We start from the raw sequence: 72,089 nt of genomic DNA on the forward strand, positions 1-72,089 counted from the left end.
CCAAAATTATATAAAAACAAATTTGTAAAATAATATATCTAAACAAAATAAAGTAAATAAATCTGAAAACAAAAAAATAACAAAAGAAATGAAAAGAAAAATACTTAACTGAGTTAGTAAAAAAATAAATAAATTTTGAATAAAAAAAAATTAAATAAAAAATACATAATTGATTAAATACATAGAAAAATTAAAGAGACTATACATTAACTAAAAGTAAAAGAAATGGAAAACACTAGTTTAGTAAATAGTTTTTAAGGAACACCCAAATGATAAATAGTTTTTCCACCAACACTAGTTTGAGAAAAAATTCATAAACATACCCTGGGTATTACGAGAACACCACCGCCATCCCCTACTTTGTTTCTTTTTTTTAGGTGGTTCAAACATGTTATAGAACTTAAATGTTTTGTGTAAAAAAGTGAATTCGGTACTTCTTTAACACCATCCTATATAAAGTAAGGTGTTTCTCATTAATTAGACTGAGGGTAGTGGGGGGTGAGGGTGGGCGCGGCCGCCTATGTGGCTCGCGAACACCGCTACACCCCTCAGGTGAAGGCGGGTGCGGCCGGCCGGCGTGGCTGTGGTCGCGGGACAGAAAAGAGCCGTTGGGCTTTGGGGTTCAAAAAACTAGCCGTTGGCTAGTTTAATTTGTTTTATTTACTAAATAACACATTATAAATAACTACCTCATTTTATAACAATAACACATCATTCTCACTACATTTCTCTCTAATAATTTAAGAATTTATCAAGTTACAAACCATGTCGGGTTGGAGCAACATCAACGACACTCAATTTCCCGAGGAATGTAACTACATGGACGACGATTCGTTTCAAGAGTTCATAGGGATGTCACAACCTGATTTTTCGGTCCCGGAAACACAACCGGAGCCGGCAAAACGATCCCACAAAAAGAAGGGGAAGAAGACCGGCGAAGCGGATGGTTCTTCGGCACCGGAGAAGCGGAAGACTACTCCGTGGTCTAAAGAAGAGAAGCTTGCGTTGGCGAAAGCTTGGATTGAAATATCCCAAGATCGGAACGCGGGTAAATTATTTCATGAATTTTATTGTTTAATATATCTTTTAAGTTTTATGTGTACTTATTACATTTTTTGTTATTTATTTTGTAGCCGACTTTCAAAAAGCTCGAGTTTTTTGGGCTAAGGTTCGGGAATGTTTTTATGAACAAGTGGGGAGCAGGGCTCGTACCGATAATATGATATCAGGTCGGTGGACCGATACTCGTAAATATGTAGGATTGTTTACCAACATACATAACCGCAATGCTAACCGAATGCGGCCGAGTGGGTCCGATGATCTCGCGGTTTACCAATTCACTTGTGATGAATGGAAACAAGAGGTGTTGCGGAGGTATGGGGTGGTGAAGACGTTTGACGATGGATACTTGTGGGATGTGTTAAGAAAGTGCTCGAAATGGATTGAACTATGTGCGGAGGACATGGGCGATGGGGCAAAACGTACAAAAACTAGTGCGTCCGGCACATACGTCTCTTCGAGCGGGTCGGAGAATCATATTGACTTCGACCTAAACTTGTCTGAAGGTCATTTGAAAGACCAAGGTTGTATCCGCCCTCCGGGTAGGGATCGTGGGAAAAAAATGGTTGTTGATGGCGACTATAAAAAATAAATTAAGGAATTGTCAAGTGGTGTCACACCCGGCCCTGAACGGCGGAAACAGCCGGGCGCGCGCGAGTGGGGATTGATAATTAAGCACGGGCCATTGCAAACATTCAAAGTAAGATTTTCATTGCGCATGAAATGTTTAATACAAATACATTACATTGTTTAAAAATTACATAAAAACATCCAAGTATGAAAACTGTTGAAGATTTCCACGCCATATCCTCTTGCGCGGCGGGAACAACCGCGCGCATCGAAGGGATATAACTAAAATCTTCCAAAAAGCTAGTTTTAGATGTTCAGCGTGAGGTGCTCTAAGTGTGACTCCATGCGCTACCTAGTTATCTCCTGAAAGACACGTAAAACATTTGAATCAGTATAAACTGAGTGAGTTCACAAGTTTTAGTAACTTGATAATTCGTATTGCATCACAGTCTTGATAAAAATCATTCTGAAACATAATTCTGATAGCATCATTAAAACACGTGCTTAGTAAAACATAGTTCTGATAACATATTCTGATAAAATCGTTCCGCGGGCTACGCGCGAACATTTCTGGGAACCGTGCTCGTCTGTGTAAGTGGCGCTGCCACTACAAGCGAATAATACCGTCCCGCGGGTTACGCGCGGACATTTCTGGGAACCGTGCTCGTCTGTGTAAGTGGCGCTGCCACTACGAGCGAATAATACCGTCCCGCGGGTTACGCGCGGACGTTGTGCCGGAAAACAAGGCGCTCGTCCATGCAAAGAGGTGCGACCCCTACGAGCGGGCTCAATCCCATAGTACTGCCCCATGACCATACTAGGCACTCGTCCATGCAAAGAGGTGCAACCCCTACGAGTGGGTTGATCAAACCAGCAGTCCCTATCCTTAGAGTTCCAATGGTAAAGTGATCACTTACTCGTATCGCACTCTCATCGAAAACCATAGATAACCGTTTGCATTGCTCGTAAATATACCATAATGAAACATTATTTAAACACATAATTGCTTGCATTGCTTGTAAGAGTATCATGATAAAACATAATTTAGGTACGTGTCCCTCGCCCCGAAAACAGTTTAAAAATAGTGAAAACAGTGAAAATAGGGGCTGTGAGACTCACCTGTGGTTCTTGTTAAGGGATTAATCGAGATTCGGGTTTTCTTGGTGTTGGCCTCGGAATTGAAGGTCTAGAATACGATTAAATAACAAGAAGTATATATATTAAGATCAAGAAATAGGAGAATATAAGGGTTGGAAAGTAGATCTCAAGGTTATAATCTCGGCTTACCTAGTAACAGGATCGGAAATGAAAACAACGGATGCTTGGGAGATGATTAGTGCAAGTTTGCAGTTCTTAAGAGAGAAGTTTGAAGTGTGTTTGGGTGATAATTTGGGTTACATATTTATAGGCAAGATTTAGGGAACACAATCCCTTGCTTTAGGGGATTGTAATCTTTTCATATCTAGGTGTAATGATGATAAAGTATGGAAATTATTATTATTTATTTAAAAGTGGAGGAGTGGATAAAAGATTCTGATTTGATTTGGACAGGACATGCAGGTCTGTGGTTGGTGAGAGTAGGGTGGCTGACAGTTGACTTTTCATGTTACAGTGTGCTTTTTCAGGTGCTTTTGTTAGTGTACAGTTAAAAAGTAGAAATCTCTGAAACACGCAACTGTTTCCTTTTTGGGCGGGAATAATCCCCTTATATCTGGAGATTAGGCTAAGTGTTCTGCGCGTATAGCTTTGTGCGCATAGCTTTCTGCGTGAAGGACATTTCTTTGCTGCGGGTAGGTACGTAACCTTCTCGCAGTCAGGGATATTGAGTTTCATTTGTAGATTCTCCAGGTGGTCTTGGTATTTCAACATAGTGATCAGTTATGTTGAAGTCAATTCCATCTTGGAGCTTCAGACAAACTAACTCTCAATGTTCCCGCCATGCGGGGAGGTTAGTTCCCCTTCCGCACGCGCATAAACGATTTGGGATGCACCCGCCTTAGCATCATGCGGGACGGTCAACCCATTAGACAACATAAAGTTAAGTTACATGAAAACATAAAGCCAAAACATTCGCGCATGGCGCATATAACATATGCCCACGCTGGTTCTTACATCGCGCGCTCGCGCAGGGCGCACATAACGTGCCCGCGCTGACTCTAACATAGCGCGCTCGCGCAGGGCGCACATAACACATGCCCGCGCTGATTCTAATATAGCGCGCTCGCGCAGGGCGCACATAACACATGCCCGCGCTGATTCTAATTTAGCGCGCATAATATTCACAATCACCTAATTATTAGGTTGATTACTTAGTTTATAGGATTGGGAAATTACCGGTTGTCACATTTTCCCCCTGTTAAGAGAATTTCGTCCCGAAATTTAGGAGACGTCGCTGGCAGAAGCCATGTTCTGAAAGAGGTGTGGGTATTTCTTGCGTATTTGATATTCTCTTTCCCAAGTGAATTCAGGCCCACGCCTTGAGTTCCATTGAACCTTTACTAACTTGATTATGCTTCTGCGTAACTTTTGTTCTTTCCAATCGGTTACTGCTATAGGTTCTTCTACGAAGTGCAGTTGTTTGTCGATGTGAATCTCTTCCAACGGCAAAATCAACGTTTCGTCAGATAAGCACTTTTTGAGGTTGGATACATGGAACGTATCATGAACTCCACTGAGTTCGGCGGGTAAACGGAGTTTATAAGCAACCGGACCGATCCTTTCCAGGATCTCAAATGGTCCAATGTAGCGCGGATTCAACTTTCCTCGCTTGCCGAAACGGGGGACTCCTTTCCATGGAGAGACTTTCAAAAGTACTCTATCCCCTACTTGAAACTCCAACGGTTTCCTTCGCACATCTGCGTAGCTCTTCTGTCTGTCGCGCGCTGTCTTAAGGCGATCCCGTATCTGAAAAATCTTGTCTGTTGTTTCTTGGATCAATTCTGGACCAGTCATTTGCTTGTCACCCACTTCAGCCCAGCACAGTGGGGATCTACACTTGCGCCCATACAAAGCTTCAAACGGCGCAGCCTTGAGGCTTGTGTGATAACTGTTGTTGTAAGAAAATTCAACCAATGGGAGGTGAGTATCCCAGCTACCTCCGAAATCGATTGCGCACGCGCGCAGCATATCTTCCAATGTCTGGATTGTTCGCTCGCTTTGCCCATCCGTTTGGGGATGATATGCCGTACTCATGTCAAGACGAGTACCTAAAGCCCCTTGTAACGATCTCCAAAACCTTGAGGTGAACCGACTATCTCTATCAGAAATGATGGACACTGGGACTCCATGTTTTGAAACTACTTCTCGAATATACAATCGGGCTAACTTTTCCATCTTATCGGTTTCCTTGATCGGCAGGAAGTGCGCTGACTTAGTTAGCCGATCTACAATAACCCAGATCGTGTCGTAACCCCCAGGTGTCCTTGGCAGTTTGGTGATGAAGTCCATAGAGATTTGTTCCCACTTCCACATGGGAATTTCTGGCTGCTGAAGTAACCCCGACGGCTTCTGGTATTCAGCCTTTACCTTCGAACACGTCAGGCACTTACTGACATACGTCGCGATGGCGCCTTTAAGATTGGGCCACCAATACAGCGCTTTAACATCTTGGTACATCTTGTCTGCGCCAGGATGTACGGAATACCGCGTCTTGTGAGCTTCGTTTAATACTTGCTCGCGCAATCCTCCCTTGAGAGGGACCCATATGCGGTTAGCGAAATATAGATTGCCGTTCTCTTTAAGTTCCAAACTCTTAATCATACCCCCAAGGGATTCGTTTTTAACAAACTCTGGTTTCAAGGCTTTTTGCTGAGCGTCTCTGATGCGGGTAGAGAGATCTGCGCGAATGGTCAACCTTAGAGCCTTGACTCGTAGCGTTTTTATTCGCTCCTTCCTACTTAGCGCGTCTGCTACCACATTCGCCTTTCCAGGGTGGTACTTAATTTCACAATCATAATCATTCAACAACTCCACCCATCTTCGTTGCCTCATGTTTAAATCCTTTTGATCAAATATATGTTGAAGGCTCTTGTGATCCGTAAAGATTATACACTTTGTACCATAGAGGTAATGGCGCCAAATCTTTAGCGCGAAGACAACCGCTCCAAGTTCCAGATCATGCGTTGTGTAGTTCTTTTCATTGGTCTTGAGTTGGCGCGAGGCATACGCTATGACTTTGTCTCGCTGCATAAGGACACATCCGAGTCCCTGATGTGAAGCGTCGCAGTAAACGACGATGTCATCCGTCCCCTCAGGCAGAGACAAAATTGGCGCACTACATAACTTCTGTTTCAACATTTGAAATGCCGCTTCCTGATTTTCGCCCCAAACAAACTTCTTGTCTTTCTGAGTTAGCGCGGTCAGAGGTAGAGCTATCTTGGAGAAGTTCTCAATGAAGCGTCGATAGTAGCCAGCTAGTCCTAGGAATTGCCTCACCTCAGTTGGGGTTTTTGGCGCTTCCCAGTTTTCGATGGCCTTGACTTTGGAAGGATCAACGTGTATTCCTTTCTCGTTTACAACGTGACCGAGAAAGTGAACTTCTCTAAGCCAAAACTCACACTTGGAAAACTTCGCATACAACTTTTCTTTCCTCAACAATTCCAAAATCAATCTCAGGTGTTGCTCATGCTCGGCCTTGGTCCGAGAGTAAATCAGAATGTCATCTATAAATACAATCACAAACTTATCCAAGTATGGTTTGCACACGCGGTTCATCAGATCCATGAATACAGCCGGCACATTAGTTAGCCCGAAAGGCATCACTAAGAACTCATAATGGCCGTATCTAGTTCGGAAGGCTGTCTTCGGCGCATCTTCCTCATGGACCCTAAGTTGGTGGTATCCTGACCGTAGATCTATCTTCGAATAATAACTGGATCCCTGCAACTGGTCAAATAAGTCGTCAATCCTCGGTAAGGGGTACCGATTCTTGACTGTCAGCTTGTTCAGCTCCCTGTAGTCAATACACATCCGGAAGGAACCATCCTTCTTCTTTACAAACAGTACTGGAGCTCCCCAATGTTAGAAGCTTGGGCGTATGAAACCCTTATCCGATAGTTCCTGTAGCTGATTGGATAGCTCTTGCATCTCAGATGGAGCTAATCGATAAGGCGCTCGAGCTACTGGCGCAGCTCCTGGGACTAAATCAATACGAAATTCGACTTGTCGCGGCGGCGGTAATCCGGGCAAATCTTCAGGAAAAACTTCTGGAAATTCGCGCACTACTGGTAAGTCTTCAATTTCTTCGCTCATCTCCTTCCTTCTCTACTACATGCGCCAGGAAGGCGTAGCACCCTTTCCTTAGGCACTTGCGCGCCTTTAGGCACGAAATCAGTTTCGTCGCAACTCCCCTTCTTTCCCCTTGAATTACCAAGGTTTCTCCGTTCAACAGTGGGATCCGAACCTGCTTCTCATGGCAAATAACCTCTGCGTGGTTCTCGACTAACCAATCCATACCTACCACAATGTCAAAACTTCCCAAGTCTATTGGCAATAAGTTAATATTGAATCCGTGACCTCCCATGACTATTACACATTGTTCAGTTCTTTCGTTCGCGCATAACTGCCTACCATTGGCTAGTTCTATAGTATAAGGCGTGTCTAGCCTACTGCTCGCTAGGCCTAGGGAGTTTTTAAACTCAGCGGATATAAAACTTAGGTCAGCGCCAGTATCAAATAAGACAGATGCAAAATGGCCGTTAAGTAAAAACGTACCGGTTACCACATTCGGCTCTTCTTTTGCTTCACCCGCGCCGATCACAAAAGCTCTCCCGCGAGCTTGGTTTCCCTTTTGCGGGCAATCCCGACTAAAATGCCCTGACTTCCCGCATGCGTAGCAGTTGTCGCTCGCTCCAGCTTCTCTGATACGGCAATTCATCGCCTTGTGCCCTGGTCTGCCACATTTGGCGCATTCGATTCTTGCGCATTCACCCTTGTGGTGATACTTGCATCTGCTGCACCATGGGCGAGGCCCGCTGTACCCTTTTTGCGGTGGCTCCGCGGCTTGAATCGCGTAAGCCCTTACACTCTCTTGCTTCTTGAACGGTGGCTGCTTGGAGTCGGACCCTCGGTGGTGAGAGTTCCATTTCCTCTTGGAGTCAGAGGTTCGCTGCTCGTTTCCGCGCGTAGTCAACATACCCGCACGGACCGTATCCCTTGTAAGGGTGATGGCCCGCGCTACCGCCTCATCAAAGGTTGGGGGCGCTGCGGCGTTGAGCGGAACCCTAACAACAGGAGGTAACCCAAAGATATATCTCTCGGTCTTCTTTTCCTCCGTGTTTGCCATGTCTGGCACCAACTGGCAAAGCTCGTTGAACCGGTTGTTGTAGGCGTCGATATCCGTTCCTACCATGGTGTGGTTCCAGAATTCCTGCTGCAGACTCTGAATTTCTGCGCGAGAGCAGAACTTTCTCATCATCATTTCCTTCAGCTCCTCCCAGGTCTTGTGAAGAGCAACTTCTCGCCCCATAGTCTTCACTTGAAGCTTCCACCAAGACGAAGCTGCTTCTTGGAACATGCAGGTCGCGTAAAGGACCTTCTGGTTCTCACTACATCCGCTAATGGAGAGAACTGTCTCCATCTTGTCAATCCAGTTGTAGAGCCCAATGGCCCCTTCTGTACCCTTGAATGGCCAAGGCCTACAGGCCATAAATGTCTTATAGGAGCATCCTTTGTCCAAAGCTCCTGATTCGGGTTCTGGGGTCTCGTTCTGACGACCCTGACTAGATTCGGCCTTGCTGGCCTCATGTGTCGCGATCGCCTGCGCGATTATTTTTGCGAGTTCCTCGGGTGTCATGGTAATTCCCTTGGCTCTGGTTGGAGGCATTCTCGTTCTTAAAAGAGAAAATATAACAAACTTAGCGCATGTACCATGAGCACATAGTGTTTTTCCTTAATGTTCACTAGACATTGTGTGACCCGTGTTCCTAAGTGTGTGTGTGGCTTCTTTTGAAAATATTTTCTTTGAAAAATACTTCATGTGATTCCCCGACGGTTATAGTCTAGGTTAAAACTTCTTTTCCTAGTTCGCTATAACCAGTGCTCTGATACCAATCTGTCACACCCGGCCCTGAACGGCGGAAACAGCCGGGCGCGCGCGAGTGGGGATTGATAATTAAGCACGGGCCATTGCAAACATTCAAAGTAAGATTTTCATTGCGCATGAAATGTTTAATACAAATACATTACATTGTTTAAAAATTACATAAAAACATCCAAGTATGAAAACTGTTGAAGATTTCCACGCCATATCCCCTTGCGCGGCGGGAACAACCGCGCGCATCGAAGGGATAGAACTAAAATCTTCCAAAAAGCTAGTTTTAGATGTTCAGCGTGAGGTGCTCTAAGTGTGACTCCATGCGCTACCTAGTTATCTCCTGAAAGACACGTAAAACATTTGAATCAGCATAAACTGAGTGAGTTCACAAGTTTTAGTAACTTGATAATTCGTATTGCATCACAGTCTTGATAAAAATCATTCTGAAACATAATTCTGATAGCATCATTAAAACACGTGCTTAGTAAAACATAGTTCTGATAACATATTCTGATAAAATCGTTCCGCGGGCTACGCGCGAACATTTCTGGGAACCGTGCTCGTCTGTGTAAGTGGCGCTGCCACTACGAGCGAATAATACCGTCCCGCGGGTTACGCGCGGACATTTCTGGGAACCGTGCTCGTCTGTGTAAGTGGCGCTGCCACTACGAGCGAAAAATACCGTCCCGCGGGTTACGCGCGGACGTTGTGCCGGAAAACAAGGCGCTCGTCCATGCAAAGAGGTGCGACCCCTACGAGCGGGCTCAATCCCATAGTACTGCCCCATGACCATACTAGGCACTCGTCCATGCAAAGAGGTGCGACCCCTACGAGTGGGTTGATCAAACCAGCAGTCCCTATCCTTAGAGTTCCAATGGTAAAGTGATCACTTACTCGTATCGCACTCTCATCGAAAACCATAGATAACCGTTTGCATTGCTCGTAAATATACCATAATGAAACATTATTTAAACACATAATTGCTTGCATTGCTTGTAAGAGTATCATGATAAAACATAATTTAGGTACGTGTCCCTCGCCCCGAAAACAGTTTAAAAATAGTGAAAACAGTGAAAATAGGGGCTGTGAGACTCACCTGTGGTTCTTGTTAAGGGATTAATCGAGATTCGGGTTTTCTTGGTGTTGGCCTCGGAATTGAAGGTCTAGAATACGATTAAATAACAAGAAGTATATATATTAAGACCAAGAAATAGGAGAATATAAGGGTTGGAAAGTAGATCTCAAGGTTATAATCTCGGCTTACCTAGTAACAGGATCGGAAATGAAAACAACGGATGCTTGGGAGATGATTAGTGCAAGTTTGCAGTTCTTAAGAGAGAAGTTTGAAGTGTGTTTGGGTGATAATTTGGGTTACATATTTATAGGCAAGATTTAGGGAACACAATCCCTTGCTTTAGGGGATTGTAATCTTTTCATATCTAGGTGTAATGATGATAAAGTATGGAAATTATTATTATTTATTTAAAAGTGGAGGAGTGGATAAAAGATTCTGATTTGATTTGGACAGGACATGCAGGTCTGTGGTTGGTGAGAGTAGGGTGGCTGACAGTTGACTTTTCATGTTACAGTGTGCTTTTTCAGGTGCTTTTGTTAGTGTACAGTTAAAAAGTAGAAATCTCTGAAACACGCAACTGTTTCCTTTTTGGGCGGGAATAATCCCCTTATATCTGGAGATTAGGCTAAGTGTTCTGCGCGTATAGCTTTGTGCGCATAGCTTTCTGCGTGAAGGACATTTCTTTGCTGCGGGTAGGTACGTAACCTTCTCGCAGTCAGGGACATTGAGTTTCATTTGTAGATTCTCCTGGTGGTCTTGGTATTTCAACATAGTGATCAGTTATGTTGAAGTCAATTCCATCTTGGAGCTTCAGACAAACTAACTCTCAATGTTCCCGCCATGCGGGGAGGTTAGTTCCCCTTCCGCACGCGCATAAACGATTTGGGATGCACCCGCCTTAGCATCATGCGGGACGGTCAACCCATTAGACAACATAAAGTTAAGTTACATGAAAACATAAAGCCAAAACATTCGCGCATGGCGCATATAACATATGCCCACGCTGGTTCTTACATCGCGCGCTCGCGCAGGGCGCACATAACGTGCCCGCGCTGACTCTAACATAGCGCGCTCGCGCAGGGCGCACATAACACATGCCCGCGCTGATTCTAATATAGCGCGCTCGCGCAGGGCGCACATAACACATGCCCGCGCTGATTCTAATTTAGCGCGCATAATATTCACAATCACCTAATTATTAGGTTGATTACTTAGTTTATAGGATTGGGAAATTACCGGTTGTCACAAGTGGCCTCCAATCGATTGGTGAAGCTCGACACAAAAGAAACCGTTTCAAAAGTTTGGCTTTTCTAGCTAAAGACTTTAGCCACCTACCGCCATACGACCAAGCGTTAACGGAGGAAGAAAAAGAACGTATTCGGAAGGAATTTGCAACACAAAAATAAAAGCGCTATTTATATGTATTTTTTTATTTTTCTTTTTATTTTCATTTTTATTTATGTTTTAATGAAATATTTTAATTTATATTTATGTATATAACAAAAAAAATAATAAATAAAAAAAATCAATCAAGCCCCTGATCACCTGGACCACTATACCCTCTGGGGCTTGGTTGAGGGGCTTGATCATGTGCCACATCAACACCTACGTGTCAGATTTTGCTTGGCTCACTTGGGACTCAACCAAGTCCCATTACCCTTAGCCTTAGTTGGTTTTATTTGAGTAGTTTGGTAAATCGGGTTGTGCGCCTTTGCCCCCACCTCCGTGAGAGATTTATTGAGACTAGTACACTCAAAATGTCCTAAGATGCTAAGAGCCCACATTCATGAGACGACTTACATTGAAATATTGAATGTCTTCAACTTTTCGTTAGTGGAAGGCTCATTACGATTTATATACAAATCACATTACAATAAACGTGAATTATATTATATAAAAGGTTAATATGATTTAAAAATCTTGATAAATTTTTTTTATTTTGTCATCACGTGTTTGGAACATAATCGATGCTAACAATGGAGAGTTCTTAAATGTTTATTCATGGTAAAAGAAAATGCCCATATGACATAAAAGCAAGTTGTTAATGAATTATTAGACATTTAAAGTAGAAGATATAATAGTAATTAAATGAAGTTATTAAGCTAATAAGAAAAGAGTCGACCACTAGAATATTTGATGCAACAAAACGATTTGAGAATACATCAAACCGTGAGTTAGAAAGCACAAAGATGAGAGAAATTCCAATATATAACTACATATTGTTTTGTTTTTTTTATTATTGTTCCAAGAAAACACAAAGATGAGAGAAATCCCAATGTTTTATTTGTATTAAGGGATCACTCCATAGAATAGTAACCAACATTAAAAGTTGTTCCAATCAAGTCACTGATAAATACTTTTGTTCCAATCAGGTCATTGAATTTTCGTTTTTGTTCTAATCTTAGATATTTTACCTGAATAGCAGGTAACACAAGTTTTTTTTTTTTTATTTTTCAATGTTTTTACTTTGCATAATAACTTTTAAATGCTGCGAAAATTAATAAAAATGCGAAATATAATTTTTAAAATTTCGAAAATTTGGAAAAAAAGTTCGGAAAATTGAGTTTCGGGTTAGAACGGGTCAGCACCTAACAGCTCGTTTAAGCGATTTTTCAGTTCGTTTCAGCATCTAACAGCTCGTTTAAGCGATTTTTCAGTTCGTTTCAGCACCTAACAGCTCGTTTAAGCGATTTTCAGTTCGTTTCAGCACCTAACAGCTCGTTTTCAGCTCGCTAAACGAGTTGTTAGGTGCTGAAACGAACTGAAAAATCGCTTAAACGAGCTGTTAGGTGCTGAAACGAACTTAAAAATCGCTTAAACGAGCTGTTAGGTGCTTAAACGAACTGAAAAATTGCTTAAACGAGTTGTTAAGTGCTGAAACGAACTGAAAAAAATCACTTAAACGACCTTTTGCTGTTAAAACGAGCTGTAACATGTTGAAAACGCGCTGATTCGTTGGTTAAAAAAAACTGACCCGAAACTCGTTTTGACCCGTTCTAACCCGAACCTCAATTTTCCGAACTTTTTTTGCAAATTTTGGGAATTTTAAAATTATATTTCGCATTTTACTAATTTTCGCAACCTTTAAAAGTTATTATGCAAAGTAAAAACATTGAAAAAAAAATCTGTATTACCTGCTATTCAAGTAAAATATCTAGCATTGGAATAAAAATGAAAGTTCAATTATCTGATTGGAACAAAAGTTTTTATCAGTGACCTAATTGGAACAACTTTTAAAGTTAGTTACTATTCTATGAAGTAATCCCTTTGTATTAACATAAGACTTAACATTTATTTGGGGCTAAAAACGGAATAAATTTCATAGCCTTTTTTTCAACTTCTCGTAGTAATAAAAACAGTCTCCTTTTTTACCCTGACGTGGGACTAGCAACAATAAATATTTTTATGAAACAAATGTAGCATTATATTAGTAAAACACATTCTTGCTATGTGAGTAACTTATAGTTTGCGTCCATTTGGTTATAGGATATAATAAACCACAAAAATAGAATAAAGAGATAAGTAAAAGAAATTCCATCCCATATTGGTGGAGGAAAGAAATGAAGAAAGTACCACCTTAATATAAATAAGAGTGTAAGTATCTTGTCCCACATCATTAGATTATAAAACTAGTGAGCTCTTTATAAGAAAGAAAATTTCTATATTAATGTTCTTATAAGACATATCACACCCAGTGGTTCTAGCGAAGGATGCGAAGCACCCGAACGCGCACGCGCACGGGCTCGGGCGATGGGCGCAATATGACGCTTTGATGGCGCACTTTGTACTTCGCACGCTCACATTAAGGGCCGCCTTAGTATTTTTGTTGGGAATTAAGATTTTTTTTTTAAAAATCCTTCTATCGCGATATGTGACGGGTTTAGACTACCCATCGCGTACCGCGACGTGGAAGTTACGCGGATGACACATTGCATGCCACGTAGCATCCTAAGCTAACTCAGCGAAGCTATAAGATTCTTCGCGATACGCAACGCCCTTTGTCGATGGCCGTCGCGTACCGCGACGAGGAGGAAGTGAATGGGACATTCAAAATTCGAACAAAAATTTCTTTTCTCTCTAAATTTTCACACACATATATATTAAGATTATAGTATAATACCCGAGTGTCGTAACGATATCCTATCCGATCGAAAAAAGCTTATATACACGAATCCAAAAGCTCTGCCTGTTAAGGTAAGACATTGTGCCATCGTGTAAAGTTTCTACTCTCGTGATTATCGTTATGATTATTGGTTTTATACTAATCTAGGTATACTACATTGTGTTTATCCTAGGTGCTTAATACCAAGAGACGTTATTTAATTGTAAACTTACAAGATGAGACATTCGAGTTTTTGTACCCCTTACATTTGCGTGAGACAACTGTTTTTCCGACACTGTCATGATTTCAAAACCTATAAAACTCATGGCAGATGGTCTAATTATTCCAAATATATTTTTAAAAGTATTTTAAATACATTACAGTGATTAAGTCTCTGTAGACTTACGGAATGGTTACTATTGGTATTATGGGATTTTGTATAAAAGGTTTGCCTACTGGCTATTACACGTTACTTATTTGACAAGTGTTAGCCAATAAGTAACATGACCACAGTCATAGATACAATCGAGTAACAAGTACCTTTCGGTAATTTGTAAGCAGGCAGGTTTAAAAACATCTTAATGCTGTAACTGTATAATGTGTCATTTACAAATGAATGTACTCACCAGTATTTCTTGCTGATCAAATATTTTAAACATGTTTCAGGTGACTTGTTAGAGACAACGGAATGATGCCTGCGGGCTTCCAGCTTAAATAAGTGGCTTGTCACCAGAATAAAGAAACGTGTTTTGTAAATTAGAGTTTAACCCTATAAAACTATGATTGTATTAAAAAGGGATTAAATTCCTGGTTTATCATAATAATAATCATGGTGTTTTTATAACTCTGATCGTTTTTCCTAACTACGGTTCTGATGAAACTTTTTGCTGCAAAATAATTTAATAAACACCGATACTACCAATCAATGTTCACGGCTCCCCTCCCAGGATATAGGGGTTGGGGCTGTGACATAGTATATACTTGTGACCATGTTTTAAAAAAGAGCATGGTGAGCTCTTGTGGCCTATGGACGGATCAGTTTGCGACTTGCGTACCTACCTATAACTGTGTCGGGTTTTACGTTAAATAAACAACTAAAATGACATTAATTATGCCTTTTCTAAGAATAAATTAAAAGAAATATTTAATTAAAGTTAGGAGTGAACAGTGTGTCACACTTTTCCTTCCATACAAAGCCATGTCCCAAAATCTAGGGTTTCATATCTCAATCTATCTCCTTGATTCATTTGTTACTCACCATCAACTATGTCCAAGATCACAAATTCCACTTACACCGAAGTCTCCGCCTCCGCCACCTACATCTCCATCATCACTCTTCGCCCAAGCAAAGTTACACAGAAAATTTTGTCACCAAACGCCATCCATGGCGCGACTTCGACTACCTTGCCATATCGAAACCAATATCCTACAAAGACACCATCGATGGTAGAATAATTTTTTTTTAAATTATTTTAGAGAGACAGAGAGGGGGGGGGGGGGGGGAGATAAACAAGGTTTGGGTGTAAGATTACATAAATGCCTTTATCTTTAACGTCAAGGATAATTGCCGTTAGAGGGAAGGACGTAAACTAATCCCGTCCTTAAAGCACATGGGCTAACCATGCTCATTTTTGAAATTAGGGTTTCAACTCTCAAGTGTGTCCCGCTGATAACACACACAGACGCAAACTAAAATTTGTATACGATAGTTACCAACTAGTATTCTCTATTTGGTCTATAAAGAGACATGTCTGTTTTTATTGTCCATGAGGAAACTTCACAATAGGTCATTTATCATGAATTGTTCTCACGCAAACATATGCTTATTGTGAGGTTTTTCTCTCATACAACCAATAATGACATTTGAGATGATACATTCGTTATGATCTAGGATCCAATAGAACGTCACAATTATTAATTTGCCTAAAGTGTTAGCAGGGGAGGATCTAAGGCAAGATGAGAGGTGCTTGGGGAGCTGTGCGCGTGGCACTTCTAATTCTTATCAGGCCTATGCAGCCTTCGTTTCTGATTATGCCCAACAAATGTCGCCAATCTTAGTTTTCCTTTATTTTAATAGGTCCCGATCCTTAAAAATTATTGCATTATTTACTCCTTTTATTTTGGAACTTCCAACACACAAGTTTAATATGCACACTTGTACTTTTTCTAAACTTAGATTACACACCCTTTAACAGTTTTATTATGCGTTATTGTTTTAATTGAATTGCTCTTTATATTCGACTAGGCTTATTTTTTTGTTTTGGGTTATAGTTTATTTAAAGTGTGTTTTATGTTGGTTTATGAACTAGTATGACTTAATGTGTCCTAAGAATAGGATGTATACACATCTAAATTAATGACCATTATTTGATCTCTTTTAACAGTTTTAATAGTTTTATTTTTGTTACTTTTGACACGTTTTAATGGTCTAGTTTTTGTCAGAAGTTGACAAAAATTCTTTAATCTGAAACTGAGTGTCAGAATTACTCGACTTCTCTATCTCTCTCTTTCACTCCACATGCGAGTAAAGCACCCACCGTTGTTGGTGCTCTAAATGTTGCATCTTAACTCATGTATTAACCCATTATATATTTAAGATTAGATTACGTGAATCAATAGTTAGGATCATGTGAGACTTTATATGTATACATGCATAAATGACATGTATATATGATATATTGAATGTGTAACTCATGTGAGAGTTTTCACGAATCCAAGAAACTTGTATCAAAAGTGTAAGGCATGATTTGATTGTGTTCTCACCATTATCACATTAAGATCAATATATATAAACATGTACATACATATGTACAAACTACCTCTATACTTCTACCATTTATGAAAAAAATTTTAAACTAGGAAGAAGATGAAGGATAAAATAGATCATAGAGAAAATATGTATTAGAAAAATAGGAGATTCGCAATTTCAAATGCCGGATGTCAACAAAAGTGTAGGGCCTGTCAAATCTTGTCTGGTGAGGTGGACGACAACCAGGAAATCCGCCATTTCAAATGACGGATCACGAATATTTTATTCGTGTTCCACCATTCGAAATGATGGATCACGAATATTTTATTCGTATTCCACAATTTGAAATGACAGATGTCAACATTGGGGATCCGTCAGTTTGACTGTGGCCACAGATTTCAAAGTAGGCTACCCCTATGTGTAAAAGTGAATTTTGATAGACATCCGCCATTTAAAATGGAAGATGTCATCCTGACATCCGTCATTTCAAATGACGGATGTGAATAGTGATTTTGACTGATTTGACAACATCACCAGTCCCTTTAAGATATTATTATTTACTTTTTTCTTTTTATTATTTACTTAATAACCTTTTATAAATAACCTTATTTAAGAAATAAAAGAAGTGTAACTAACAAATAACGTTTTTAAAATACGTTTTGTCTATTTATTAGTATTCTAAATGTCATTATTTAAAAATGTACAAAATTTAATATTAATTTGTTTTAATAAAAAACACCATATTTTAATATTTTGATGGATATCCGCCATTTATTATTTACTTAATCCATTTTATCCTTTATCTTCTTATTTTAAAATTTTTTCACCATTTATATCAACCAGCAAATCATAAATCAAGAAAAACATGTAGAGGGCAGAAAAGTAATTCCTCACCACCAAAAATATCTGAGATTATATTGTAGCACCAACTTGCTTAGTGTGTAATGATCACACTATAAAAACATCATTAAAAACTTCCCCTACCACTAACTTAAACCTACTTTAATTCTCTATTTCTCTATATACTTTATATTATTCTCCGGCCGGTTGACATGTCTCCCCCGCGGCCTTCAACCACCACAACCTTCAACCGAACCGCCAGCGACGGCGGAACCATCATCCTCAACAAATACCAACTCACACACCTCTTGGGCCGTGGCAGCTTCGCCAAAGTCTACCACGGCCGGTCTCTCATCGACAACTCATCCGTGGCCGTCAAAGTCATCGACAAACCCTCAACCGCGGATCCCACACTGGAACCACGTCTCATCCGTGAAGTCAACGCCATGCGCAGACTCAACCACAAAAACATTCTTAAACTCCACGAAGTCATGGCCACAAAAACAAAAATTTACCTAGTAATGGAACTAGCCGCTGGCGGCGAACTGTTCACCCAACTTATCCGCCGCGGACGGATGAAAGAACCCACCGCGCGTTTCTACTTCCAACAACTCGTGTCGGCTCTCAACTTTTGCCATGAAAACGGTGTTATGCATCGCGATCTAAAGCCTCAAAACATATTCTTGACAAAGACGGTAACCAGAAGATCTCTGACTTTGGGCTCTCCGCGTTACCCGAGTCGAGAACTAACGGCCTCCTCCACACCGCGTGTGGAACACCGGCGTTCACTGCGCCGGAGATTGTCAGGGGGAAAGGGTACGAAGGTGCAAAGGCGGATGCATGGTCGTGTGGGGTTATATTATTTAACCTCCTTTCTGGATACTTACCGTTTGACGACAGTAACTTACCCAACATGTACCGGAAAATTTACAGCCGTGAAGTTAACTTTCCTGAATGGATTACAAAACAACCCCGGGTTATAATTAGAAAACTACTTGACCCGAACCCGAAAACCCGGATGAGCATTGAAAAGTTGATGGATCTTGCATGGTTTAAGAAATCGTTGAAACCTGACCCGATGGTGGACTTACACATGGATAAATTTAAATACGAGGTAAAATTTATGAACGGCTTTACTATTTAAAATAAAAAGGCTAGAGGTACGCCTACAAACGAATTAAACTGTTAGTGAACCGTTTGTGAAAAGTTAGTTTATGTTCCTTTACTTAATAAACGAACCTGAATAATATATTTATGTTTATTTACTTAAATGAACAAGCATCATATATTTCGTTCATTTATTTATGTTTCTGTACGTTAGTTTGTGTTCATCTATTTTTTATTTATATTTGTTTGTGAATTGTTAAATTTATGTATATTCATATATGTTTATTTTTGTTCAATTATGGTCATTTATGCTTGTCCGTGTTAACGTGTTAGTGAATCGTTTGTTTAGATTTTAAATGAACGAACATCTTTATTTTTTAAACGAACTAGTATGAATACAAATATTTGTCCTATTAAGTGTTCGTATTCGTGTTCGTTTAAAGCTAAATGAATGAACACGTTGTTTACAGGCCTAACTAGCGGCACAACTTGTTCCCCGTTTACTTTCATGTCGATGTAAACACTACTCTTCAATGAGAATTAAGTAATTAAATCGTATGTTTCAGGTAAATTGCGAAATGAAAAATTCGATGAATGCGTTTGATATAATATCGATGTCATCCGGGTTAAACTTGTCGGGTATTTTCGAAGAGAAGGGGACGAAGAAAGAACGGCGCTTTACATCGACAGGAAAGGCGGAGGAGATCAAGAAAACGGTGGTGGAAGTAGGGGAGAAGTTAGGGTTTGGGTTGAAGAAGATGAAAGAGGATGGTGTTGTTGGGTTGGTGAAAGGGAGGATTTTCGTGTTGTCGAAGGTGATGGAGGTGGTGCCGGAGTTGTTGTTGGTGGAGATGACGGTGGTTGATGGTGGAGATGGCAGGTTGAATGGGATGCTTTGAAAGTGGGTTCTTTCATGGCATAGTGATCATGTATAATGAACCACCTTTTTTGTATTAGGGATATAATTAATTAGCAAGTGTTTAAAGTTGTTACCTTTAGTTAGTCTTTAAAGTTTTTATGAATCAAGAAAATAAATTCAATGTAAATATTATGTTATTTTAATGGTTATTGTTAGGGTGTTTTTATTTGGTTGAAATTTAAAACTGAATCGAATCAGATAGTTTAAAAGTACCGAACTAAAACCAGGATGTGAAGTCAGTTCAGTTTCGATCAAATAAACCATGTAAAGCTTCTTTTTACCATTACTTGTTATTGAACCTTATATAATAAGTTTAAACTTAAATCATAAATTATTAAGCTAAATTAAGAAAACTCAAATAACAATTATTTGTTAATGTGATTTATTCGGTTGAATCGAATTTAGATTTTTATAATGTATCGAAACTTTATTCGGCTTCGAAAATTGAATATGTAATTCATTATGGCTTTAAACAACTTTGCTTTTGGGTTTAATCGATTTGAAGTTGAATAATGGACACAACCATATTTGAACAAACTTAAAAGTTAATACACCACCAAAATTAGGTATGATTGGTTATCACGTAAACAGTTAGGTAAATCACTCTTCATTTACAAAATTTGAAAAGAGGTTGTCTTGCCAAATTTGTACAATTTATGATTTTTGGGATTTGAAAAAAAAAAGATTATGATGTTTGCGTTTTGTAGTAAGTTTGATACGCTTTATATCACATGTGTTGAAAATGTAATATTTCAATGAAACTGAAAAAGTTAACAAGATTATGAGAGACATGTGACATCTACAAGTGAATTAGTAGAGTTAACTCGTTGATGGATGTTATAAATGATGTTATAGCCCGACTATGTGGGTGTAATATGTTATGATCGAAACCGTTTTGTATGATCTATTACCTATTAGGTATGTGAAACTAAGATCTAGATAGCAATGAGCATGGGCGAACCTACAAACGTTCACCCCCCCCCCCCCTTTCGAAATTTTAGGAGAGAACATATATTAAACCAGTGAACAGTACCTATATATTTTATGATGTGAACTAAGATCTAGATAGCGATGAGCATGGGCGAACCTACAAACGTTCACCCCCCCCCCTTCGAAATTTTAGGAGAGAACATATATTAAACCAGTGAACAGTACCTATATATTTTATGATGTGAACCCCATTACAAAATGAGAACTGTCTTGGTGGAAAGGAAGTATTCTTTCAAACTAGAAGTATTTAGTTTGATTCGTATGTCGACTTGTTTTTTTTTAATGTCAACTAGATTTAAAAACCAAAGAAACGAGCATAAGAGAGACCAGACGGATGCCCTTCACTCCATCCAATTTAAGGATAACAATGGGTCGGGTTTGGGACAAATTTAGACATTCCCAAACCCGTTCATGGTTAATAAAGCTCATTCCAAACCAATCGGTATTTTTCGCCCCATCGGACGTTAGGCATGTCAGCGGATTTCGTCTATAACCAACCGTGAACTAGTCGGGTATCTATAGGGTTTTGACAATTTTTAACTAGTCAATTACTTCGGGTAAGTAATTATTAATCAATTACAGAAAATAATTACCACAAAATGTTGCCAAATGTTAGAATATTTTGAGAACTCCTATGAGTCGTAATAACTTTGGAATTACTCAAAAAAATACATATGTGTTTATTTTTAAGAATAATTTAGAAGAGCTTCTATACACTTTTATGAGTATTTTCGTCAAGAAAAAAAACGCTAAGAAAAGTTTTTTTAATCAACAAAAATTACTGTTATCGCATGTTACATATATTACATGCATTTACGTTACGCACCTATGACAAACTATAAATGCTCGTTACACATGTTTCAATGGTCGACTTGTGTAAAAACAACTTTAAATTTCTAATAAATCTAACGTACGTATAATACTTATGATTTTTTTTTAATGTTTTTACATGTTTTTTTTATGTGACTCTCAAATTCCTCATGACTCATAGTGGTTCTAAAAAGAACATGATCTGTATAACTAATTAATTACAACAAATTATTGTTATAACAACTTTTGACGAGTAAGTAATGCACCAAATTCATACATACTTTAAATTCTAAATAAAATACAAAAAATAAAAAGTCCACCAACAAATAAAAAATAATTTTTAAGGTATATTTTAGGCCGGGTTACTCGAATATATGATCAGGTAAACAACGTTATGTTATCCGGAATCAAATCGAGTAATCTAACATATAGTAAATCTTATACACATCCTGAACCTACAAAAAGTTTAAAAAATAATCTCAGTCCGTCTGATATCCTAACGGCTACCGTCCCAAATGTTCCAAGTTTTGGGTTTTCCCATTGGGATTGGCTTTCATTGTGTAAGGCCCCGAACCCGGTGACCCTACTTTAGCGTCGGATTTACTCATAAACACAGTTCTTCAAATCAGAGTTTATTAAAACTTTTCGCGGAATATAAAACATCAATCATTTGTTACAAAACATTAAATCTTTTCTTTGATACCATAACACAAAACTTTATATTTAAAACATCTTTACTTCTTTCTTCAGATGCCAGCCGTTCAATCCATGCCGTGTGTCATCCTCATGCTAACTCTATAATCAGCTCACCTGCGTGCATACTAAAAGTCAGCTACGCTGAGTGAGTTCTAGTTAATCGAACGCCATACAATACATACACATACATACATATCTGTAGATATATATCCATACTTCACTAGTTACCCTTCTGTTCTACATACATACTTGCTACCATACATACATACATATCTACAATCACTAACCTCAGTCTACCGAGAGTACGTTCATAGTTCACCGTCTATACCTGTACTCAAGGTCGTGAACACGTACAAGGTTCGCAGTCCTTACCTATGTTCACCATTTATGGTACGTACAAGGATCGCGGTCCTTCCCTATACCATAGTACATCCACAACACGTACAAGGTTCACAGTCCTTCCCTATGTTGCAACCTAATTCATAGCACGTACGAGGTTCGCAGTCCTCCCCTATGCTACAAAATCAGCACGTATAAGGTTCACAGTCCTTTCCTATGCTGAAATACATCCACAACACGTACAAGGTTCGCAGTCCTTCCCTATGTTGCAACCTAATTCATAGCACGTACGAGGTTCGCAGTCCTCCCCTATGCTACAAAATCAGCACGTATAAGGTTCACAGTCCTTTCCTATGCTGAAATACATCCACAACACGTACAAGGTTCGCAGTCCTTCCCTATGTTGCAACCTAATTCATAGCACGTACGAGGTTCGCAGTCCTCCCCTATGCTACAAATACAGCACGTATAAGGTTCACAGTCATTTCCTATGCTGACGCCTATCTACATTACGTATAAGGTTCGCAGTCCTTATCTACGTTTACATATATCATCTACTTCACGTATAAGGCTCGCAGCCCTTAACTACGCCATCACCAGCCGAGTCTATGTCCGACAGAAGCTAGAGGGATTTGCCATCCTAACTTAATATGTCGAACGTAGAACTCACACGCCATTCGTGTACCTATATACACATACTTACATTATAACATAAGAACACTCTAGGCATTCTTTACCTCATTCATTTAACAACCATACCCCTTGTCGTTACGTGCAATATCCGAAGATCGTTCACGCCCCCACAAGTATTCATTTGAAATATTCATACATCTTCGATACATAATATTCGTACCTTTATTTTTAACCTGACAGTACGCGCAATATCCGAAGATCGTTCGCGTACCGACAAACATACATTCATATCTATCACACATATCACATATGACATACACTTATCACTTAGGATAAATGTATTAACAACACATCGAGTATGCACACAGCCCCGAAAACATAACAAGGAATGGGGCTAGAAACTCACCTGAACACGGTTACGTTCACCGTTAATCGTAATCCCTTTCTTCAGCTGTGCACGGCTGACTGTATAACAAGTACACGTATCAAACAACTATCACTACTCATATCATCTTTCCAGTCTTAACTACTACCCACAACGAACGGGGGTCCGGGGGCAGCGCCCCTGGCAGCGGGGTCTAGGGGCGGCAGCCCCTAGCAGGGTCTAAGGGGCAGAGCCCCTGGCTGGGGTCGAGCTGCCAGGTCAGCTTGGAAAAATTTTATTTACATTAACTGTCTTAACACATTTTCCATTAGGTTTTCAATTTATTTTCTAAGCGAACTTAACTTTAGGCGAAGTTAAACCTTAGGCGAACTTAGCTTTAGGCGAAGTTAAACCTTAGGCGAACTTAGCTTTAGGCGAAGTTAAACCATAGGCGAACTTAGCTTTAGGCGAAGTTAAACCTTAGGCGAACTTAGCTTTAGGCGAAGTTAAACCTTAGGCGAACTTAGCTTTAGGCGAAGTTCATCAGGCGAACTTAGCTTGCAGGCGAAGTTCATCAGGCGAACTTAGCTTGCAGGCGAAGTTGTCGTCTGCAGGTTCTGTTCGCTCTTAAATCCTTCGTTCCTTAACCAAATAACTCGATTTAGCTACCCATGGAATCGTCTGACCAGCGCCTACAAACCCCAACTATCAAATCGACCTAACATCGATGTTTAGAGGGTGCGATTTAGGCATATAGGTTACGGGTCCTTTTTATCAATCGATTAACCCATCAAATCATAACCATTTTCAGTAAGTTTAGCTTTGTTGGATTCGTTTTTACCATACAAACTCAGATCTACCATTTCTCAAATCAAACCGAACCCATACGAACGATTTCTAACCATAAACGTACCTTGAACGAGTCGAACTTACGAACACGAGCTGGTCTTGTTGCTTTGGTTCGTCACGACGATCTAGCACCAACTAACGTTTACTCTCTCTCGGATCCTGCTCGTTTATGGTGTGTGTGTTTTGAATGTGTAGAGATTAGAATGGAAAGAGATGAGGTTTAGGGTTTTATGGTGGTTTAGGGGATATTTATATCCCTTAAAGCCCATGGACCTAAGGCCCATTCTCATTTAACCCATCTCAATTAATCTAACACTAGCCCGACTCATACCAACTCCTACTCTATTATTTATTTCCCGAACCCGAGTCAACTTTCCCTCTATTATTAAGTAATATAATTAATATCATTTTGGAAATTTCGGGATGTTACACATTGTCATCCCAACCCCATTGCCAGTGCTATCGGACAGTGATGGTGGAACCCTACTCGATGGCAATGCCCGCATTTTGTCCTCCCTCCCTTTTGATAAAGTTGGTCTGCTAATCTCTATCCTATGCTTACCAAGCACTCGACGTAATGCCATATCCTAATTTTATATACTTTGGTCATAGTAATAATTATTTAACAAAAAATAGCTTTAAGTATTGGTGCCTACTAAGTGCTTGACGTAATGCCAATAAAACCAATTTGGTCAGTAAAGCTCATGTCTATAATATAGATTTTAGTTCGTTTTATGCCCCTAAAATTGTTGAGCCACTCTTGCCCGACTCGAATCCTTTGAAGAAAATTTGTATGTCCGGTCCTATGAAATTGAAGGATTCATCCTCAACCCCGTGCTAATCTTCTCTGTATCGTTATTGCAATTTTATCAAATGTCCCCTAAGAGACAATCATCACTCCTCACCTGCGTCTTATATACCAAACCCAAAACCTATTCTGGTCTAGTGGGACGAGCTACACTATTCTAACCTAACTAATCATAGTGAATCTATAGTATATTCTTTTTATCTGGTCTTATATGGATGATATGTTTGTTTTTCTTATCATAACGATTTTGCAACAACTACCAGTGATATATATATGTAGGTTGATTTTATGTATTATTTTGAAGTGATTTTTAATTTAAAAATATTCTTTTGTAAAAACCATACATTTAACTTTTTTATGAGATTCTTATGAATAAAATGGTTTATTACTAGCTTAATTTAACTAATAAACTATTCTTCTAGTTCTATGATCACAACCAAGTGCAGTAAAGACTAAAGAGGTCAATCAACCACGATCATCAAGTTGGGTTATCGGCTTTGAGTTTTAGCTCCAAAGGTTAGGGATTATAAATTTTGTTTATAGGGCATGTAACTACCCTAATTTATGGTATTGTGATTTTGTAATTTTCATAAAACTGAGACATATTGATTTTAAAAATATATTATTTTTGTATAAATTATGCATCTAGTGTCAATTATTATGACAACACAAAATTTATACCAAAAGTCTATATTCATTTTGCAATGTGTAATAACTAGGATCCTAAGCTAAAATCTATAATTAGTGTGATGTGTCAAAATCTATCCAACTTGCTATATGATTAAATTGGACTAAAATGTCAAAGATTTTTTCAATTGGGCTAAAAACATGTGTATGAGTTTGATATTTGCAGCATTATATTTGAAAGCTTATGCACTTAGCATTTGGTAATTACACCCAGCCATTAAAATTGATTAAAGTCAGTACTGGAGATAAGATAATATGCATAACGAGTAATATACAAGTCCATATCTTAAGCAAGCAAAATTACCGACAATGAAAGTGACAGGCTTGCAAAATAAGGTGATCACCAACACATTATCCAATTTTCTGCAGTCACAAAACCATTAAAACTATTAAGGTTCCAGAGGTCTAAAATTTTCAAAAAAAATCCATAACTTTTCTTTTTTCAATAAATCTAAACATACCTGAGTAGTCTAAACATTATCCAGTTTTCTTCACAAATACAATCCGAATCGACATTCCAGAGTGTAATTTTTCATAAACGTTATCAAGTTTCAGATGAGGGACATGCTTATAACACAAATCAAGTCCAAAATTTTGACAGTACAAGCGTGTATATGTAACTGATCTCCGAAAAAAAAGGGATTTTAAAAAAATTTGAACCATTTCTCGATTTGTGCGTGTCATCCTTGCGCAGGGGCCATGCTAATCTTCTCTGTATCGTTCCAATTTTATCAGATGTCCCCGAAGGGACAGTTACAGCTTGTGCCCCTTGTATTATGAACCAAACCAAAAATTGGTTTCTGGTCGATGTGGGACGAGATATACAATCTTGACACAACTAAATGGTACTTATATTCCAAAGTTAAATCTTACCATCCGAACTAAATAGTATGTGCATTATTGTAATCCAGGTGATTTTCAATTTTATAATATAATCTTAAGAAAAAACGATAGATTAACTTTTTATGCATGTTTTTCATATATTAAATTGTTTTATTATAAGCCTTAAATTTTTAATTAGTTAACTGTTTTACTATGATCCCAAGTCTATGTTACTATGTATCAGAATTTCATATTCTAATTGTGCTATATAGTTTCCTGCCATAACCTCCTGAAGGCCACATGTCTAGCACAAGCAGCGATTTACATGATTAGTGGGGTAATGGTGGTGTCCCGTGAGATTTCTGGTAACATGTTCTCGTTGTTACAAAAAGAACAGTGCATGTTAACTTAACTCGTACTACCCTTGCTTATGTTTTCCCCAATATGTCCTCCATGTTCTTCATCAGTCCTAATTACTACACACACGTGAGCCAACTCGCACATGACATATACTTTATTTCATAACACCGTCTAGTTAAGGCTGGAGGTGATATTGTACTTTGGGTGACACATATTGGTCATTCTTTCTACCTTTGTCATCATCCCTCTATGCGATTTAAATTACTCGTTGTGCGTCCCGTTGATCTGACAAACCGGACCTAAAACTCTTAGAAAACTAAAAGTGAAGGCTGGACCAACATATAGGGTGGGTTGGTCTTTATCTTTTAGGTTTGATTCATTCTCGAGTTGGGCCAAGACCGAATGTGAATTTCTTAGGCTAAGATGTTCCATATTTCAGTTTTTACATGGGCCGAACCAAACCGGAATTCGCCCAAAAATTAAGACCAAAGGCTGGACCGAACCGAATATATAAGAAACTTAAACCTAACATATAAGGGAATCTACGGGATGTCACCGTGTTTGCACTCAAAACATAAGAACCTCACTTTTCAGTTAAACTCGTTATCTTTTCATTTAGTTTAGGCCCGTTAAACATTTAAATCTCATTTTGCGATTAAACCCATTTACTCAACTAATCCCATTAGGTGTCCAAAATTACGTTATTGTTGGTGAAGAAATTTGGGACAAAATCAACTGTCCACAAATTAAACCCATATCAAAATATTTAGCAAAGCCCACTGGTGCAACAATAATAAAAATAAGTATAAATGGTTTGTCCAATTTTCTTGTAAATCATTCGAACTGTTAACTTTTTATGGGAAATCCAAGAGATAGGCCATTTAATTAATAATAGTATGTTAATTATTATCAAGACTTTCTAACTGTAAAACTGTCTTGTTGGATCACTCAGATCACATATGTTTCTGCACAGAATTTGCTGTATTATATTCAGTTTCTTTTTTTCTCAAAAGTATATTTGGAATAATCTTACATGGAAATTAAACACATGTTTTAGGATAGTATATTTACAAAATCAAAAAACGTATTTGATATATATGGTACATGTAATCTAAAAATATAATGCACAATTATATAATCTGGTAGTAACCATCTATAAAGATTATATGATCATCACCTTTACATATCAAGATATTTTATGCTCCTTTATCTCCGTTTTCTTCACGCAAAAGCTTCAAAGGTTTTTAATGGTGGACCCTTTAAATATTATATATTCATCATCTTCCAGTCGTTGTATTTGTATACCCTTTTGTCTCTTCTTTTGACTATTTGTTAATAATTTACAATTTAACAATCTTCCCCTGCAAGTTTTGCACCATCAGCTTCTTTGTAATTATAAACTGTACTCTGATCACTTGATTGAAATTCCTTAATGAGGCATCATAAGTGTTTTTTTGTCGGTATTCTATGGGGTCTCGTGTTGCTTTCGTGCAGCGTGGACTCGTTTAGTTGGAGGTTATTCTCGAGTGGAAAATCGTCTGAATTGCTCGAAACTTCTAATGATATTGTTGCTGAATTCTCCATGGAGTCATCAAACAGCAACAAGGGAATGATGTTGGTTGAAAAGGCGAAGAGAAAGGCCGCTATATCAAATTCTTGTTGGCAAAACGCGTATCAAAATTTGTTTGCGGGATGCTCAGAGATTCTAGCAGCTGAAGAACAACGGTCTAGGCTGGCATGGCATCTTAGTGATTGCTTTCAGAAGGACACTGGGAGGCCTCAGTTTCCGTATTGTGACGTGAAGTATCCGATGGTGAATTGTCTCAAGAAGTTGGATGAAGATGCTCATAGGGTTTATCTCGAGTTTTATCTTGAGACCAATGGCATATGTCATCAGTTACAGTAAGTATTTAAAAAAATTATGAAATTTTATAATATAATATATTTGTTTATTTAAGTTTGAATTATAATTTGGCTTGTAGGAGTGATGCATTTAAGAGACAAACGGAAAGATTGGTGAATGAACTCAAAAAATCAGCCGAATATGCGGAGGACAAGTTAGATAACATAGAAGAACAAACAGAACGCGTGTTGCATACTTCAGATGATATTCATACCTCTTTATCTTCTATCGATGTCCAAACTCAACAACTGACTCAAACATCAAAGAATGTTGATGAAAGTGTTAATACTGTGTTAGCGCGTTCACAGTCGGTTTATGAGCAATCCGTGAAGATAGCAGACACTCAAACGGAGCTGCAAATTGGACAGATGAATATGAATGTGAGGCTAGATGAAGGGATAACAATGCTCAATGAGTCTGCAAATAAGTTGGGTGAAGAAATGAGTAAATTAAGGAATGAAGTGGTTGAGATTGAGAAAGAAGTCGGTAAAGTTGGAGACGCGATGTTTATGAAGATGGATGCTTTACAAAGTAAAGCTGATGATATTGAAAACATAACAGAAACTTCTTTAGACCGACAAAAGGAACTTGTTGAAAGCCAGAGAGCCTTTCTTGAGGTTCTCCGGGATGTCACAACTTTTCAATCCCAAGCACTCGAAGAAAGCAGGTAACGTATACGTATAGATCTATCCATGTATGTAATAAAGGGGTGTGCACAAAAACCCAAAAAACCGAACCGAAACGAAAAAACCAAACCAAATTAGAAACCGGCGGTTTCGTTTTGAACTTTAGAAAAAACCAAAGTAATGGTTTTGGTTCGGTTTTGTATTTAGTTAAGAACCGAAATAACCGAACCGAAATTACCAAAAAAATCAAAATAACCATAATATCTTAACGGTAACCATTAAAACAAAATTTGCCAAATGCCAATGAATATTTGTTTAGTTTTAACATACGGTTAGTAACAAATATATATGGTTTCCACATATGGTTAATAACTAATAATACTGGTACTTTATTTTTATTTTGATTTTAGATGTATCTTGTATTAGTTATTAATATTTAAAGTCCAAATATTCAATATTTTATTAATCATTAGTTTAAAGAAAAAAAATATCATGCCCATTTCAATATCTTGGGTCAAGTTTTTTTTTTTTGCCCAAAAAGTTTTGGCTCAATTAGAAAAACCAAAAAACCCGCAAAAAACCGAACCGAACCAAAAAACCAGAAATCGAAAACCGAAACCGAACGGTTTTAAATAATCATAAAACCGAAAGTTTGGTTTTTGGTTCGGTTTTAATAAAAAAATTGCACCGAACCGCACCACGCACACCCTTCATATGTATGCATATTTATCATTTATACTGATATGTGTTTGAGTGCAGGGGAACTCTGCAGCAGTTGATTATACTAGGTCAAAGTCAACAACAGGAACTCATAGAAAGACAAGAACAACTTAAACAAGCTCATGATCATCTAATTGAGAATTCCAAAACAATATTGGCTGCTCAGGTTCGCCTTATTTCGTTTTTATGATTTTCTTATATTTAAATAGTCGTGTGTTTTATTATTCTAAACATCTTTCATCATGTTGGATAGGAAAGTTTTGAGTCAAAGCAAGCTAGCATGTTTGTTGCTATTGAGAAGCTTTTCAATCTGCACAATGAGATCTTTCTTGAATCGCGAGTTGTTAAAGCTCTCCTTGTATATTGTATGTTAATCTTCATTATCTACATGTTTACAAGCACAAAGCAAACCTACAGTATGAGACCCAGGCTGAATATAGGTAAGTAGACACTCTTTTTTTTCTCCAGTTTTTATGTTATTTTGTTTAATTTTTATCTTACATTAAGCAATTTGTTTTTTATGCAGGTTTATGTGTGACATTCCTGATTGAATTTACGGTGCTTCGATATGGAAACGACATTGAACAACAATCATTGATCATCAGCATTGTGCGTTTAACATTTGTGATTCTTGCATCATGTCAACTTTTGTATGCCATCTTCACTTACAGGTAAACATAAAACTGATCGATTCCATTTTTTTCAAATTACATATTTTTTATACAAATTTTGCATTATACTTATTGCATTTTGAACTTATGCAGGGACTATGAGACATTGAACCACCAGATGCTACAATCACTAATTGATAAAGTTAATGGAATGCAAGGAAACAAACAGTTGCTATATGGTAATGATGATGAAGATGATGATATTGACTGGAATTCATGGGTTGACTCAGATCTACCTGAAGATGAACCGGAAGATCTTGACTATACTCAGGTACTTGATAATGTTTATGAAAATTTACACTCTGGAATGTCGTTTATGAAAATTTTAACTCGGGTAAGTTCATATTTTTTGAATATTGAAAAGCTTTGGATTTTCTGAAAATTTTAGACTCTGGAACGTTAATGGTTTTGCAAACCTTATTTTTGCAAGCTTATCACTTTCACCGTCTGTAATTTTGATTGCTAAGTTAAGATATGAACTTGCTTATTATTACTTATGCATGTTATCTTGTTTCTAGTGACTTTAATAAATCAGTGGCGAAGCTTGGACGGAAACGCGGGGGAAATCTATAACTACCAAAATGCTAAGTGCATAAGCTTTCAAATACAGTGATGCATTCATTGTGCTTTGAGTTCTTATGTTCAAATGCAGATTTTTCTATACCAAAACATACTTTTGACTAATTTGTGCAGTCCTTTTATGTTTGTAAAAAACTGACCATAAATGGTGGTTGTATTTGCTGGAAAATAGTGATTACATTTGAACATTGTATATTAAGTTCACTTACATTACATGTATTTGTGAAAAATTATTTTTGAATAGGGTGAAATATGTTCGTCATTGTTGTGGCTCGTGTTGGTTTGCAGGGAATACTGATAAATGGGCGGTTTCCAGGACTAGCTTATGCATTCATTCTAAGTTTTTTTGTTTTTAAATAGGTGTTTTGATTAGTTGCTTAATATGAATATGCTGGATTATGTTTAAGATTAAAATTTAAGTTTGTTTTGTCAGTTGCATTAGAAATAATATTCATTCACAATCCAGCAAATACAAACATGTATTCACAGAACTTTTACTAATATGCCGCATCCATTTCCATGTATTGATGCTCTGGTGTGGTCAAAACTGAGGTAGAGTATGGTTTCATTATTTTGTTGTTTTTAAGTCGACCCATCCTAACCCGAACCAAAAGATCATTTGACGCAAGAGCATCTCCTAGTTTAAATTATGATTTTATTATCTTTTAATATTTTGTGTTTATCTTGTTTTCAAGTTTATTTCATTTTATTTTTCGGTGTTTTTGGTTGAATATTAAATTGAAGAACATTGTTCTTGGAACCTACGGTTCAGTTTATCGGTCTTTGATTAACTAAAGTGTCATGAGTCATTTGATTGCTTCCGTTCCTCCATCATTTTTAAGACATACATGCTTTGACCCGAACCCATTCTATTAAAATTTATTAAAGTTAGAAGTTTAAAATAATAAGACAAAATAGATAGTAGTTAAGATTGTAAATAGAAGAAAGAGAACGAAATAACACAGAAATAAGGTTGAGGAATGGGATGTGGTGGTTTTTTATAGATCTTTAACCTTTGGGATAAATGTGTTTTTTTAGTTAAATTATAAGGATAAGGAAAAAAGACCCCTTTATTAGCTTTTGATTCTAGTGATTGTTCATAATTTTACCATATATTTTTTTTGTTTTAAGTTTGGAGCTTTGGGTATCCCCAATTATATGTAGACTACAAGAAGAAAGTTATGATGTTCTTACTACATACTCTATTTTGCTTCATGATATTTTAGGCCTTTCTAGTATTTTGTTTCATGCAGCAATGAAATCTTACCTTGCTACATTAACTGGGAGTCTGAATCTTTTGTTTGTGCAAAATAAAATGTTTGTTCTCAAAATCATCATATATTTGGGTTTCTATATTGGCACAACTGATTTAAGCATTGGTGTTGGATGACTTTTAGCTGAGTGACGTAGAGTCCTATCAATGAACCGGTCCAAACTGGTTTAAAGGCTTAAATGAAACTCGATGGCCCTGTGCAAGGATGGCACGCGGAATGATGACCTACAGGCTACACAAACTGAGAAATGTTCATCAATGGGGTTTCATGTTAATCATTTTGATTATATTTGAATCCTATGAACACGTGCCCTTATTTAGCTCATCATCAATTAGGGGACTTGTTCATCGAGTGAAAATAGATAACCTTTAGACTTTTATGATTTTTTAGACTCTACGATGTCGATGCCAATTCATGGTTTCCAGTTTTAATTAAATTTGATATTATGTGGGAAGTTGATAAAATATGGACTTTATAAAAGAGACTAGATAGGATGGTAATTTAAAATAATTGAATTTCAAGATCAATTTAAACCAAAGTTAATTTAGACAATTAAAGCTGATCAATCCTGTTAAAAGTTGCACATCGTAATCACTTGAGGTTTAAGGTGAGTACTTGGATGTATAGATGACGTGTTTTGTCATTTTTATTAGCTATGTGAATATACAAATGACATGTCAGATTACATATTCATGTGAAAATACATGTGACATGTACATGATTTACTAAATATGTTATATGCATATAAACTTTTGTGATTTGAAAGCTTCAAAAACTCTTTTCTTATAGTCAATTATCTATAAAAATAGCATAAATTAAAACCGAGATATTCGTCAACTATAAAATTATAATTAAGTATCTCATAAATCTATATAAAAATCAATTTACTTTGTCTAATATTGTATGATATATAAAAACTTCATAATTAAAGTAATGTGGATTTTAATAAATTTGAATTTATTAACTTTCAAAACAAGAGATGATTATTTAAAAAAAAAATTTGTTTGATAGCAACCAACTAATTGACTTGACTCTCAAGTTGATAGCACCCCTTCTTAATACATAATCTCCAAATCCCATTTCCCAAACCAAAAAACAATGAAACTCCTCTTCTTTTACTTCATATTGCACCTTCACAACTTCTTCCAAATTTCATCACCACAAACCTTACCTAGAAACACCACTGGCCATGCTTGCAATCTTAACCAAACCACGTCCTCTTGCCAAACCTATGCCTTCTTTAGAGCCATGGGTCCAAACCAACTCGACTTAGCCTCAATAAGCGATCTCTTCTCCGTGAGCCGTGCAACGATCGCCAAACCGAGCAACTTAACATCTCTAACTTCACCTCTTGTCCCTAACCAAGCCCTCTTCATTCCACTCACTTGCACTTGCAACTCAGTCAATACCACCACAAACCTCTCTTATGCTAAACTCAACTACACAATCAAAAAAGATGACACTTTTTATATTGTATCCACAAACCTCTTTCACAACCTCACAACCTACCAATTAGTGGAAACTGTCAATCCTACCCTTGTCCCTATAAACCTCACCATAGGTCAAGATGTAATCTTTCCAATCTTTTGTAAGTGCCCAACAAAAACCCAACTCCAAAACCAAGTAAATTATCTCATTTCATATGTTTTTCAACCATTTGACACCATATCCTCCATTGCTTCAAGATTCGGGTCAACCGCAACTTCAATAGTTGAAGTAAACGGTGACGATATTCGCCCTTGGGACACTGTTTTCGTGCCTGTTTCGCAGCTTCCTGAGCTCACACAACCTTCTCCTACTAGCCTTTCATCTGACAAGATGAGTGCCAGAAGAGGAGAGGTTATTGAATTGGCGACGGGACTTGGAGTTTGTGGAGTTCTTTTGATTTGGATTGGTGGTTTGTGGGCATATCGAGAATATTCATGGAAGGAGGAGGTAGGGAAGAATAAAAATGGTGTAGAAAGCAAGAAACTTGAAGTGGAAGTTAGTCTTATGGCTGATGTTTCAGATTGTTTAGATAAATATAAAGTTTATAAACTTGAAGAGTTGAGTGAAGCAACAGATGGGTTTGATGAAAGATGGGTGATCCAAGGGTCTGTTTTTAAGGGTTATATTGATGGGAAGTGGTATGCAATTAAGAAGATGAAGTGGAATGCCTGTGAAGAACTCAAGATCTTGCAAAAGGTACATCCCTCAGTCTTTCCTTACTCATTCTTTAAATTATCTAAGAAAACATATATTTTACAAGTTTAAAAGGGGTTATATCTTCCTTTAAACTTCCAAAATGTCACACAAGATGGTATTAAAGCATAGTGTATGGAAATGTGATGTTTTGCAAGTTTAACAATGATATACGAAATTTTCTGGATAAAAAGTAACAACATATTATATACACTTTATATATCTACAAAGGTCTTTACTTTGCTGAATTGCACCTTGCACAAGGATGTTACAACTTTTTTGGATATTGGATATCAAATGCAATGTTGTATTTTTCTTTTACAAATTTCAATACACCTTCACTTCTTTACCTATCGATGAATAATTTTTTTTAAAGAAAGGATAGATATGATGTAATCATTTTATAGTAATTTGTATTTAATGAATTATATAAATTAGTATGTGGGGCACAAATCTTAAATAAAGGAAAGCCAACAAAAACCTTTTTGCAAGTAGGAACATTAGAGAATATATAGTATTAATAAAACACAGGTTAGGTAGTTTGGGATGTCTTATTCAATATTTCAATTAGTGTGATTAGGTTTGATTCCTCTACAAATATTTATAGTTACAATCATAAAGAGCCTTTTGTCTTAATTCTTATATAAACTAAAGTGTGTTACCATTCTACATATCCACGTACCCATTGCGTCTAATATACTTATTGACTTGTTAAGGCTGTTATCATTTCCATTATTTCATAATATGAATTATAGGAAATATAATTAAAAAAAATATTTAAATATTTATTTTTTATTCTCTTAGCACCAAAATCTTGAACAAAACTTTGAGAGGGGCACCTATAAAGATTTTGGCTTGGTTTTGTGCATATACTGAAAATTCAGTTTTTTGGGTTACAAACTTACAATGGGTTCAGTTTGTTTTCTTTTCATGCATCCCCTAACATCTTCCATTGTGGATGGTCATTAGTTGTAATTCTTAATAACCACATACATGAGTACCATTATCTTTAAATTTAAATAATTCAACTAGCATTTTAAGTATCCTCATTTTTATAAGGTGAAGGCCGGAGTGTGACATAAGAGGTTATATTTAAATACAATTTTTAAACATGTTTGATGACCATGAATCGCCTGTTAATATATAGTTATAGTACAATCATTTAATTATTTCATAGTAAAGTTCTACAAAATCATTTCATATAAATTATATACACACTAAAGACGTGTTCGTGCGATACGACACGAAATACATACAGTACTAGTAATCATGTTCCATGTTAATTTTTTTAATTAAAAAAATGCTATTACAATCCAATAAAAAATAAAGAGAATAAAATACCGTTTTTATGGTGTGACTATTAAAATTAATAATATATGAAAAGGCAATTGTCGTTTATAAATCGTGGGGAAAGTTGATTTAATAAATGAAATTAAAAGAAATATATGAATAAAGATTAGTGGGCAAATTGTAAGTATTCTTTAAATAACCAATCAGTTGAATCAAATCAATACACAAACCTTCCAATAATTTAGTTGTAACTCTTCAATTTTAAGATACAGTTATTTTGGTACATTATTATGTAATATATGTTGATCAATTCTTCATGTAAGTAATATAAAACATGATAAATATTAAACCTATGAACCTGTTACAGCATGAAGAGTAGTAAGCGCAGCAGGGTATGATGTAGTCGACATACTTGTCATCTTGATCGAGTTCCCCTTTAGGATGTATAGTTAAGGATGGTTAGGGTTCTTGAGAGGAAACCCGGTTTAGAAGAGAGAGGAGGCACACAAAATTGTTATGTGTGTGTGATTAGATTATGATATTAATATTTATCTCTCTATATATACACCCAAGGGGAAACCCTTTATTAGCTATTAAGAGTAATATGGCCCATCAACAATTACCAAGCTAATATATAATAAGGTATAATTAATTATTTTGATCTATTATTATATAAATGATAGTGATGACCATATAAATAAATATATAAAATATATTTATTCTTACATTCTCCCACTTGGCCGAGTAATCATTTATTATGAGTATTATATAAGCCTGATCAGGAGTTAACACTCATTTTAGTTTTAAACTTAAACTGGAGCAGAGAGATACAGTCATTGAATTGAACATCAGCTCAAGACTCCCATTAATCATACTGCAGTCCTTATTTAAAACCTAAGTAGTTATTATCAAAATTTTCAAGTAAGCCCTTCAGAACGTTTGATTTGTATATTAATTCGTCAATATGTCATTATGCATGCAGAACATATTAAGAGACGTACAAAATCAAAACCGATGAAGAATTTTAATAGTTAATCATTCATAGTATGATATGCAGTTGCGCATAGTCATCAATACCCGTCATTATTATAAGCGCTTTTATAATATGGGTGAGACTTTTATTTATCAGATCCTTAAGCATATCATGAATGTATTCGATACAAAAATTTAGATTCCTCAATTCGTTCATAAACGAATAATTAATTTCATATCAAAATTTAATGCAACACCTCTCAAATTGTTACTGTTTGAGAAAACATGGTAGCTGACTTTATCACAATAAGTCTTCAATATATAATTTATATGGAGTTTAATAAAAACTTATGAGTCCAATAATAAATGTTCAACAACATTTATTGACAACAACGTTGTAATTAATCAATATATTATGTCGTTATGACTTAGGTTGTTATTATCAGTTCATTATGACTCCTCCATGAGATAGATTTGTCTACTGACATAAGAATATATCCCGAAAATTACATTTTCTTATCTTTGAATATGATAAAATTTAGAGTAATCTACCGGTTTGAATTCTCACTTCTTCTTTTAAATTAAGTCTTTCGTTTCTTTTAAAGATATCTTAGTACTCTTTTAGATGCTTCACATTAATCTAGCCATATCTAGTGTGTTGCGATTTTGAGTAATATCTAAACGAGTATAGACTTGAACTTATATAAGGCTTCTACTTAATGAAGCATAAGGAAATAATCTATGTGTTCCTGTTATTCTCTAAAGTAGAGCAATAGTGTTTGTTACATGTGTAAGGAATATCTCTGAGATCTATAATATCAAAGTATGTGTGAAAATACTTTGACTCATGTAACATATACTTGTCAGAAGAATGTCATCTATATAAGGACAAGTTTGTTTTTAGTTGCTCCCACTCATCTTGATGTAGGTACATTAATCAACTTGGTTTTTGATGAAAATAATTGTATAAATATTTCATCAAATTTTGATGTTTGCATTAACCCATACATGGATTTTATTGACTTATAGACTAAATGTTCATTAACCTTCAGTTTATAACATTTAGGTTGTTTTATGAGCATGTAGATATGTAAGTCAGTTATTAGGGAAAGTTGTTTTAATGTTCTTCTAACGTAGCTCTTTAACTATTATAAGCTACTTGAACAGTGATGATCCTCAAATAAATGTTTTATAATATAGGTTATAAGATTCTTTGATGATTTATTCCCTTTTGAATCTAACCTTTAATAATCAATTATGCTTCTTAGTGTCTTAACGTTTGTGTTAGGATTTCGTTTAGTTATGAACACCTTTAGGTGATTCAACCAAATCTCAAAAAGTTAGCGACTTATGGAGTCAATTATGATTGATGATAATGGTTTAATTATAAGGGTTATGATCATTAAACTTTCCAACATCCAATTCAACTTTAGTTAGGGAGGTTACATAAGCATCAAATTTAGTAGGTTTGAAAACCTAGATGGCCTCCTAAGTTGATTATTGGGTAATTTTAAAAGTCTCAGTTTTATGGATTAGCAGTTGCTATCATTTTCAGGATTCTAAGTGTGTAAGAGTTGGTGCAGTATGGTATACAAGAGGTGTAATTGGTGTTAAATTTGGAGTAAAATTTAATGACTCTCTTCCCCCCGCCTCTTGTACTTTTAACAAGTCATTATAAGGACTTTCACCGCTCCCACTGACTTTAAAAACCTTTAGGTCAATATTTAAAGACCAATAAATTCTAACAGAAAATGAGTTAATGATGTAAGTCGTCGTAGTTTCTCTTGTGAGGATTATTTCAGTAAGAAATCGGAGTATGCCCACATTTAAGAAACACCGAAACTTTTGTAAGAGTAGTAGTAAATTCTACAGAGATAAGTTTTGATGAAATAGTATTGTGATGGAGCAGTGTCTTGTACAAGAGGTGTAATTAAGACAATATCAAGTTTTCACTACTCCACCTCTTGCAAATTTTGTAAGTTATGATTGAGACACTTAAGGCTCCCACTGATCTTTAATATCTCTAGGAAAATACAAGAGAAGTTTCAATGATGTACATGACGTGGGAATCCATCATATATATGTTAGACTTGATTTGATTACATTAACGTCCAGATGTCATAATAAACTTAAAGGACATATTTTATTGAAATCGTATTAAGTATATATGAACGAATCTCTTTAAGACCGCGGACCATAGAATACTGATTAGATACAAGTAAATAGCATTTTAAATGATAAAAGAATTATGTCTGAATATTCCGTTTGAATAACTTTCACGAATGTCAGTGAAATATAACTTATGGTGGACCCATACTTATTCCTTAAGCCAAGTAATGTTTAGTGCATTTAACACATGATTTAAAATCACTAAGAATTAGATTATATGAAAATTCACCCTTATCAACCATGTCATGATTTCTCATGAAATTTGGTTTTAATGGATGAATTTTATATGTCTCATTTGTCTTTTGTTACATTTTTATTTGTATGATAACAAAAGTTGTGAAAATATATAGTATCATCTAGTTGTATTTTATAAATGTTTCAATCCAAATATTGATAACAAATCATATAAGAGTTTAAGGTAATAGTGACTTTATGTTGGATATGCAAACCTTAAAATTGACAGAATGTAGCTTAAGTATTGATACTAAATTCTGATTAATCTCCAGAATATTTAAGGTATCATAAAGCGTAATTTGAAGACAGTTTATCATGGTTCTAATAACCTTAACATGTAAATTTGTCACTAACCCTCATGTTAGTTATTTGTTGATATTGGGGTAAACATATAGAACTAGACTCAACCAATCATGTGTTAATGAGAATATTAGGTTAGCAGACTTAAATATCATTAATATATAACTATCAATTTTAGCCAGTTGTTCTTTTGAATTATGGATAATCTTGTAATGCATATGCCTAATCTAATGGCATATTTTTGCAATGAGACTTCTCCTTAGAGAACTTAAAGCTGGAAGTAATACTTGTATTTTGTTTATGAACCTTAGAATAATCCTCTTTTAGGTTTTAGTGGTAGTGAGTTGAATAACATCTTATTTTCCAGTACCGGATGCTTCTTTTCTTGTACATATGTTGCAGATCAACACACTCATTTTCCTTTGGTACTTCTGAGTATTATAGTTGATTTTTAAGGCACCAAATTGTACTATTGAAAATTTGAGTATGCAATGTACTAAAATATTGTACTTAATATCATGTGTGAGCCCTTAATTTTATGGGTCATGATTGTACATTATGATATATTCAATAATACCATCTAACCTTATAGTTAGAATTCTTAAGGAGTGCATGAATCTTGGGAGTTATTTTGATTAGTCTTAGGAAAAACTAAATCTATAATAACTCTAGTGATAGCATTTATTTATATAAGTTCTTGATTATCATTATCGTAATAGACATTATGATTGACTCATTCCATTTGTTAGGCTCTAGTTTTCAATGGAATAATTGTTATTAGAAAGAGCAGTAGGATAGTAATATAATGTCTTAATGGATAATTAAAATTGAGAAGAGCTAAATGTTATTAAAACTCTTTTTGAGACAAAATTTAATTGTGTTTTGATACTAGAGTGGATGATTTGGATGAGATAGCTATTTATAAAAGAAAATTATAGTGAGTAATGTTATGGGATATTAAGATAATACATATTAAAATTTATGATCATTAGATTAATGAAGGATCATTAATGTGAGGATCGTTATATTTTATTGAAGATGTGATATGTCTATTATTAACATTAAACTAATAGATTATAATTAAAAGTTCTACTTAAACAAAAAATAAATCACCTTTGGGCAGAATTAAATTTTATTTAAGTATGTGTGCAAAATAATTGTAACACATCACCTTTGGGCAGAAGTGAGACAATTATTTTAATTATGCACGGGCTAGTTTTGCTAGATAAAAATGTAACACATCACCTTTGGTCAGAAGTGAGATATTTGTATCATGTTATGCAAACACTAACAAAAGCTTTCAATTAAACTTGAATGATGGTGAATGTAACACATCACCTTTGGGCAGAAGTGATACATCAAAATTCACTCAAATTAAGCTTTTTATGTTTTGTAAAGTTTTATAAGATTTAATTATTTACAAAACATTTAATTAGGTTTAGTTTATGGGAATATTAGAGTTCTCGCGAAATTAGTTATCGAGACTTTTGAGTTCTTGGGAATTATGAGTTCTCGGGAATTATCAGGTTATCGGTTTTTAATAAGTTTTCGGTTTTTAATGGGATCTCGGTTTTAATGAGATTTCGGTTTTGATGAAATCTCAGTTTGACCGAGATTTCGGTAAGTATTAAAATCCAAAAATTATTTAAGGTAATAATATTTTGGTTCAAATTGTTAGAGATTAATTTTATTCCAAGATTTGTTTAATTTTGAAATTTATATTCTTAATAGTTATTCAGATTTCAAAAAATCTTTGGAGATGTGTTTTTCAATTATTTTAGGAAAAAACACAATCATACTCTAAATTTTAACCAAAATATGTATTATTTTCAAAAAACCCATGATGAACACGAAGAACATCACCGAAAAACCATAAATTTTTAACATGTTTTTAATGTGAAATCGGGTTCTAAAAGTTTTAAACAATATATTTATAAACCGATTTCAATGAGTACAAGCATAAAAAATTCAAAATTAGGTTTTATCAAGACTTTAGATTCAAGTTTTCCGGTTTAAATCCAGATTTAATGGAAAACCATGAAGAACCGATTAAACAACATCGCTCTGATATCACATGTTGATCAATTCTTCATGTAAGTAATATAAAACATGATAAATATAAAATCTATGAACCTGTTACAGCATGAAGAGTAGTAAGTGCAGCAGGGTATGATGTAGTCGACATGCTTGTCATCTTGATCGAGTTCCCCTTTAGGATGTATAGTTAAGGATGGTTAGGGTTCTTGAGAGGAAACCCGGTTTAGAAGAGAGAGGAGGCACACAAAATTGTTATGTGTGTGATTAGATTATGATGCTAATATTTATCTCTCTTATATACACCCAAGGGGAAACCCTTAATTAGCTATTAAGAGTAATATGGCCCATCAACAATTACCAAGCTAATATATAATAATGTATAATTAATTATTTTGATCTATTATTATATAAATGATAATGATGGTCATATAAATAAATATATAAAATATATTTATTCTTACAATATAAATATATAACTTAATAACGTTTAATGTTTCTTTCCTCCCTTTTGAAGGTAAACCATGGCAATTTGGTGATCTTGGAAGGATTTTGTATAGATCCAGACAATTCAAATTGTTATCTAGTTTACGAGTATCTTGAAAATGGGTCTCTTTATACAAGATTGCATGATAGCAAGGCGGAAAGGTTAAGTTGGAGAAAAAGACTAAGAATCGCACTGGATATAGCTAATGGGCTTCAGTATATCCATGAACATACTATACCACGAGTCATACATAAAGATGTCAAGAGTAGCAATATCCTCTTGGATGCACACATGAGAGCCAAGATTGCTAATTTTGGACTAGCTAAATCGGGATGCAATGCTATAACAAGACATATTGTTGGAACTCAAGGATATGTCGCTCCTGAATATATATCTGATGGAATTGTATCTACTAAAATGGATGTTTTCTCATTTGGGGTTATTTTGCTTGAGCTTGTTTCAGGGAGAGAAGCTGTTAATGAAGAGGGGAAGGCTTTGTGGGTAGAATTCTATGAAAACTTCAATGGGAATGACGAGAAACCGAATCATAAAATTACAGAGTTCATTGATGACACCATTTTAAGAGAACCGTGCTCAACTGATAGTGTTAAGAATGTCATGTCAATTGCCATCGCTAGTTTACATAGAGATCCTTCAAGGAGACCTAGTATGGTGGATATTGTATATGCGTTGTGTAAAAGTGATGACTTGCTTACCGATCTCTCGGAGGATGGCTTTTCACCACTCCAAGTTCTTGCAAGATAGTTTTAGTTTGGTTATTTGTGAATACTAGAAGCTTGTAAACATGATATATCATTTCCTTATCATTGTACCTTTTTTTGAAACCATGGATGATATATGATTTTGTGATATTTTCAAGACATCGTCTCAACATGTTTTTTTCTCTCGAGATTATAGTAATCCATCTTCTAATATTGGAAGGTTGCTACAAATTGTTTGTCTTCGAATCTTTGTTTATGACATACTAGTTGATTAGGTAAGCGTAGTACAATCATCTCGCTTTTTCTCTCACACTATGTTTGATCAATAACGACATACAAATGGTCATATGATTACCCATATAGAATTAGTTATAGATTTAGTATGCTCGCCTCTATATATACTATACGCAATTTATAGATGTATATTTGTGAAAGCGAATGAATTGAAGCTGGATTTCAAGTACATATTAGATCACTTTTATTTGGAGGTAATCGACACTACTAGAAAATTGAGCAATTGCGACCAAAATTTGATAAAAAAAACGGTAGCAAATTCAGCGACCGATTTAGCCAATTTGCTACCGAAAATGAAAATCAATTGATACGGTAACTAAGCGGTCGGAGTTTTTGCAACCATTTATATTCGGTGGCTATACGGTCGGATTTTTTGTAACCGGTGGCTAAGGGGTCGGAGTTTTTTCAACCGGTGGCTACGGTCGGAGTTTTTTTTTTGCAACCGAATGGCTAGGCGGTCGGATTATTTGCAACCGGTGGCTAGGCGGTCGGATTTTTTTGCAACCGGTGGCTAAGGCGGTCGGATTTTTTTGCAACCGGTGGCCAGGCGGTCGGATTTTTTTTGCAACCGATGGCCACCGGTCGGATTTTTTGCAACCGGTGGCTAGGAGGTCGGATTTTTTACAACCGGTGGCTAAGGCGGTCGGAGTTTTTGCAACTGGTGGCCGGCAGTCGGACTTTTTGCAACCGATGCGGTCGGATTTTTTGCAACCGGTGTTATGCGGTCGGAATTTTTAACCTTTTATTTTTAAAAAATGTTTTCACCGTACGTAGTTATTAACCTTTTTATTTTAACCTTTTATTTATCATTTTATTCTATTATTACATAAACAAAGCATGTGACTTAGATAGAGCAGTACTTTACAAACAATGGATTCATCAATTATTAACACATCATGGGATCTTGAGATTAAGATTAAGGTGAGTATAATATTTGTTGAATTTGTGTATGAACACCATCACTTTACAACATACCGTTACCAATATACCTTCGTCTACAACAGTTTATTTATTTATGAGATGTCAACTGGTTGCATGCTTAATTTGATTGTGAGCTTCTTAGCTAGGTTTATCTATGATTATGTGGCTTAAATGATAGAAATTACTTTGTTTTTTCACTTATTTCAACCGTGCACACCAGGTGTTCGATGAAATGTCCAAGTGATATTTTGAATAAGAAGTGTTATAAAAGAAACCCGAATTAAAAATAATGTTTTTAGGTTCATTTAGGTAGAATTAGAATATACCCTTAAAGTTTTGTTTTCATCATTTGTAGGTCAAATATGAATAAATTACCTCTCAAGATTTTTCATGTTAATCACTCATTCAAACTTCTATTTTATTTGGAGACTTTTAGTCATTCTTGTTTTGAGACATAATAATTTTTGCAGTTTGATTATTGAAGTTTTGAAGGTGGATAGTTTCCAAAAGCTTTGATTTGGAATGGCGTGGTACACCGATCGAAAGTGGATGTATGAAAGAACTGATAGTGATGGATTTCTTAATTCCGAATACTGTGACAATGTGAATTTTTTTTTTTGGACTATGCATTTTCTAATGATGTTGTTGATATGAGGGTGAATATGCGTGGTGAGACCATACGCGAGATAAAATGCCCATGTTATAAATGCCAAAATATAAGCTATAGAGATAGAGCCACCATTCAACAACACTTGTACAAGGAAGGTTTCATGCTTCGCTATGAAACATGGGGTGAACATGGTGAAAATTCCGTTCGCGAGGTTGGGCAATCTTCTACTACAATGGAAGTTGATGACAATGATGATGGATATAAACGCATGGTGTTAGATAACATGTATGCATGTGGTTATACTTCAAATACTATACAAGGACATCCACCGAATGCGGAAGCCAAAAGTTTCTATGACATGTTACAAGTTGCAGATGAACCTTTACGGGAGGGGGAAAAGGCTACGACTTTTTCCAAGTTACAAGCTGCCACGAGTTTCTTGACATGGAAATCACATTTTAATGTGTCAACTGCAGCTTACAACTATAACATTTCCATGGTTAATGCATTGCTACCTGAAGATAATAAGCTCCCAAAAAGCTTTTACGATACAAAGAAAAGTTTAGAAAGGTTAAGTCTTCCTTATGAAAGAATTGATGTTTGCAAAAACCATTGCATGTTATTCTATAAGCAAGACAAGACATTGACACGATGTAAATACTGTAAGGAATTCCGTTATAAGAGTGACCGGAATAAGGTACCTAATTTGGTGATGTCTTTCATGCCAATTGGTCCTAGACTTAAGAGGTTGTATATGTCTACAAAAACAGCCAAAGATATGACTTGGCACCATCACCACAACACAAAGAAAGGTAGCATGGCACATCCAAGTGACGGCATGGCTTGGAAGCATTTTGACTCGGAGAATCCTGAATTTGCAAAAGAGATTCGAAATGTTCGTCTTGGATTATGCATCGATGGTTTTAGTCCAAATAACTCCAACTCAATTCCGTACTCATTGTGGCCCGTCTTTCTTACGGTCTATAAGTTACCTCCTTGGATGTGTATGAAAGACTCATTTGTTGAAGTATGTTTGATTATTCCTGGAGGAAAGAGTCCGAGTCAGAATATCGATGTGTTTCTAAGACTGTTAAAAGATGAACTAAAAGAGTTGTATAGGGAAGGCATTGAAGTTTATGATGCCTACCGTGAAGAGAATTTTATTATGCGAGCTATTCTTTTGTGGACAATTAGTGATTTTCCTGCATATGCAATGTTGTCAGGCTGGAGCACGTGTGGTCGCTTAGCCTGCCCATATTGTATGGGAGACACTCAAGCTTTTCGATTACCTGCTGGACGTAAAGCATGTTGGTTCGACTGTCACAGAAGATTTCTACCCATGTCACATCCTTTTCGTACTGATAGGAATGGATTTCGAAAATCAACAAGATCAGTATTGGAACCTCCACCTGAGTTAACTGGTTGGGAAGTATTTGAACAAGTCTCTAACATCCCAATTGTCTATGAAGGTGTAACATGTAAAGATCCAGAATTTGGCAAAACCCATAATTGGGTAAAGAAGAGCATTTTTTGGGAGCTTGAATATTGGCCAATGTTGTTAAGCAGGCACAACCTTGATGTAATGCATATTGAGAAAAATGTTTTTGAGAATATATTTCAAACGGTCGTGGATACTTCAAAACACAAAAGATAATGTTATGGCAATGACGGACGTGGAACAATTTTGCAATCGACCATCATTACATTTTTCACGTGGAAACAATAATAAACTTTTAAAACCGAAAGCATCATACTCTTTAACCAAAGAGGAGGTAAATGATGTTTGTAAATGGTTGAAATAAGTAAAGTTTCCTGATGGTTATGCATCAAATATAGGGGGGGGGGGTGCGTTAACGCTACATAAGGATCCTTCTACAACTTTAAAAGCCATGATTGTCATGTCTTTATGCAACGATTGTTGCCTATCGTATTACAAGGGATGATACCAAAACAAATATGGGAATCGATAGTAGAGTTGTGCATATTTTTTCGTGTAATATGCTCAAGGGTTCTACACATCGAAGATTTACGTGAATTGAAGAAAAGTGTTGTGGTAACTATTTGCAAGTTAGAAAAAATCTTTCCACTCGGGTTCTTTGACTCAATGGAACACCTTGTTATAAATTTGGCCAATGAAGCTATTATTGGTGGTCCGGTGCAGTTTAGGTGGATGTATCCGTTTGAGAGGTAATGTTTTAATTTAACAAAGTATCATTTTTACATTTAAATCTTAATAATTGCTAACATTTTCCACCTCATTTTCTAGGAAATTGGGTCGATTAAAAAGAATGATTAGAAACAAAGGGAAGGTTGAAGGTTCCATTGTTCAGTCTAATCTCGTGGATGAACTTTCTAACTATTGCTCTTTGTATCTTGAGCCGACAGTTCGTGAGCCACGCAATTTTGCCCCTAACATTCCTTGTTCTTCGAGTATTGATCCTCAGTTAAGTATATTTAAACATCCATCTCGAAGATTATTTGAAAAGGGTGGAGAGGACAAAGTTCTTTCAGATAAAGATAGAGACACAACTCATACTTATATATTGCTTAACTGTCACGAGCTTCTCGAGTCTGTTTGCTTATTTGATAAAGAGTTAAGAGATTCTTTCCCAAGCTATGACGAAGCAACTCTTGATAAAATGTACATATTACTAAGATTATATCTATACATGTTGCCCTCATAAAGATTTCAAATAAAAACAAACCTTATGATTAAGATGATGCTTAGATGTTTGTCCACTCAACATCAAAATCTGCACAAAGTAAATGAAAAGCATTTATTTCCATGCAATCTTGGTGAAAACAAATAAGAAATTTGATGACTTCATAAAGTTAACCTCTTGATATATGATATGCTTCTGAGAAAGTGAACCATATAGTCCAGTGTAATAAAGTAATAGCAAATCTGGAACAAACACTATTCAAAAGAAAATTATACCTGATGATACTTGTGCTTGAATTCCTCAACTCACTTCTTCAGTTTTAAAACTTCATGATGCGCATACATATCCAATTAAAGCCAATAAGAAACCCTAAAATAAATTGAAGCCAATAAGAAATCGTACCTTACAAATCAGAGAGGGTCGAACACCATCGTCGAAGATTACGCTCATCCTCTGATTCACTCTTCGTTGTCTGCGTGGATTGAACAGGAGGCGTCTCTGTTTCACCATGGCGATTCAATTCCATTCCTAAACCTAAAATTGATTATATATACTCAGACGAATCAAAACCTAAAACTAAATTTCAAAACAAAATAAGAAGGCAATAACCTGATTATCAGAAATCTCCAATAACAAACTGCTCAATGCTCCGCCATCTCTGTCTCTCTCTTTTTTCTCCGTCTACCAAACACAACACAGATAAAAGAAGGAAGTGGAATGTAGTAACTGAAACCGAAAGATAAGACATGCGAACAGAAAGTCAGAAAAACAAAGCATGTGCTTGACACGTAGTAATTCTGAGATGCACGTGTATAGACAAAGGAAGAATACCACATATAATACACAATGTACAACAGATTAATGCGCCCATGACAATGAATAGTGAAACGCTCTCACAAACGGAAGTTGATAAATAATATATATAACTAGTGTTCCAACCCCCACGTTGCGGGGGTTTGTGAAACCATGTTGCGCGACGGGTGATGATCATCACTATGTTTCAAGTTGTAAGACTAGTCATTACAATACCAGCCACATGATTTAATAATGCATTGTCAAAAGGTTTGCCAGTGTTTTTACCTACCTCTTTTATTTACAAAATGTGGTTGTTCGCCTAACTATGCTATGGCTATTACATCAGAAGATTTGTTAGTAATCGTTGCCTTCTATCCATACACCCAAAGATTTGTTAGACCCTTCGTTAGTCAAGTGTAATAGTTCGTTTCATTCTTTTGTCAGCTTCATTTGAACCTGTTCCTGAAAGGCTTTTGTTAGTGAGTTTTTCATTTTATATGTTTACTGTAACTAACTAATACCTGGTGTTTTCTGATGTATTTTTGTGGCTAATGTCTTTGGGTCGGGTGTTGCTGGAGAAATTTTTCGCTCATTGTGTTGGATGTTGTCTTGATTTTCGGTAATGTTTGTAGCCTTAGTGATGATTACTGAGTTATCAAGCGTTATTGTTAGGTTGAACAGTTTCAGCTGACCTATTTGTGCAGTCATTTTGATCAGTATTGCTGTCCTCAATCACCATTTGCTTGCAGCTGATGTTTAGTATGGTGGCCATGACATCCAGTAAATCCAAAACAAAATTTGAAAACCTACTAACATGTAATGAAAACCAAAATGATCACTTCAAGAACCAAATAAAACAATTGAACCACTTAAGGAAGAAATATGCGAACAACTACTAAAATCTAAATGAAAACCAAAATCACCATTGTGAAAATGAAATCTGAACACCAGTTAACATGTAGCGAAAACAAAAGTCCAATTTTGTGTCTTAAAAATCTTATCTTCCAACGTAATATTATAATCAGGTATATTTTTTGTATCTCGCTTTCAGTATGCCAAAACTTAAATACCTAGTGTATCGTTTATGCTAAATAATTTCATAGACAAAGCAACCATATTACTAATATAGTAATATGCTAAATCTATATATCAGGTAATTCAACAAAGACGTTCATATCATGCATGCAAAATATAATTCAACAAAGACTATACAATTATATTACTAATATTAATGTATGCCAAATTATCAACTGGGCCACCAAGTACAGCAACTAATAAAGAGAAATAATATGCTAATACGATCCTAAATTGAAAAAGTCATCACCTCTAATGCCACTGAAAAAAAAATTTAAACCATAGTTGAACAACCAATAACATCTAAGAGGCTACCTCTTAACAGTCATTAAGAGGCTACCTCTTAATGACACATAACCTCTTAATGGTTAAGAGATAACCTTAAGTCTGAATGGTTAAGAGGCTACCTCTTAATGGTTACCTCTTAATCATTCAGACTTAAGGCTATCTCTTAACCATTAGAAAGTTATGAACCATTAAGTGGTAGCCTCTTAATGACTGTTAAGAGGCTACCAAACAACCCCTAAATCAAAACCAAACTATCACTTAAAGCATCAATTACACCAAATACAAAAAAAAAAATTACACTCCATCTTAATATTCTCCCAAACAGCCACTTAAATAGATTCACAACTCAAAGGAAAGAAGTGCAAGCATTTCATCATACACCTTACAGGCATCATAAATAAATTGACAACGAACCCACGATTCAGCAATTGATACCTGCAAAAATACAAATCCAAACGACGACTTAAAACATTTCCACCAAATAACATCTAAGAGGCTACCTCTTAACAAAGACTATACAATTATATTACTAATATTAATGTATGCCAAAATTATCAACTGGGCCACCAAGTACAGCAACTAATAAAGAGAAATAATATGCTAATACGATCCTAAATTGAAAAAGTCATCACCTCTAATGCCACTGAAAAAAAAATTTAAACCACAGTTGAACAACCAATAACATCTAAGAGGCTACCTCTTAACAGTCATTAAGAGGCTACCTCTTAATGACACATAACCTCTGAATGGTTAAGAGATAACCTTAAGTCTGAATGGTTAAAAGGCTACCTCTTAATCATTCAGACTTAAGGCTATCTCTTAACCATTAGAAAGTTATGAACCATTAAGTGGTAGCCTCTTAATGACTGTTAAGAGGCTACCAAACAGCCCCTAAATCAAAACCAAACTATCACTTAAAGCATCAATTACACCAAATACAAAAAAAAAAAAATTACACTCCATCTTAATATTCTCCCAAACAGCCACTTAAATAGATTCACAACTCAAAGGAAAGAAGTGCAAGCATTTCATCATACACCTTACAGGCATCATAAATAAATTGACAACGAACCCACGATTCAGCAATTGATACCTGCAAAAATACAAATCCAAACGACGACTTAAAACATTTCCACCAAATATATGAATAGCCAAGCATTTTGATCATACAGTTTACCCGCATACATAAACTGACAATACCTTCAAAACGAACCCGCAGCTCGGCAACCCCAAGCTGCAAAACACAAATCCAAACAACGACATAAAAATCGCGACAAAAAAAAATAGTAAAGCTTAGAGTAGAGCCATGACGGAAAAAAAGCTACAAAAAGGGTAATATTTTCGTAGGGTAACCTGAGCATCAGAGCAGAGAAAATCAAATACATAAGTGGCGATGATGAAGAGAAAACCTTGGAACTCGTGGTTGTTGGTAATCAATTGTAAGGATGGAGAATACCGTTTCATTTTCAATTTAAATTTGATTATGTTTTTGATATCGGTAAGCAATTTATGAGTCGATGTATGATCATTGTTGATGAGTGAAGGATTTAATTAGGGACGAAATCGGATTTGAACAAATTTACAATCTTGCCACCACGTCTCGCGTACCTATTTTACGATAAGGATTATTGTATTGGATCCTTTATATATATATATATATATATTAACATTTTTAGTTGGAAATGAATATGACGATGTTGTGTCGGTTTGTATAGGTTTGTTGTTGTGGATTTTATTCATAGGTTTGTTCAGTTTGGAAAAATTATATGAGTGGCAATTGTTATGCTTTTGCAAGATTCTATAAGGTGCAAATGCTCGGAAGCTCGAAGAAGTGTTGAAATCTATTCAGTTTGATAAGGGTGAAGGTAAATATAGCTAGATTTAATAGAGGGAATAAACTAGATAAGACTGCCATACTCCATAGCTGAAATGGTTCTTCCCAAGCAACACATTTGGTTTCTATTTGACCCGTTTCGTACCCACATGAAATTCCTTCAAATTCCTTAGTTATTACATTGTAGAATTAAGTGATGATATGATGTTTGAAAAAAAGGATGCACCATTGTAGAAGAACTAAGTTTTTTTAAAAGTAAGTTTAAAATCGTATGGTGACGATTGATATGACGGTTTATAGAGGTTTGAAATCGATTTGTGTGAGCTTTGGCCGTCGAAAAAATCTAGAGTTGGAGAGAGCCGTAAATTTATGTCTTTTTAATCAAAGATAATAATTAGTTTAATAACAAGAGTTTGAATAATCCAGTATACATTAAAATTACATAAATACATGTAGTACTCTTCACATTAGTTAAACAGTTAGTTTGTTAGGCTGATTGTTATGCCTTCACGCCCGACAGCCAAACATGCCATGTCACCTTTTTTAACGCCACCAACTCATGCAACCAATAATATTAAATCTGGTGCCAAAGTGGCAATATGGATGAAAGCGCCAAGGGATGAAAATGGTTGAGATTTGTGGTCCCAAGGTAAATGAAAGAACATGCAGTTTGACTTTGGCAACGGCTAATTGTTTAAAAGCAAATTAATTAATTAATCACTTAAACTCTCTCTCTATATATATGCATGCATACGACACATTTCAACCAACAGACATATATTTTTATTCCTTTCCTTTCTCAATTTTTATAAAGAATCTCTGTATTTTCAAATATGGAGCCGAACAATGAGTGGAATCTGAGAAACCCGTTATGGGCTAACCTTCCACCAATTGATCCGAATAACCCATATTTTTATAACCAACTACTAAACGAGGGTGTGTATCGACCGATAATGCCCATACCACAAAGCCCTGATTTTTTCTTCTCGTCTCAAGTACCCGAAACCCAACCAACACCCGAGTCACAACCGTTACCTCAAACAAAACCAACCACCTCTTAACGAAAACACACACAAAAAACACAACCGACCATCGAACCAAAAGAATCTCGTGAAGTAGAGAAGTGGACTCCGACGGAGGAGCTTGCATTGACGCGTGCTTGGGTTGACGCGTCGGAAAATTCCATCAAGGGTAATTACTAATATTTGTTTTACAAGTGCTAGTTTGTTTTATTTTATTTTATTACTAATGTTACATCTGTTTTTTATCAGGCGATGGTCAAAGTACTAATGTATTTTGGGCGGATATTCGGGCCAAGTTTTTTCAAGCAATGGGTCGGGGTGATTACCGTAATCCCGACGCCATATCCAGAAAATGGACGGCAATGCGCACCAAACTCACATATTTCAACAACATTTACGACCGACTTGCAAACAATCGAAACAGAAAAAGCGGTACAAATTATTTCGATGTAATGAAAGAGGCCCATAAACAATATAGAGCCGAAAAATCACATTCGTTTACGATGATTGAACCTTGGGAGGTCATTAATAAATCGGCAAAGTGGCATCATGTTCCCCTGATGAAGGTCAATCGATCGTCCAAACGATCCAAGACCTCCACTTCTACAACTGAACCAACTTCGTCTAAAGCCGTTTCGGATGCTCGATCCCATATAAACTTAAACGGATTTGATGCCGACTTTGAGTTTGATGAAGTGGAGGAACTACCTCGACCAACCGGTAGAGACAAAAGCAAGGAGGCGGCGAGATCCCGACGAACCTCCTCATCTACAATGAATCCCGATGTGAAGACCCATTTTGAAAGTTTGGACGATAAACTTAAAGAGATTCTCTCGTTTAGAAAACAAACTCACGTGGAAAGAAAACAAATGCATGAAGAGAGACAACAACTGCTATTGGCACGGCAAAAGGGAAAAAGATTTTGCGCTCCTCGCGAAAGACACTTCACATTTACCGACTTATATTGGAGGCAATGAAAGAATCAACTCGTGCGAAATATCAACAAAACTAAACGCTTTTATATTTTTATTTATTAATATGCATTATTGTAGTTTTTTATTTGAAACTTGGTTTGTACTTTTTTATGTAATATTTCTGTTGTTTTTTAATAAAATCAAGAAAAAAAATAATAAATAAATAAATATAAGAACAATGATTAGAAAATAATTGCCTGCTATTTAAACCATAACGTACCAATTAAAGGATTGGCTATTTAGAATGTGTTGCTTACATGACAGTGATGTGGCGTTGATATGACATTTTAACTAGCTAAGTTTGTTAAACCATAACAAATAGCCTTAGAGAAATTAATGGAGATTTTACTTTGCGGTAGTATTAATTAAATATTCATTAATTAGAACATTAATGCAAAAACCCCAAAATTGGGCACCCACCGACCTCCATTCGTTGAATTTATAGCCGTTGTGATCGATAGTTGATAATCCTAAACCCTATTATTTTTATTCAACACCAATTTCTACCTGCAGCCTTCCAATTTCTTCTTCTTATTCGTCTTAATTTCTGTTATTTTCTTCCGATTGATCACTCCATGATGATGACGAAAGAAGAAATAGGCAGAAAATACATTGCTCAGTTCTTGGCTGCCATGGACTATCACGATCCCGATCTTCAAAACACCATCAAGATCATGCGAAACAAACTCCTTCAAATCCAACAAAACCAGTTCAAGAAACCCATTCGAAAGATCATCATCAAGTTCCGTGGTGGATCCGAACCGGCCGTTCTTCATAAGCGTCCGCACTCAGAAACCCTAGTTAATGATGCCGTTGAAAAAGATTCAAGAAACGTGTCTAGTAAGCGACAGAAGATGATCATCAACAACAACAACATTAATAATAATGGTTGCATGCAGCCAACAAAAGCATCTCCAGAAAACCCAAATTCTAGCGATTGGATTTCATAAAGAGCGTGGGCGGGTCAGAGGCCGAGTTGGTCGTCGAGAAGAGGCTGACGGTGTCGGATGTGAGTGGGAATCTGGGCTGGCTGTTGATACCCGTGTTACAAGTCAAGAACCCGGGTTTCTTGACGGGAGAGGAGAAACTGATACTCGGAAATAAGCAAAACATAAGCGTCTTCGTGTTCAATCCAGAAAGGAGAAAAGTGGCGTTGAATCTTGGCAAGTGGAAGATGAGTAAAGAATATTATGTTCTGAAGACCAACTGGAACCAAGTGGTGTGCATAAATGGGTTCAAGGAAGAGATGGTGATAAGGGTTTTGTCATTTAGGGACGTTCATCACAAACTTTGTTTTGCAATTGATCGTGTTGCATGATGTGCATATATATGTGGTTTGAAGTCTATATATGTAACTAAGGTGGTATGTAGCTAGGAACTAATTACACTACTGTTATGGTTTTGTTTATTCAAACTCCTATTGAATATATGCATATGATTCTTGAATGCTGCTGTCAAATGTTTTTTTTTATATTAATTCTTGTTGTTCGTTTAGTTTCCATCTATTGAATATAGTTGATATATATAGTTCAAAGTGTTTTAATGGTGACTTTGCTCATCTATTATGAGTTATTATACATTCAAAAATCAGCATATAAAGATTAACCATTACAACATTGTGAGTAAGCTTGAAAACTCCATTTTTGTAACCACACCAGCCGCCATTATATATTCACTACTGAGGACCTCTTCTTTAAACCGCCAATTCTGTTATTGTGTACGTTCTTTATAGCATGGGCACAAAAAGGCTTCACTTTTAAAAAGTTAAATTACCAAGAAACATTTGGAAACAATCTTGATCAACCCGAAAGGCAAATGAGGCGGCTAGAATTGTTCAACAATATAGTCGAGATCTGTTTTCAAGTGCGAGTCTCAAAAATCAAGTTTTAATAGGGTCATGAGCATAGCAAGCCATTTATTCATTTATATATAGATAGTAGTTTTGTTTTATATAGTAAATATATAATTATATAACAAATATTATTATACATAAATTTATAAAATATAATATATATATATATATATATATATATATTTCATATTTAAAAATTGTAATTAGATATGCAATGTAAATAAGATAAATGAACTTTCAGTGAATTGTAAACAAGCCAAACTCCGACATGGCTGAGCTCATTTACATCCCTATACAATTTGGCACGGTTACACCGAATGCATTTGAAGGTCAGGCCGGGCTTGTGTCATATAGCCTCCTAATGAATAAATGGGGTGTTTGGTACAGAGAATGGAATTGTAGAGAAATGGAATAGAGAAATAGAATTGCAGAGAAAGGGAATTGGTCTGGAGAATGAGAATTGACTGTTCTGTTTGGTAGTACAGAGATTTCAGTAGAGAAATATAGCTGAGAATCATTTCTCTTGTTTGGTACATAGAAAATAAACAGAGAATTATATCAACTTTATCATTAGCACAAGTATTTTTTTCATAACTAATATTTATTAAAAAATAAAAAACATATAAAAAGATGCATAAATTCCAACCAAAATATGCATTGATCAAACCAATTCACATACAAAACATAGTTTTTAAGCAAAAAACATCAACCATAGTTAAAACCAATTCACATACAAAACATACTTCAACCATACACAACTATCCCATTGAACCATCGGTATACAACTCGACCATCTCAATTTTCTCTTCTATTGTCAACGCAAGAAAAGAACGTCCTAGATCCACATCTTTACCAATCAAATGAGCTGCTTTGAACCGTTTTTTTCGTAGTGATACCTGGTAAAGCTTTCATGATAAGGTAGAGCACACAAAATCATCTCCTCTGTGTTGTAAACATAGATCCTATAAATAAAAAATATATAAGCATGTGAATAGAAACATGTTCGCATACAAACTGTAACATACAAGAAACCTAAATATTCAAGATATAAAGTATGAATTATAAATTAAAATACATACTTGTATCTACGAATTAGATATTCGAGTGTCCGCAGAGCAGAAGGTAACATAAAATATCCTGAAAGCAACCGCAAATAAGAACTAATTGAAGCATTAATTTGGTTATTCTCTTCAATGCCCACCAGTTCTCTATCCAATTCTTTACTCTTATGTGCAAACACATCATTCTTGTAGTTCCCAAATCATTCATCTTGGCTAACAAGAACCTCCAACCCTGAGAAATCAAGGCTCAAATCATTCAAAATTGGCAAAACATTGAATCTTCTGGTTTAACAAACAATTATCCAGTTATTCTCAAATTCTCGACATAAAAATTCCTGATAGCCTAAATTACATCAACAAGTGAAAACTTCAGCAATGGCATCATACTGATCTGCCACTTATCCATCATTTATTTGAGCTTATTCTTTAATGACAGACAAAAAAAAAGTTCATTTGCATCAATGGCTGAACCAAAAATCAGTTAGTCTGACTAATACATTGTTAAACTCTATAGTTCATCAATAATCTTTAGAATGTCTCAAACCAAAATTTACAACAGTAAAAAATCATGCTAAAAGCATGCTTTGAAACAAACTAGTCTATGATTGGCATTAATCAGTATTTCAGGCACTTTATCCAACCCATGTTTGATCATAATAACTAGAACAACCTACATCAACAGCTGGTCCAAAAACCTAAAAAATTAATTAAAAATTTGTTGAGATGAATTGCATATCTTCAGTTAAAACCTAAATTCCACTAAATTTAGCTTATTAAACTCCTGCTTTCAAGTGATTACGGTATCCTACAACATCTAAAACTGAACATATAATCTAAACTTATCATAAAGTTCAACTACTAGCTACATAACCTTTAGTATCAAATCAACACAACAATATACATATCAACTTTTCAATAAAAAAAAAAACCAATTTCAGCACCAAAAACACAAAGCGAGCAGCATGCTATTTGTATGAGTATCAATCAAAAGCATGAACTCAACAGGCTAAATAAAAATTTACAAGTTCTACATTCTAAATTGTTGAAAGAAATTGCATGTCTTCAGTTAAAACCTAAACTACACTAAATGTAGCTTATTAAACTCCTGCTTTCAAGTAATTACAGTATCCTACAACATCTAAACCAGAACATATAATCTAACTAATCAAAAACTTCAATTACTAGCTGCATAACCTTTAGTATCAAATCAACACAACTAAATAAACAAGCAGTATACTATTCACACGAATATGAACCAATACCTGACAGCGCGAGGTTAAACAGAGCATCGATATCAATATCAGCTGCCTCCTTGGCATCGAACAGGATTGACGGACGAGTGAACGGCCGTTTGATAGGATCTGCATCGGCTGTAACAATTGACCTGATTGCTTGTAGCTGTGCAGTAATTGATGCCGCCATTGTAGGATGATTAACAGTGGATTCTAGTGAGCTAATTTAGGGTTTGTTGTTATGAATGAATTTGATAAACCCTAGAAGCTGAGTAGAGAGGTGGTTACCGACTTCAAATGAGGAAGCTGGTGATAGAAGTGAAAAGGAAGAGAATGGAAGTGAGAAATGAAACCCTGGAGAAATGATTTCTCCGCTTTTTTTAGAGAAAAGAAACCAGGGAAATGGAAATGGTTTATTTCCATTTCTCACCTCTTTCTTTCGTAAACAAACAAGAGAATTGTTTCCATTTCCATTTCTCACCCCCCAATTCTCTGTACCAAACACCCCCTAAGTTTATCTCCAAATGGCCGTTTGCATTTAAGGGTGACGTAGGATTGGTAGGGCCTTATTTAAACCATTACTCATAGTGTGGAATGACTTTGAAGGAACTTAAAATGTCACACTCCAAATATAATAGAGTGATCAGGTGGTGACATTGTATAAAGTATTGTATTAACAAATTAACTTAAATAATTACACTAGAGGATTTTTAACTTATTATGTAAACCAGTTAGCCATGTATCTCCCTATCACAAAAACCATTTCAAATGTGTTAAGAGGATCGAAATCATCATAGGTTTTCGTTTGCATGACCATGCCTTAGTGTTGTCAAATGTCCATTTGGATTTGGAGGTTGGAGCGGGTACTCATCAAATTTGAAAAATGAAAGTGCTAACTTTTACACCATCCATTGGTTGCAGTGCTTTTATTTTAGGATTGGAATATGAAAATATGTTATACTAGAGGCAAATTGTTCAATTTACATAGTTTGGAACAATTTCAAAGTTGACTTTTCTAGTGTCAATTCTAAACCTTGAAGGATTTTGACTTTTCTGATAACATTGACTTTTCAAGCATGCTTGACGAATTCCGGGTCAACATTGACATTTGGTGGAGTCAGCATCTCATAAGTCATAAACTGTCTTGATCAGATTGGTGGTGGTATGGGCTGCACTCTATTATGACTTTAGTCAGGTCAAAGTCAACGTATGCAGCGGAACTACTTTTGTGGTCAACGTCGACCAAATTGTTAAAAGTTTGATTGAGGTTGATCGAGTGGTTTAGTATTTGATGTTGGGCAATGAGTTTTGGAATTTTAATACTTTCTTTCGGGATTACTGGGCTTGTGAATGCAAAATGAGTTGAAATATGATTTGGTGGTTTTTTTTTTGTATTTTTTTTAGAAAACTTATAAGTTGCGATTACAATCTTTCTTGAATTGCATTGAGGAAAGATCTATAGGCTGGTGGAGTCCCAGACTTCCAACTTACAGCAAAAGGGTATTTTAATTAGGAGCTATTGAAAGTCTGCAAAAGCAAATTGGTTTGGTTAATTTTGTTTTATTGTGCAACTCACGGGTATTTGTAATAATGTTTTGTGTGTTTACTGTATGTTAAGAGAGAATAATGGATAAATATTTTGTGTGAGATTCTAGGTTTTGGGCCAGGTTTACTAAATCATGTATAGAGCCCATAAAATAAGATGATATCAAGGTATTGTTGGAGGCTTAAGGCTTACTTGGGTTGGGGGTAAAAGTAGAGGTGCACAAATCGGGTTTTCCAAATACTCGGGTTCGGGTATAGAACCGGGTTCGGGTATGATCGGGTATTGAAAAATCGGGTATTGGTAAAAACCGGGTCGGGTTCGGGTCGGGTATAAAACCGGTTATTTTAAAACCGGGTATTTGAACCCTATTTTCGGGTATTGAAAAAACCCTATTTTTGGGTTTTTTCGGGCTTTTTTCCCGGGTATTTTTCGGGTATAGATTGGATTTTTTAAAAGGTTGCACATTTTAGGGGGTATTTTTCGGGTATACATCGAGTATTTGAAATACCTGGTTTCGGGTTTTGGAAATACCTTGTTTCGGGTATGGAACGGGTTGGGGTTTTCGGGTACAAATCGGGTCCGGTTCGGGTTCGGGTTTTAGTACCGAAATGCATACCCTATCCGTACCCTACGGGTAGGGTTCGGGTATTAAAAACCTGGGTATTGAAAAATCGGTTCCGGGCTTTTATCTCGGGTCCGGTTCCGGGTTCAGGTTTTTTGTGCACCTCTAGGTAAAAGTCTTAGCACAAAAATATGATAGATATATTAACTAAAGATTATAAGTCTATTGAATGGCGATGGTCGTAAACACCAAAATCAAGCTTCCACGCAAAAGCCCTATCGTTGAAAGGAAATCAACAGTTATAATCAATTGTTGAATGGCGAGAAAATCAAATAAATCAGTGGCAATTTCTTTTATATGTAGAGGATGATGAAGAGAAAACCTTGGAACTCGTGGTTGTTGGTAATCAATTGTAACCACGTTGATGAAGACGTGTAGAAGTAATGAAAAGCCACGATTTTTTAAGACCTGCCCTACTTGTAGTACTCCGTGCATAAGACGTAGTATTAAACACCTGCAATGCTTATTGTACTCCGCGTATCAGAAGTAGTACAACAAAATGAATAGTAATGTTGAGCCTACCACCAACTTTCATGTTTAATATATATATATATATATATATATATATAAACCCGAGTAGCACGCGGGCTAAAAGCTAATATATATATATATATATATATATATATATATATATATATATATATTAGCTTTTAGCCCGCGTGCTACGCGGGTTTATTTAGGCTTCTTTTTAATATTATTTTGAATATATATTTTTTATATTAATTTAGTTAATTGTACATTATAATGTTTTGGTCATACATAGTCTACGGTAGGTGTGTGAGCTTATTTTTTGGTTTTGTAAATAAACTTAAAAAACACAAACTGCGGCATACCCATGTGACCAGACTCTATTGACCACGAGGCAAAGTGTGGTCAACGAGTTTTCGACACACAAAAGTTCTATTATATAAGAGATCAAGTCACAATAATGTTTACAACTGATAAATACTCATAAAATACATATGATATAAACACTATAAATAATCTTATTGGCTAATAAGAGCACAAAATATGATAGCTGTAACATCCTCAAATTAATAAATCCATTTTCTTTGCTAGTTTCATTGGCCTCCAACGCCATAAAGTCTGCATACTTTACCACTATTTTTGTTTTCCCCCAAAGGACGACATACGAAATTGAGGTCCTTTCACTTGATATGAAGAAAAATACAGAGGAGAGTAGGAGACCCACATATTGCAGAATTGTAAACAAATGAAAGCTATTCATTAACAAATGAATGATAAAAACCAACATATATAAGCTTTAATTAAAAAAGAAAAGTACTGTTGTGGTTCCAACGGTTTAATCCTTAGTCAAAGAAAATAGACGAGAATCCAAATTAGAAAACAGATTGAGACTCAGACTAATTCTTCATAATTTCATTCATAAACTCTAATAGAACACGAAATGGCTTATATATAGCCTTACAAAAGAAAATTAACTAATGACTTAAACTACCCACTACTTAATCTAGACGCACTACCTAAAAACACATGACACACTGTAAGTTATAACTAAGTAATAAAAGGAACCGGACTTCTTCATGGCAACATGGCTTGACGTGGAGATGATGGAAACATGGGAGTTCGGCACGCAACAGATACACCCTATTTATACTTCTTTAATACAACAGTTTAGATTGTAATTAACATAAAAGACTATATTAGTAGCTAATTATCTTATTTATAAAGGTTAAAACAATATCTCGCCTTTTGCAACAAAAAGGAATAAGTGACCTGCATAATAACTAAGTTGTGTATACATACGCAAGAGGTGAATATAACCTATCTGATGACCCTAATTGCATCATGTAATACAAATTCTCAATGGACTGCATATCATATGGTACCGGTTCTAGTACCTTTCGATTATACCATTATCAAATTTGCTAAGCGAATTAACTCCTGTATAGCAATATAATGGGCGTTAAATCCGTTAACCAAGAAAATAAGTAGGTAAAAATTGCCACTTGTAATTTATAAACTAACAACCTATGAAACAAAAGCAAAGACAGTATTAGGGATGCCATGCTTTTGTAGCTCATGTACAGCACAAACTTCAGTTAATCGGTTAAATTTTTATAAAAGACTACTTAAAAAATGAACAAACCTTTAAACACCTAATAGTTAAACCTTTAATAATCCAAATCACCATTTTTAAGTAGTGATTCTTCCTTGCTAAAATGAATAAAAGTTGGTTGTGGCTTGAAAGAGTCAATATGGAAACCAAATGGCAAAAAAAAAGCTCAAAACATATATAAATTAAAGAACACTAATCCAGTTCATGAGAGTTTTAAAATGCAAGTGCAATAAATAGTCTAAAAGCACACCATTCTTTTACGAAACAATCCTAACAAACAGGTAATTCATTGCATATTTATACAATTAGACCTTACCCAAGTTTAGCAAGCTGGACAAACATATCCGGTTGGCACAGTGCAGTGTGAGAAGGATAACTTTTAATATTTGAAACTAAGCAGCTTATATGTATGGCATTTAAAAACAAAGAAATATATATAAAAAATAACTACTTACTATAATATTGCCTTTTCTAGTATGATTAAGCTTCAATGTACGCCCGTTAACATATTCCAGAAAGAAGTGTTTGACATTCACTCCTTGTGTCATTCCTATCTCTCTTATTTCTGCAACTATAAGAATAACTACTACAAAAAGCTATTACATGTCAAAAGTTAACTTTATTTAACTGGCGGTAAATCTCAAATGACCAAGAGTTCATGAATTTAAAAAAATAATAATGTGATTCTTCCTCGTTTGTTTTTGCCACAATACCCATAGACATTTCCTATAAACTTATAAAGACTCCATAAAAAAAACCTCATAATAGATGTCAAATTATAACAATTTGATCATAAATTTATATCATAGCCCCAAATCAGTCAATTTCGCAACCTCTAGCAGTCTAGCCAATTTCTTACTTTGTGCCACAAACGGCCGATTAGAGATGTTTACCACTTGACCGTGAATGCAGACAATTGCTTAAAACTGGCACGCTGAAAAAGGGTATCTTATGGCCAACTAAAGCAACCAAAACCTGCATAATTGTCAAATATAATACAAGATACTGGTAAACCTTTTCAATTGCAGACATGTCAAAAAGTTACTGAACTAAAAAAGAATTCTGAGATGTATATACACATAGGCATATGGTATAAGTTGATACAATGGATCCAAAAAATATTAAAATTACCAAAAAAGAACACTCATAAAAACATATTATTATCAAAAAATAGACGTTGAATGGCTTTTGACGTATTGACCCTAGCTTAAAAGTAAAATCTAAAATCCTTAAGTTTAATCTGCTTGTCCGTCCAAATTGTACATAAAGAATAGAAATAAAAAAATTACATTTCTTCACTGCGATGGAAAATAGGCATCGATCCGTGGAAATGGGTTATCATTTGTGGATCCAGATGCTTAAGACGTGAAGACTTGTTCAAACTTTAAAGAAATCTATTTATAACTTTAGACGCACCTATTTAAAGATGTTTAGCTTAAATATAATCAAAGTTTCAAATATTGTATGAACACAAACAACATTACAAATTTACAATGGACAAAAACCTTAGATCTATTTTCTCTCAGATCTTTTTTAAACATGATCCAATCCAGATTAAAAATCATTTTTTTGAAAAAAGAAAAGGAAATTTCAGTTAATTTAATATTTAACTAAATGGCATTAAAGGGAAGAAACTACAAATGAAGAATAAACCTTCAAGTTGCCCAATACTTGGTCACAGTTCCTCATCAAGATATAAATCTTGAAATTGTTAAAAATTCATGTAAAAGTTTACCAAATTCAAAATATTTAAAAAAAAATCGTATAAAAATAAGAAACAAAATAACAAAAAAACCATATAAAAAGAAGCCAAAAAAAAAGACAAAAATCAAGAAAAAAATTAGTACTACCAATTTCTAGAATTTCACTTCTTGATTAAGCTTTGTCTGAGATACAAATCAAATCAGCGACAACAATGAAGTCACTAACTTTGTCATACGATATTTGAGGTACTTCTTAGAAAGATGTTTGCATATTTCATATTTATTCACTGATATTTTAAGACAACATATATGTATTATTTCATCTCCTGCACATTACCAACAGATTCAATTTAGGGGTCCTAGTTCAGTTATGCAACTGGATGGCCAGATAAAAATGGGAAAGAGCTTATGTAGTTATGTAAGATGGTCAAAGCCACCACATATAACATTTGGGATACGACAATATACTTTCTACCTAAAAATAAAAATGAATGCACGCATGTAAACACAACAACCTCAAATGTTTCTACCGTACTAAAAGCTAATCGTTATTTAACTCAGACTTGTATTGACTCGTTACCCAAATAAATCACGTTATGAAAACCAAGCTAGCAATAAAAATTAAAATAATAGTTGTGAACTAACCTGCCCGAGTGTAGACTCCATTTCTCTAAGCTTGTTCTGAACATAGACACATACAAATAAACTGATCAAAATTCAAAAGTCAAACCTACCATTTAAGTTGTTGATATGATTACCTGCTGTTAAACTCAACTTACACCACTCATTACAGCATGCTGACACAGATTCAACCTATATGCCACGAAAGTAAGATGGTGGTATCATTCGTTTACTTATACTTTCATTTTAAATTGCTTTATAACCTACTGATATATTGAACAGTTAGAAATACATAACTTGTACCAATAAATTACTTCATATTACACTACGTGAATATCGACTTTCAGCCACACATGTGGTCTGGGCGATTTGCCACACTTCGGCTTAAATGTGTGGCTAAAAAGTCTTTGACCATGTTTGAAAATCTTCTAGAATGTTTTGGCCACACATGTTATTCATCATGTGACCATTCTATACCTCCTCAGGTACTTTTCGCCACACTTTGAAAAAAATTGTGACAAAATCTAGCCACATTATAAAAACGTGTGGTGAAATGTGACCTACAGTCATAGTTTGTTTGATCTTTGATACATGTGGCCAAAAACACATGCATTAGCTACAAACTGTGACATTTAACTAGCCACATGTTTTAATAGTGTGGCCAAATGTGACGAACGGCTACTGTATTGATAAGAGGTGTGTCTAAAAGGTAAAAGATATAGCCACTTATAGTACGTTGTGTGGCCTAATGTCACATTTGTTAGCCACATTTTTAATAATGTGGCGAAATATGACGAACAACCATTGTATTTATTAGTAATGTGGCTAAAACGCTTAAATATATGGCCACTTATACGAGGTTGTGTGACCAAAGAGTAGTTTAGTTTTATATGGCTAAAACGCTTTATTTTTCCTAAGTATCATCACCTTCACCTCCTCCCAATTACAAACCTAATCCATAAACATCGATTGATGCTCATTACTCTTCTTCATCACTTTGATTCTTGCTCCAAACTTCATCAATCATCCTGCGATCAAATCTAACGGGGGTTTTCAACATGATTAATTAGAACCCTAGAGATGTCAAAAAAATGTTAGGGTTTGAGTTTTGTTGAGATCAGTTGGTTGACAGATTCGTTCTCGTTTATTGATTGGTCTGTAACTCGATGTTAAACAACAATTATGTAACATCCCAAATTTCAAGATTTTTATAAATATGGATTTTAAACCAAAGAGGGGTCAAAGAGGAAATAAAGCAAAAGGGTGGGTGGTGTATATTTTTGGATGTTCTGGATGTGTGTGTGGACAGAAGAAGAAAACAAGCAAGAAGAAGAGAACAAGCAAGAAGGAGAACAGATGATTTCACTTCTCAAATCGATTATCAAATCGAGCATTAGAAAATACAAAATCATCGTCTAGTAGATCGATTATTGGGTAAGTGTTTCTAACCCTAAAGTTGGGGCTTTGTTATCTACACTTCATGCATGATGATCTAGTACGTGTTTTATGTGATTATTGATGAACTGATAGTGATAATATTGATTATGTGATCTATTACTAGTTATAATTGTTGATTCTATCATAGTAGTGTCAAACTGTGTTCAAGAGTATACCATATTTGATGAACACAGTTGATAAATTAGAGATCTTTTATGGATATGGTTATATGATTATAATATGTACACAAAAGTTGATTGTTGTAATGCATCAAACATAAGAGGTCATTGTTAAAATGTGTGAGCAAATAGGCATTTTAGATCGTGCGTAGAGATTTAAAGTAATGATTTCAAATGAATGCACACAAGGTGTTTGTGAAAATGTCTCAACCAACAAGGAATTAAAAGAGTTGTTACGATGTGAAATTCATATTACTGCTGTCAATAAAATTCATATAAAATCATAGAAAAATCGGGTGAATGTGTATTATACATGCTTGAAAACCTCTTTTGATGTACTAGGTTTCATCTTTGAACACAATAAGCTAATTCAGACTTAAAACGGATCAAACAGCAGATTAAAATGATGACAACATGCTGTTTGAAGTTAAATTATGTTGTTGTCTTGTTCTTTGAATAATCATATAAAATAGTATAAAAATCCGAGAAAGATGTATTTTATATTCTTGAAAATCTCCTTGAGTCTACTACGTTTTATATGTGAACATGAAAAGCTGTTTCGGATGAAATATTGTTCAAAACAGTTAGTTTCTAGAGCAATACAGCAGATTCAACATACTGTTTTGACAGAAAATAGGTTGCTGACCTGTTTTGGTAAAAATCACATATAATAAACCGTAGCTCCGATAAAGGTGAACTTTATATGCTTGGAAACCTCTATGAGTTTACTACATTTTACTTTTGAGCATATTAAGTTAGTTCTGACTTTTAACTGGTCAAAAGTTGAGGTGAATAGGTGCTGCACAAAAGGTGCAGTACTGAAAATAGTTTTTTTCATAATAATAAATGGTATGCGTACTTGTTTAGAAGAGATTATGACATAACTGCTTTAATGTAAATTAATGCTATAATGTATGAAGTTGCAAAGTAGATCCTAGTCGTATATGTACTGAGTTAACCGTTAAAACGGTGGAAGTGGATAAATGACTTGAAAATGTTTAACTGATAACTTGATGAACACATTGATGATTCTTGGCTTGTTAATTATTCGGTATAAATGAGAGTGGTATGAAAATATAAAGAATACTAATGCCGAGTGTCCATATTATGTATTCTAACTTGTTGAAAGTTGACTTTAACAAGCTAGGTATGTTGAAGCTTGGAAGCCAACGAGTCAAATGGACGAAGTGTAATTAAGCTCCTACGAACAAAGGTAAGTTTATCTTACATCTATTTTAAGAAGTTACAAGTCTTATTAGTATGTTTTGATTTATTATGAATATCAAATGGATACGGGCCGCCTTGACCCATTAACTGAAAATTGATTCTTTTGACTATACTTAGTGCGTACTGGTTGTTTTAACTTGTTACAGTTTGAATTTTACCCTACCAAATGTCTAAGTGGGAATTACTCGTGTCTAGAATATAAATAGTACTAGCATTGTGTAGTACGGTTTGATTTGGGTTTCGGACCAGCTTGTCGATTATAATAATAATATAGTAACTAGATGAAGATTTGACTCATTGGTGAATATTAAATTAGTAGCATGATTTAATTAGAGAAATGATTCGTTAAGTTGTTTAGACGGGTTGTAAATAATATGTTGAAAAGTTGTAACCGTTTCTAAAGTTGAATTTTAGTTGAGATGTGAAATAGCATTAAGATTAATTTAAATGGGTTGTAATTATGTTGATGGGTTCTAATCATGCTGATTAGAAACAGGTACGTGAAGCTTATGATTAATCGGGCGAGTTAAGATACATAATAAATTGAATCTTTGGAGTTGCATAACGGTAGCCGGCATAGACTACGTTGGACCTGGTTTGGCTTAATATTTTGACTAATGTTACTCCGGGTTTAATATCTTATTTATATATAATATTTAAATATTGGCAATAACTAATATTTGGTATTGGATTGCTTTAGGCGAAGCCCACAAATAGAAGCGAAAAGCCGAAGATCAAGTGCTCGGATTTGGACACCAATACACATCAAAGTGCAAGTTTCTAATATTGATAATGAATTATGAATAAGTTTTAAAATATGTACTATCTTTGATTAAAAGACAAGTTCCTACGGATATTATACGTGATGTTCGGATATTATATGTGATGTGTGGATACATGTTAGGCCTTTTGGTACTGTTGACATTACTTATTATCACCAACGATTTTTTTTAATTGAGTCGTTCCGACCCTGACCTGTTTCGACCCATAACCCATTTGGACCCAACCCAACCCATTTCGACCCAACCCAACCCATTTGCCACCCCTATGTTTAATGTATATTGACGGGTTAGGCGAGTTGTACCTCTTAAGACACAATTTAAAAAAATATTCAAAAATAATAATAAAAAAATCATAAGTCAAATTATAAATAAAAAACGGAAAAAGTAAAATAACTAAAAAATTTCCTCCGTTGTCCTTGTTCAAAAAAAAAATCGACCCGAACCCGTTTTGACCTTGACCTATTTTGACCCGGACCCGTTATGACCCGAACCTTATGACCCTGACCCATTCAGACCCGAACCATAACAACCTCTTTTTTTAATTGACCCGTTTGGACCTGACCCGTTTCGACCCATAACCTGTTCCGACCCATAACCCGTTTCGACCCAACCCAACCCATTTGCCACCTCTATGTTTAATGTATATTGACGGGTTATGTGAGCTGTACCTCTTAAGAAACAATTTAAAATTATATGCATAATGGGCCATGTAACACCTCGTAACCGCAGCGGAAACGTAAACGGGATGCAACAGACGCCTCTGATATCAACCACATTGTTTATAAAGAAAACTGAATACATTAATATACTTCAAATTACATTATCTTGTATTTCATTACCGTCTAGGTGATACACACATCATACAATACGATACATAATTCTATTTATTATAATGTATCCTAACATCCCGCCCGCAAATCTTACACACATCAAGCACTTAGCACATAAGCAATCACTTCATCTTAGTTGTACCTGAAAAGCATGTGAGAAAACGGGTCAACTACGAATAGTAGGTGAGTTTCACAATTTGAGTAAACCATGATAAATCCATATCAAAATATAATATTATCTGGGGACACTGTTAACCCAGTACTGTACTCATTCCGGGGGCAATGTTAACCCAGAAACACGATGTAATTATGCTGAGCCCACAAGCGAAACCTCTGTCTAGGGACACTGTTAACCCAGTACAGTACTCATTCCGGGGACAATGTTAACCCAGAAACACTTCTATGGACATCTGGGGACACTGTTAACCCAGTACTGTACCCATTCCGTACAATTCCCGTATAATCAAATATTTATAAATACACGCAAATCCATGCGTTCAGTATGTACTTAAACATTTTATTAATAACATGCTTTCCGCCCCGGGAAAATATTTGAAAACTATTCAAAAAAATGGGCTCGTGAAACTCACCTTAGCACATGCAAGCAGGTAACAACAATCATTATCAATTAACACGTCCAATCTGTAATATGATCCCTACGATCGTTATTATACAATTATTGTTTATATAACCTTTTAACCGTATCAACCGGTACATCTGGGGACACTGTTAACCCAGTACTGTACCCGTTCCGGGGGCAATGTTAACCCAGAAACACTTCTCCGGACTCAGATTGTGATGTCGTTTAGAGTTCAACAGTCAAATTTTCTAATAGCTTGTTTTCCCCGTTTTGCGTGCCTAGCACGGTTACCCGTTTTTATGTTTCAAAAATGAGTTTGGTCACACACGACCCGAAAATAGTGGTTGACTGATAATTTAGTTTAAGTTGTGAAATTAGAGCTCGGTTTAGACGCCCCGATTAGCCGCGGGACCCGTTTCCGTCTTTAGTGCACCGGAAACTGTTTTATCGGGTAAAATTACTCAAATCATCCGAATTATTTTCGGATGATTCATTTTTACTTGTTTAACTCAATTATATGAAAATAGTTCATTTTTAGGGTTTTTATACACCAGTCAGCTCGCTTAAGCGAACTTCACCGGTTTACGCGTTTTAACTTTAAAAGTTTGATAATTAGCACAAATAATTATCAGTTTAATCTCGGATCTTGAAATTTTGCACAAACCACTTTTTGACAGTGGGGAATTTTATAAAAATATTTCCAGAATAAATTTTTATATTTAAAATTTATTTATCTATTTTTAAACACCATTTAAACACAAATATGTCGTAAATACCAAACAATCTTAGAAAAATCCCAAATTTCTCCTGGATGTCCCCTGCCATCCACATAGTCCCCTGTAATTTTTCCAGAACCAAAATCTTCTTTTACATGCCATTTTCACTAAAACCGAGTTAGAAAACCCTAGAACTTGTTTAACTGAAAAGCCTACTTAGACTTCTCCAACTGACCTCAAATTTTGTGTGTGACTTATAAATGATATAAAAAGCTTATCTGCAATTTTCCAGAATTTTTGATGATATTTAACTATTTTTCACCATTTTTAGCCAAAACCGAGCATTAAATTCACCAAATATTCATCCTTTATCCAAAAATTACCAAAAATTCACAAAACTCATATTTTCATGTGTAGATCATCCCTGTAAAATTTCATGACCTAAATCTAAACCTACCACAATCTGTCCAAAAACTCCAAAACCGAACATAACCGAATATACCTTTCGTTTTCCGCCACAACAAGCTACAAACTCGTCTTTCCGCCTTATCTACCACTAAACACAGAACCTAAAACCAACATACCACAATACCAAGCAAGTTACACTCACGATCATGCCTCTTACACTATAGTTTCGGTTATGATTCAAAAACAAAGATTTAAACCGTAAAAATTCGTTTTTGGTCCGTTTAACTCCTTTCTTGGACCAAGATCCCTTGTATAACCCGTATACATCACTTGATCATGCAAGAATCGGTTTTCATCTTTGAAACCTCATTTTCTTGCAAACCAACTCAAGAAACGAAGATGGAAACGTGATTAACTCGATTCTTTACCTTGTTTTCTTGCTACAAACTCTCGGTTTTAGATCATCAAGTGGAGAGGATTCATGGATTGTTGAATGTGTTTGTGAAAAAAAAAATAATAAGGAATGGGGTGTATGGGAGCCGATCGGAATATGAGGGGGGTGGGGTGGGACCCACCTCTTTCATTCTTAGCCACATGTTTGGATTCTCGTAATCCGGATAATGTTTTGGATAATCTGGTTCAGTTCGTTTTTCGGTTAAATGTTTAATTCGGCTTAAAACGAGGTTAAAACGGTCGTTTTTCGGCTTAAAAGATGAAATTTATATAAAACCGATTTAAAAACTTTAAAAACTTAAACCATGACATTTATTAACTTAAAACATCATATTATTAATTATTGCGCATCTTTTTTGGCTTGATCGATCATCTCTTGCTCGGTTTGGTATTAAAGGTTTCGTTTAATGTACCGACGTACCATTAAATCGAAATTCTTTTTCTGTGCCGTACTTTACTTATCCCGAAGCATTAATGCTCCGTAAAATCACTAAATATCATATATCTCGTCTATAATTGAACCCTCGATTCGTTCGGGTTTCAATAACCATCGATCGATTGATCGCATATTCAATTCGATGAATTATATATTCACGTACAATCAATACAGTGAACCATGTATTCTCGTATAATTACTATGGTAATTCATGTATCCGACATTAAATATGACGTAACTATTGTCTACCGGTTAGGATATACCGGGTTTTGTCGGAATCGTTACAGGCCATTAGAGATTTCAAGGCCCAATATGATCCATTAGGACATGTATGAGTTGTTTTTGTCTATTATAGTCTAATATGACTCCCTATAACACGATATAACCCTTAAATATCTAATGTTACATATCACATGCCATAATAGACCACTAAGAGATTTCAATCCCTAATATGACCCATTAGAGCGACTATGACATGAAAAATGCTATAATGGGCCACTAACATCAACAAGGCCCAATAAGACCTATGATGAAAGTATCACATGTTATCGGCCATTAACATCTAACTATGACTAATGGCATTCCTATACAACCTTCTTAGAGCAACTATGATGTGATAAATGCTATAATGGGCCACAAACACCCGTTAAGGTCCAATAAGGCCCATTGATGAAAGTAAGACATTTTGTTGGGCGTTAACCAAACTATGACTCACTAAACTCATATTCAACCCTTTTAGAGCAACTATGATATGATAGAGACTACAATGGGTCACTAACAACAATCAAGGCCCAAGACGGCCCATTAATGCAAAGTATGACGACCAACTATGCCTATGGCTCACTACACTCATATACAACCCTCTTGTAGCAACG

General features: G+C 35.6%; 3 protein-coding genes, 2 long non-coding RNA genes, 2 other non-coding genes and 1 pseudogene across 8 annotated transcripts; 4 read left to right on the top strand and 4 right to left on the bottom strand.

Moving 5' to 3' along the window:
* The first annotated feature begins 17,458 nt into the window (after positions 1-17,458).
* On the top strand, positions 17,459-19,457 carry LOC143554554 (CBL-interacting serine/threonine-protein kinase 4 pseudogene; annotated as a pseudogene). Its single transcript, XR_013139041.1, has 2 exons — positions 17,459-18,542; positions 19,102-19,457. The product of XR_013139041.1 is annotated as a CBL-interacting serine/threonine-protein kinase 4 pseudogene (transcript).
* Positions 19,458-24,917: 5,460 nt separating this feature from the next.
* Positions 24,918-25,024, bottom strand: LOC143554558 (U6 spliceosomal RNA). Its single transcript, XR_013139043.1, has one exon. It is a non-coding gene; the product is annotated as a U6 spliceosomal RNA (small nuclear RNA).
* A 1,254-nt stretch (positions 25,025-26,278) lies between these two features.
* LOC143554557 (U6 spliceosomal RNA) lies at positions 26,279-26,381 on the bottom strand. Its single transcript, XR_013139042.1, has one exon. It is a non-coding gene; the product is annotated as a U6 spliceosomal RNA (small nuclear RNA).
* Positions 26,382-28,243: 1,862 nt separating this feature from the next.
* Positions 28,244-30,875, top strand: LOC143554552 (protein GAMETE EXPRESSED 1-like). The gene is made up of 5 exons (XM_077044278.1): positions 28,244-28,714; positions 28,795-29,382; positions 30,101-30,227; positions 30,315-30,501; positions 30,588-30,875. Exons 1-5 carry the CDS (start codon positions 28,245-28,247, stop codon positions 30,734-30,736), a joined length of 1,521 nt encoding a protein of 506 aa, XP_076900393.1. The 5' UTR covers position 28,244; the 3' UTR covers positions 30,737-30,875.
* A 2,808-nt stretch (positions 30,876-33,683) lies between these two features.
* On the top strand, positions 33,684-43,114 carry LOC143554551 (serine/threonine receptor-like kinase NFP). The gene is made up of 2 exons (XM_077044277.1): positions 33,684-34,769; positions 42,283-43,114. The coding sequence occupies exons 1-2, from the start codon at positions 33,684-33,686 to the stop codon at positions 43,015-43,017; spliced, it is 1,821 nt and encodes a 606-aa protein (XP_076900392.1). The 3' UTR covers positions 43,018-43,114.
* A 1,082-nt stretch (positions 43,115-44,196) lies between these two features.
* Positions 44,197-46,453, top strand: LOC143554555 (uncharacterized). The gene is made up of 2 exons (XM_077044280.1): positions 44,197-44,498; positions 44,545-46,453. Exon 2 carries the CDS (start codon positions 44,840-44,842, stop codon positions 46,451-46,453), a length of 1,614 nt encoding a protein of 537 aa, XP_076900395.1. The 5' UTR covers positions 44,197-44,498; positions 44,545-44,839.
* Positions 46,454-47,478: 1,025 nt separating this feature from the next.
* LOC143554536 (uncharacterized) lies at positions 47,479-48,156 on the bottom strand. Its single transcript, XR_013139035.1, has 3 exons — positions 48,072-48,156; positions 47,865-47,996; positions 47,479-47,787 (listed from the first exon to the last, which is right to left on the bottom strand). It is a non-coding gene; the product is annotated as an uncharacterized LOC143554536 (long non-coding RNA).
* Positions 48,157-56,209: 8,053 nt separating this feature from the next.
* Positions 56,210-57,874, bottom strand: LOC143554537 (uncharacterized). The gene is made up of 3 exons (XR_013139036.1): positions 57,625-57,874; positions 56,381-56,594; positions 56,210-56,263 (listed from the first exon to the last, which is right to left on the bottom strand). It is a non-coding gene; the product is annotated as an uncharacterized LOC143554537 (long non-coding RNA).
* Between the last annotated feature and the right edge of the window lie 14,215 nt (positions 57,875-72,089).

The sequence above is a fragment of the Bidens hawaiensis genome, unplaced genomic scaffold (genome assembly GCF_021521415.1).
Source record: "Bidens hawaiensis isolate Kalapana, Puna unplaced genomic scaffold, B.hawaiensis_p1.1 tig00017759_1, whole genome shotgun sequence".
NCBI classification, from domain to species: Eukaryota; Viridiplantae; Streptophyta; class Magnoliopsida; order Asterales; family Asteraceae; genus Bidens; species Bidens hawaiensis.

Coding starts and splice junctions, on each gene's coding strand:
- LOC143554552 (XM_077044278.1), top strand. CDS start 28,245: ATGAGGCATCATAAGTGTTTTTTTGTCGGTATTCTATGGGGTCTCGTG. Junction 28,715..28,794: donor GGCATATGTCATCAGTTACA/GTAAGTATTTAA, acceptor TTTGGCTTGTAG/GAGTGATGCATTTAAGAGAC. Junction 30,502..30,587: donor GAGACCCAGGCTGAATATAG/GTAAGTAGACAC, acceptor TTTTTTATGCAG/GTTTATGTGTGACATTCCTG.
- LOC143554551 (XM_077044277.1), top strand. CDS start 33,684: ATGAAACTCCTCTTCTTTTACTTCATATTGCACCTTCACAACTTCTTC. Junction 34,770..42,282: donor AACTCAAGATCTTGCAAAAG/GTACATCCCTCA, acceptor TCCCTTTTGAAG/GTAAACCATGGCAATTTGGT.
- LOC143554555 (XM_077044280.1), top strand. CDS start 44,840: ATGAGGGTGAATATGCGTGGTGAGACCATACGCGAGATAAAATGCCCA.